General features: G+C 38.8%; 2 protein-coding genes across 2 annotated transcripts; both read right to left on the reverse strand.

The window, feature by feature from the left end:
- Positions 1-2,609: 2,609 nt before the first annotated feature.
- cenpf (centromere protein F) lies at positions 2,610-27,431 on the reverse strand. The gene is made up of 20 exons (XM_079832719.1): positions 27,369-27,431; positions 25,997-26,205; positions 25,701-25,897; positions 23,525-23,637; positions 23,352-23,443; positions 20,899-21,163; positions 20,559-20,761; positions 19,811-19,936; positions 19,580-19,708; positions 19,307-19,429; positions 19,045-19,180; positions 15,777-18,928; positions 13,429-15,435; positions 13,195-13,347; positions 12,974-13,108; positions 12,359-12,520; positions 12,074-12,248; positions 11,070-11,498; positions 10,760-10,905; positions 2,610-3,834 (listed from the first exon to the last, which is right to left on the reverse strand). The coding sequence occupies exons 2-20, from the start codon at positions 26,156-26,158 to the stop codon at positions 3,667-3,669; spliced, it is 8,073 nt and encodes a 2,690-aa protein (XP_079688845.1). The 5' UTR covers positions 26,159-26,205; positions 27,369-27,431; the 3' UTR covers positions 2,610-3,666.
- A 282-nt stretch (positions 27,432-27,713) lies between these two features.
- On the reverse strand, positions 27,714-42,869 carry smyd2a (SET and MYND domain containing 2a). The gene is made up of 12 exons (XM_079832943.1): positions 42,495-42,869; positions 41,331-41,394; positions 36,951-37,061; positions 34,209-34,269; positions 33,688-33,812; positions 31,556-31,623; positions 31,371-31,473; positions 30,891-31,001; positions 30,146-30,269; positions 29,253-29,427; positions 29,027-29,135; positions 27,714-28,895 (listed from the first exon to the last, which is right to left on the reverse strand). Exons 1-12 carry the CDS (start codon positions 42,665-42,667, stop codon positions 28,812-28,814), a joined length of 1,308 nt encoding a protein of 435 aa, XP_079689069.1. The 5' UTR covers positions 42,668-42,869; the 3' UTR covers positions 27,714-28,811.
- Between the last annotated feature and the right edge of the window lie 21,588 nt (positions 42,870-64,457).

Consider the following 64,457-nt stretch of genomic DNA (forward strand, 5'->3'; position numbering starts at 1 on the left):
GTCTTATTGGTTATTTTCAAATGTCTCACGGTTTGGTCTGAATGGTCAGTTTTACAAGAGTCAGATTTGAATTTGGTGACATCAGGGAAGAGTATAAAAGAGGATTTCATCTGTAGCTCGCTCTTTTTTAATTCTCTGCTTTCTCTTGAGAGGGCTCTCTTTGGATTCTCTGGCTTTCTCTGGAGAGAGCTGTTCTTTAGCTCTCTCCCTCTTTCTCTCTCTCTCTCTCTCTCTATCTCACAGGTAACATTCTAGGCAGAGGCCTACAGAGCATAATTAATGGTTTATGTTTACATCTATTTGAAACTATTTAGAGTGTAACCATAACTAGAATTTGTGTTTCCTTTTAGAAGAGATTTATGTCTATGATGTAATTGACATTTTACATTTACTTGATTGTTAATAAATTGTTACATTTTTGATCCTTTCTGAATTAATCTGTAATTATTAACTATCTCCAATGTGGAACGGTATAATTGCAACAAAGGGTTAAAACGGAACGATTAAATGTATGATTAACCATCAAATATAAATGATCAAACAACCGTTTGGCATTCTCTTCTAAATGCGACAACTATGATAAATGGAGTCAGATAAAGAATATTATAATCAAATCCATTCTTCCAGCTGAAACACTGAACGCGTGCGGCCTTCACCGCGGTTCGCTACCGATCCTTGGAGCGAATTCATGCGGTCTTACACCATAAACGTAATCTAATTCACCATTACTAATGGTCTTGTATAATTATGAATTACATGCTGTTATATGGTCATTAAGACAAAATTTCAGTTTTGTTGAGCACACCCCAAACGTAATCCAATCTCAGTGAAATTTGGTTTGTTTCCATTTCTCATGAAGGGGAGTTGACTGGACGGGAGAGAGAAGAAGATTTCAAAAGTCCAAAAATAAGGGCCACCCTAACATACATGTATACTTCAGGCAGATATAGTACACAATGCAACACGATTGTGTCACAACAGCAACTCGCAATGCTCGCAACTAATTTACCCACGCTCCTTTCACGATTCTAATGGAGGAAAAAGTAGCTAACAGCTGTAAGAGAAAATTCCAAATAGCTTTGGCCATTCCATAAAAATCCATTGCAAGGGTTCCACCAGTAGTGGGCATTTGTGCAACGTAAGCAATGATGTACATCCAAGTGAATGAGATGGAGGGAAGTTAGCGAGGGAAGGCCATACAAACAGTAGACTTAAATGCAGCTTTTTTGAATGAATTGGTTGAGTGAATGAAATTGAGTGAATGAAATTTAAAACTCTACTTACAAAGAACCGTCTTCAGTTAGCTTCTTCAGTGTTTACTCTTGATGGTAGAAGATCATTGTAGATACAGTCGATATTTTACACAAAAACAAAGCTGTTTCATGCATGCAGGATTCATGTACAAAATATTCGTCTGTGCATTTCATCAGTCTGGAAAGACTGTGCATTGATTTCTCACCTTGCCATTTTATTTACTGGCAGCTCAGCAGTGATCTGATCAAACTAAAGTCTTAGTTCACAGGGATAGTTTTGGCATCTTATTGAATGTATGGACTGCATTTTCCCTACCCCAATAGATAGCACGTGTACAGTTGTCACAGATTGTAAGCTGATTAATTTGACATGCTGTCCGTCCTTGACTTTGATCAAAATCATTCTCAGCAGAGTCAGCACATCAGTCATATAATGGAATTTTCTTCAGCAGTACTAAAGCATCATTTTCTTCAATTACCAGGATTGCAGCAGAATGTAGCCAACTATTTTAATATGATTGTGACTTAATAGATTTCGGAAATTCAAAGAAATCTTTTCATGTGCTTTTAGCATGCAAAATATAAATATAAACATCAGTGAATAATATAGTAATATGCACAATGCTGGTTAGGTAGAGAAAATATACACCATCTGCTATTCCCTAAAAATACACCTTTAAAATGGTATCTATAATGCATCAAAACTCTGAAAATGAACCGGAGATGTGTGTAGAATTGTTCTGTTTCTGATGATATTAAATTTGATTGAATTGTCTTACTAGTTATTGTACTGTACACAGAAGGACTGATTTAATATGGCACATAATTCTAAAAATATCTCTGTGGACAGTCAAATTTATATTTTCTATTAAAGCTGTCCATCCTGAAATATTGAACTATGATCTAATCCAAAAAGGGCAGCACTTCAAACTTAAAACAATAGCTATAAATGTCAGCTGGCAAATGGTGCAATATAATAAAATAATGTAAAGTTATGGAAGAGACATGCAATGTCGGTAGTGCAAGTTATATTATTAAAATGACGTGTGTTCTAATTTTTTATTGATTATATATTAGTTGAAATTTGTCTGACTGGTAAAGCAACACAATTTCCCTCATGGGATCAACTTAATAATGCACACATATTTTGTATTATAAGCCCTATGTGGTAGCATTTTGCTGACATTATTAAAAGATGACATGATGTATTGCTGTACAGTGATCAGCAGAAACTTCAATGCATTGGAGGATTTGTTCTTGCTTTGCACTGCAAGAGAAAATCGTGTTATAAATTTCTGACAACAAAGATAATTCATTAATACATCATATCTAGTGTTGTTACTGTTAACTAAAACTACTAAAAAATTGTTTTATTGTTCGAAATAAGCAGCCATATAATAAACATTACATAAATATTAATTCATTAAAATAAATATTACACAAAAAACAAACAGAAATTTAAAATGTTTAAGTAGAAGTAGTAAAATTATAACTAAAATAAGCCAAAAAGGCATATTTAAAAATAATAAAATGACAAAAGCCTATAACGAAAATGTATAATTATTATAAATAACAAAATTACTAAAACTTAAACTAAAAAAGCTAATTAATTGGTGTCAATTAATTTAAGTAAATGGATCAAAGAAGAATGCAGTGTTTCAGGGAACACATTTTAAGGTTGTCATGATGAAACACTCATTGTTAATTGTATAATCACATACTATAATACCTTTTTCTTCCCAAATCCTCCCAACTAGACTTTAACCACACCTCAGGGGAGATCTTCAGAGTGAATTTAAGAGCAAAGGCATTGATTTAAGAGCCCTAAGCAGACCTGTATTGAGTCAGAACATGAACTGACTAAGAATTACACATTTGTTGTGTGTTCATTAATAATAGACTTCTGTATTAGACAGTCTGCAGATAAATCTCTACGTATTACACAGCTTAATGCATTCAGGCTGGAATTTATCATTGCTTACCAATCATTGCTGTAGTTCTTGTGTGTGAGTAAACAGCCAAAAGGCCACTTGTAGAAAACAGAAGTACACAAACAAACATATTTGTAAGGCAGAGTGAAGTTTAGTAAAGCAGTCAGAAAAAGACATACTGTAAAATGGAGTGATTAGTTGTAATGTTTCTATTTATAAAAATACAAAACGGATATAAGAAATCAGATCAATAGAATACAAACACTAAAACGATACCACTAATCTGTTGATAACACATCAGATGTTTGAAATAGTAAAAAAAGAATGAAAATATGAGATGTACGAAACAAGAAATAGAAAATCAGAAAACGTATGATACAGCTGCTTCTTGAATATTATTTACAAACCTAAAAAGCCAGTGCATAAACATTCAGCAAAATATAGCATTTACAACATGGGAAATTTGCATGGCATCCCATTAATCACTGAACTTGGCAGTTGTCGTTTTCTTTTGGAGAGGCGCTGAGAAATTTCTCAGGGGTGTTCTTGAAGCTGCGAGAGCGCCTGCTTTCACAGCTGTTTTCCCGTGGACTGTTGGCGAGTGGAGATAATACAGCCGCATTGCTCTGGATGGACTTGGGAGCATGGACCTGAAAGTACATGAGCAATGTCAGAAGAGAGCAATGCTGAGCTGTCAAGAATGCCCAGCAGCAATATCAATGTTCAAAACAACTCGTACTGTACATCCCTCTGGGTGAAGTGCCAAGCTGCGGACAAGTGCAAAATGTATAAATATAAGATGTTCCAATCAATCAATCTTCTGTCCTGTCCTAACCCTTGACCTATACCCAGCATGTACTTTCTGGAGAAGACCCAGTGCTGATTAGTACGTGAAAATTGGCTGTGCTGCAAGCTGACTAATGGCTTGCTCATCCCCGGCTAGTATCGGTTTCATTCAAGGTTTAGTTGTTGGTTTTTCTGTCATACTATCTATTAATTATCGCTGTCAATTGTATAAATGTCTTTGGAGGTAATTAATTAATTACATGATTTATTTTTCAAATAAATGGTGTATACTGAATGTACTGTATATACATAAACACATACATGTATATATTAGATTAGATTAGATTCAACTTTATTGTCATTACACAAGTACAAGTACAAGGCAACGAAATGCAGTTTAGGTCTAACCAGAAGTGCAATAGCAGCAAGTGCAGGATATACAACGTTTGCATAAGTGCAGGACATGGATATGTACTGAGTATATATAAATATATCTATAAATAGAGAGATGGTTATTACTATAAACAGAATTTACAGGTGAATATGTACAGTGAATAATATACAGATGGTTATTACTATAAACAGAATTTACAGGTGGATATGTAATATAACATACAGATGGCTATTACTATAAACAGAATTTTACAGAGAGAGGTATACAATGATATGTTAGGCTAAAATGAGGAATATGGCAGTGGATTAAGGTAGTGCAATAAATTATGGACAGAAGCTATCTGAAAAAAAGTGTAAAAGTGCAGTGGAAAGTGATTGCATATTACGGTTAGAAGTACGGTGCAAAATGCAAATGTAAACAGTAGGTACTGTAAATAACAGTCGGCAGTGCAAATGAGCATAATACAGTTAAGGTATGGTAGTGCAAAATGAATAATTAAACAGTTGTGACTGTAATAAACAGTCGGTAGTGCAAATAACAAAGTGAAGGCGGATGTGAGGTAGGAGAGTTATCAGTATATGAGGGGAGTGGATCAACGGGGATTTGAGTTCAGTAAAGAGACAGCTCTGGGGAAAAAACTGTTCTTTAGTCTGCTGGTCCTGGTCCGGTGGATCCTGAAACGCCTGCCGGAGGGCAGGAGAGAAAACAGTCTGTGGGCTGGGTGAGAGGAGTCCTTGAGAATGCTGCGAGCTCGATGCAGGCAGCGTTTCCTCTGGATGTGCTCGATTGCAGGTAGTTGAGTCCCTGTGATGCGCTGGGCAGTTTTCACCACCCGCTGCAGTGCCTTGCGCTCCGCAACAGAGCAGCTCCCATACCATACTGCCACACAGTTGGTCAGGATGCTTTCTATTGCGCAGCGATAGAAGTTCACCAGGATAGCCGAGGAGAGCTGATTCTTCCTCAGTGTCCTCAGGAAGAAGAGGCGCTGGTGAGCCTTCTTGACCAGGCTGGAGGTGTTGGTCGTCCACGACATGTCCGCCGAGATGTGGATCCCCAGGAACTTGAAACTGGAGACACGTTCAACAGCCATTCCATTGATGTGGATGGTGTCGTGTGTGCCTCTTGACTCCTTCCTGAAGTCCATGATGAGCTCCTTCGTTTTGGTGGTGTTGAGGAGCAGGTTATTTTCGGTGCACCATGTGGCCAGGTGCTGGATCTCCTCCCTATAGGCAGTCTCATCGTTGTTGCTGATGAGTCCAATCACCGTTGTGTCGTCCGCAAACTTGACGATAGAATTAGATCCATACACAGGCTTGCAGTCGGCGGTGAAGAGGGAGTAGAGAAACGGGCTTAGCACACAGCCCTGTGGTACACCAGTGTTAAGAGTGATGGATGTGGAGCAGGTGAATCCTGAGCGAACATTCTGGGGTCTGTCAGTTAGGAAGTCCAAAATCCAGTTACACATTGAAGTGTTGATGCCCAGGTCTCCAAGTTTGGCTATTAACTTGGTTGGGATGACAGTGTTGAATGCTGAGCTGAAGTCAACAAACAGCATGCGTGCGTAAGTGTTTTTATTGTCCAGGTGAGTGAGCACAGAGTGCAGTGCCATGGAAACTGCATCCTCTGTGCTCCTATTGCTGCGGTAGGCAAACTGGTGTGAGTCCAATGTGGATGGTAGAGAGTCTTTTAGGTGTTCCAGGACCAGCCGCTCAAAGCACTTCATGACGATGGGTGTGAGTGCTACAGGGCGGTAGTCATTAGGGCACCTCGGGTTAGAGTGTTTTGGCACTGGCACAATGGAAGTGCGTTTAAAGCATGAAGGTACAGCTGCTTGGGCAAGAGACAGGTTGAAAATGTCTGTAAAAACCCCAGCGAGCTGCTCCGCACATGCCCTGAGAACACGACCAGGGATGTTGTCTGGTCCAGCAGCCTTGTGCGCGCTGATCCGGCTCAGGAGAGCTGTGGAGGAGAGTGTGATTGGTGGGTCAGCTGAGGGTTTGAGCTTGGTGGCAGTTTCTCTGTTGTCTCTTTCAAAGCGAGCATAAAAGTAATTTAGCTCGTTCAGGAAGTTGACATCAGTGGCTGCGGGGGTGGAGTGGGTAGGTTTGTAGTCACTGATGGCCTGAATGCCCTGCCACATGCGTCGAGGGTCAGAGTTGGAAAAGTGTCCCTCTATCTTTAGCTTGTAGCAGTGCTTGGCCTTTTTGATCCCCCTCTTCAGGTTTGCCCTGGACGTACTGTAGGCTTGTGCATCTCCTGATCTGAAGGGCTGATGGTGCAATAGGTGGCTCAGTGTGCATTGTCCTTTATGCTAAGATTTATGGTTCATAAAAAAAAAAGATTGGCACAGTAAAGTGATCAAAAAAATCCTGTGTGCATGCAAGTTTCTCGTGAGCACCCAAAAAGTTTCTCATGCACACAACACTAGGATGTTTCCCGTGCGCATGTGAAAGTCTGGATATTTTTTTATTTTTGCAAAGGTCCCTTTAGGGGCTCCATAAGGATGATACAAGAAGACTGTAGTACTTAAAAAAGTTCAGAGACTCATTATTTAATTTCTGTTAAATATCTGAAATATGTTCAGTTCACACAAATATATTTACACATGTTATGAAATTCACTGGGGAAAAAAACAGTTGAAAGTGAAGGCCTTTTTTTTTTTGCTGAGTTTGTGTGTGTGTGTGTGTGTGTATATATATATATATATATATATATATATATTATATATATATATATATATATCCTTTTCGCAAGCTACTCTGCTCTGATTGGTCAGATGGCCCAGTCTGTTGTGATTGGTCTACCGCATAAAGCACGTATTTTGGAAACAAACCGCCATCCTCTAGCCTGACATCGTCATACTCAATTCTAGTCAGAATATGAGTCTGATACTGCTCCGTTGGGCTGTGATTATGGGGCATGTTTCAACCGAACCAGGAAAGACCTCAATTGGATAGACCTACAACCAATCAGAGCAACGGAGCGACGCATAACGTTAGTTGTCAAATGTCAACAGAACTCAACTGCACTGTGTTGCCATGTCCGCGGGTTGAAGCAACCCCAATTATGTGATATACAGACCCAGGAATGCGAATTTTAGCAGGCAGCCCTGCCAAAATAACACACATTTTACCCCCCAAATGCCATTTTTTTTACGGAGAACTTTGGCTAGTTTTGAGTAGCAATTGGGCGGGTTTTGTTGTAAAAACTTGGCAACCCTGTCTGCCCGCACGCTGGAATAAGTAACGTTAGAAGAAAAAGATGAGTGTAAACGATCTTGGTCGGTGTTGTAAAAAAGAATTTAAGGATACACAGAGTACTTACCAACACGATCATCATTTCTGAGAGAAATAGTGAAGGTGAATGCATATACGAACAAGTTCTCCGTTTAGGATTAGAACAAATTCAACCCAAGCGCCTTTGATAACGTGGATGGTTACGTTACTGTTTATCATCTGTCCATCATCGTCTAAAGCCCGCCCTGACAATTTCATTGGTCCGAACAGTTTCTGTTCGGCCACAATTACTCCTCTACGGATCAAGTCCAGACCGAACTGCCCGAGCTCAAATGTTGTGGGCGGGGCTAAGTTCGGCTGGCATCCAGGCTAGCCATCCTCACTGATGCTACTCAGTTTGAGGTACATTATGAGATGTTTCAACTGTAATTCCTCACCATCAGCATTAACAAATGTGTGTGTTTCTAATTTATTGCAGTGAACATGCGGGAACTGTATCAATAACAGGCCATGCGTTAGCCCAGCACTAACTTGAATGACCGATGAAACAAAGTTTGCAAAACAAATCTTCTCGACATGCTATCCAGTATCCGCTGCAGTATTTGAGGGGGTTCAAGTTTTCCCTGGTGTCTGTGGGCGCAATATACTAATGTTTCGTCTTGACATCACAACGAAACGGCTTAGGGCTCGTTTTAAAAAACTATTTGTTTAATTGACTCAGAGTCGACTCTTACTTTTGAGAGACAATAACTTTCAGATTTAAAACGTTGCAGGATGTTATCATTCACTTAGAACTATGTTACACACTACATGAAAGGTAATTTTAAAAAATCCATAATCCATGTGCACTTTATAAAAAGAAAAAAGGTTGAAGCATGTGCAATAGACTTGAGGACCACTTCAGAGGGTCTACATGCAGTAGTGATGGGAAGTTCGGTTCTTTTCCGCGAACCGGTTCTTTCAGACAGTTCGTTTCAATGAACCGGATCAAAAAAACGATTTTCCCCTCATTCATGTCCTCGGAGTCGTTTCAAAGACACGCGCTCATATCAGCTGTTGTTCATTCGGTTCAGAGAGACGCGCGTGCAGTCAGTCAGTCGTTCGACGCATGCTCAGTATCAGGCTTCGCCTTCGCTGTAGTTTGATTTTTTTTTTTTTTTTTTTTTTTTGATAAAGCAAAATAACTTTTTTTAAATTTACAAACAACAGGCAATACCTGTTAAATATAGTGTGTAAGACAATTACAGTGTGTAAGTGCACTTTTCCAGCAATTGTTCTTTTTTAAAATGTGTGTATTATTTGAACACTTGAATTCATTTTTATTAAAACATTGTTTATTTAATACTAACCCAATTTGTGAATGTGTCATCATTAACTAAAATTACACATAAACATTAATCTTTTAAATAAATAAATACTTCAATCACAAATAGTCAATCACATGCTCATACAGTGATAAGACAGTAATGAACTTGAAAATGATGAAAACATATTTCCACTATGTTTTATATTAAAACACATTTCGATGTTCAACAAAACTTGCTTTTCGTTCTCTTGAAAAATCACACGCATGCTCAGTCAGTATCAGCTCATTGATTCTCAAATCGGACATGTCCGAAATAAACAGTTCTCGGTTAGTGTACTGGTGATCCGAAAACCGCTGCAACCGATTCTTGACTCGAGAACGAGAACTGCGACAGACCGGTCCGCGTACGTTCTCGATTCAGTGTACTGGTGATCCGAGAACCGCTGCAACTGGTTTGACCGGTTCACTAAAAAGAACCGGTTCAAAAGAACGATTCGTTCACGAACCGGACATCACTAACATGCAGTAATGCGAAACTTTTTTCACGACTGATTTTATACAAGCTTTTTAAAAAAAATTCTGTTTAAACATTATTTGAGCTGTGAAGTTCTTGTCATTGTTCGGTTGTTTTAGGCATTTGGTTTTTTAACATTTAAGTGATTACACTGTTACATATTGCAAACTACAATTCTCTCACTATTACTCACATTCTTGCTTTTTTAATCAAAAGGAGTGACAAGTCAAAATGAAATTTTTATGTAAATCAATATTATGCCACAAGTGCTAATGATCTAGCTTAACTTGTACTGAACACAAATTATTCCTTTAAATTGACACATGGAAGCAGGAATGCAGAACTTTGGCCTTCATAAAAGCTTAACTATATCCTGAATAAGGTATTCAAGGTGGTGAAGGATATTTCTAGGACATAAGAGTAACTCTGCAGCATGTGGTCTCTGCTTCCCTTTGAATTCTTGAAGAATAAATGGGAAAATTTCCAGGAAATGGTGACCTGGGGTAAGGTGACATGATCAGAGCTACGGAGGGAGTTAAAAGCTGACAGGAGAGCTTTAATGCCTCAGAGCATTTAAGTCTTTCCATAATCTGAAATGTCCTACACAGTTTCATCTGGAAATGCTGTCATGGTCAGTAACTTTAAGAGTGGCATAATGAGTTAACTACAGACAGCGGATACATTTTCTGAGGGTCTATGATGCCCTCCTGTGGTTAAAGACTGATGAATGAATGACTAAACATTTTCAGCTACACAATGAGAGTGTTTAATGGCATAAAAAACTGCTCATGGTTTAGATTATATTAAAATAACTTAAAATGTATTATATTACATATATACTGTATATTCTCTGTAATTAGGATAAAACATTCCAGCATTGTAATTATTTTGGTCTACTCTTAAAATTTGGTATTACTGCACTGCTAATACTGTTGGCTGCTTTATGACAAATTGCATTTCCCAAAGGAGTAAGTTGAATAATAATAATATATGCATCTACTAAGTGACTATGTGCAATTTAATAAAGTTAATGTATTCTTATTATTTATATAGTCTAGAAAAAAAATCCTAGTTTTTCACCAATCCAGTATCAACATTTTGCTGACTTTTTACACATAGCATGAAACCTTTTTGTTTTGTGTGCAAATCTGCTTTGATTGATGGCACAAAGAGTTGAATTGTAAGAGACAAACAGCCCATCTGAGCTATGAATGAATAACATTTAAGAAGAATTATTAGATTTTGCTATTTACAAGAAGGAAGAGTTTCTTTATCGTTTACTTTGTAGGACGCAGTTTGTTGTTGTGGTTGCAGGAAATAGACAGGTAGCTCTACTCACTGTGTTTGATTTTCTGCCCTCTGCTGTCTGTTTGGAGATCTGCTGAGCTGCAGTTGTCCGTGCGGCCAGGCGAGGGCTGCAGCGCTGCGCTGTAGTTCTGCGAATGATGAATGGGCTCATCTCTCCAATTGGAATATCTGCAAAACCTGTACAGAAAGAAGTGATGTAGATGTGTAAAAATAGCAATCAATGGCTTCCTTCAATTGTGAAAGTTTGATTGAGAACAACACACATGAATGTTGATGTGTTTGTGTGAGGTGGAAGGCTGTGCCATGAGTACAGCGAATGACAAATTGTGATAACCTCTCACCTTTCTGAACAAGTTCAGGCAAACCCTCTGGTCTGAAATCCTCATCGTCTTGTGTGGCTTTAGGTGTGGCGGCCGCAGCTTTCAGTCTCTTGGTGATACTGTGCAGGGCTTCCTCTGCTTTGCAGGGGGTGTCATCAGCTGCTCTTTGTCTCTTTCCTACTGGAATGCTCTCGTTGTCTTCCACTGGCTTTTTGTTCTCCATGTTACTCTTCTCAGACCTCAGGGACCTCCTGCTCTTAGGTGTCTTTGTCTGGGTGCTCAACTGCTTGAGCTGGCTCTTGAGGCTTTCATTGGTCTCTTCCAACTTGTGAACTTTGACCATGAGGCTGCAGTATCGGTCCATACTGTCGTCCGCCTCACGGCTCTTTTCCTCCAAAGCTTCTTTCAGCTCCTGTAGTTCTTCCTGCAGGGTGTCACTGCTGCCATCACCTGTTAACATGACAGATGCTGTAAAATTGATTTTACAAAAAAGGGAATATCTATCTATCTATGGAACACAAATTATATTTTTGATGAAATATGAGAGCTCTTTGGCCCCTCCATAAACAGTAATTTAATTACCTCTCAGAAAGGCCCAGAAAGGTCGGAAAGACATTGTTAAAATAGTACAGGTGACTACAGTGGTAATTAATGACAGAATTTAATTTTTTTTGGCGAATTAACCCTTTTAAGTGATATACTATGTCCAAAATTCAGAGATCACCAGTAAAAATGCTTGTACTTTGCATTCTTTTAATAAAAAATAAAAAAAACATGAAAGAAAATAATTTTGTATTATTAATATAACATTGCCATATATTATATTAAAAATATAATATATTATTTGAAACACTAATAAATAAATAAAATGTCCAGAGTTCAAAATCCTAAGTATTTATTATAAATTTTCCATCATGTTTCTTTGTTTAACATTTTTCAAAATCCAAAAACATTGATTATTTCAGTTTAAAATGAGATGGACAAATATGAAATGTGGCTGATGTGAAATCACTTTTTGTCCATACCTTGTTTCTGTGAGGCCTGCAGTTCTGCTATCTTTTGTCCCTGCTGCTGAAGTTCTTCCTGAAGTGCCTGCTTCTCATTTTCCAGCTGTTTGCATGACTTCATCCACAAATTGATCTTACTCATAGCACTCTCCTTCTCTTTGGACAAGCGCACAACCTTTGAGTCTAACTCTCTCTACAGGGACCAAGACCAATTGATATAAAAGTTAATTACTTTACTTACATATAGAAATGACAGTTGTTTCCAAAATAATGAAAAACTAACAGAAAAACAATAAACAATACCTTTTCATTTTCACAATATACCAATTTATCTTGTAACTCCTTTAAGACAGACTCCACATCTGCATTTTGAGACTTGAAGTTATTGAGGTCAGATAGATACTGTGCAGCCCTTTCTTCAACCACCATCATGTCTTCCTTCAGTGCATTAATCTCCATCTCATGCTGCAGAACATATAACATAAAAAAAAGATTACAGAGCTTGATAAAAATAAATAAATATTAAAAACAGTAATATTGCGAAATATTACAATTAAAAATAATTAAAACAATTATTTATATATATACAGTAAACAGTAAATTTATTTCTGATGGCAAAATTGAATTTTAATCCATTACTCCAGTCTTCAATTTCAAATGATCCTTCAGAAAAAAACAAAAAAAAAACATGGAGTGTCTATTTACAGTAAACCTTTTGCCGAACTCGCTCTTCTCCCTTTTTCCATCACATATCAGATCGGAAAGGCATTAAAGTGGAAATAAAGTGTTTAACGTTAAAAATATATAACAATAATAATAAAGGGCTCTCTTAATATTATGCATTATGTTATCATAACACCCCTTACCATAAGCACTACTCTTACAAAAGCACATTGTTGCAATATTACATCTGCCCACCTGCTGCTGTACATGTTTCAGGTTCTCCTCATGCCTCCTGTTATTTTCCTTTATTTGAACATCATGACTTTCTTGAATATAAGATACATTTTTCTGCAGGCCATCTTTTTCCATTGTCAATGCTTCCAAGCCAAGCTGAAAAGTGCATTGAAAATGTAGTGTAAGCAGAGACTGAACATCACTGAAGCCAGTGTAAATCTCGGTGAAGGACAAATTCTTACCTTGTATGTTTCAATTTGGTTATGAGACTCCTGCAGTTGACAAGTCAATTGATTTTGATTAATCTCCAATATGTTATGCCTTTCCTTTGCCTCACACAGTTCTTGCTGATGTTGCGTATGGAGGTGCAAACTGCTATCATGAAGTGCATTTAACTGAAAATGAATGCAAAAAAATGAATATGTGAAATGAAAACAAGGGGAGAAAATAAATCACTAAAGGTGACAAAAAAATACCTTTTCTGTTAGTTCTGAGTTCATGAGCTTCATAGCATCAAGTTGGCTCTCTAGCTCTTGGATATTGTTCTCAAGAGAAGTGACACTTTCCTGCATGACCTCTATCTTGGAAGACTGCATATGTGTCTTCTCCTCCAACTGTGCAATAGTAGACTGTAACTCGACCTTGTCCTTTTGCAAATCATCTCGCTCATCCTGAATTGAAGTTAGGGCCTGCAGCTCATCTATTAGTGACTGAAGTCGGGCGTTTTCTTGGCTAAGCTCCAGCTGCCTGTTTTCAAAGTCTTTTAAGACTGACTGGTTGGTTAAACAAAGCTCCGCCTGTCGCCTTTCATATTCAAGAACTTTCTGGGCAAACTCTTCATTTTCAGATTGCAAAGACAGCAACTGAGAGGTCAAATCCTGTGCTTTCAGTTCTTTCGATTCTACTTCTGTTCGACAGAGTTGAAGTTCCTCCTCCATGGCAGCAACTTTAAATTGGAAGTCTGTGATCATTTGTTGCTGGTTCACAGTTGCCTCTTCCACAGATTTAAGCTTTTCAGAAGCTGCTTGATTGGACAACTGCAATTCATCAATTAGGCTGTTCTTTTCCTGAAGTTCTTGCTCAAGTTTATACTTCTCCTCCTTGAGATCCTTCAGCTCCGTGACCATCTCTTCAATTTTCTTGGTAAGCTCTTGCGTTTCAGCTTGTATTTCCTCAAGTTCAGCTTTGGCACCCTCTGCTTGAAGAATGGTCTCCTCCAGATTCTGATCAGAAAGTTCTTTCTCTCTCTCGAGCTTTTCAATGTTGTCTTGAAGAACATCTGCCTTCCTCTGTGCAGCTTTGAGCAGCTGACCCATGTGGTTCTTTTTCCGTTCATCCGATTCAATTCGTACCTTCAGTTTTTCAATGCCCTGTCTCATCTGAGCTACTTCCTCCTGAGTAGAAATCAACCTGGAGGCTATTTCACCTTTCTCCAAGAGGGACGATTCAAGGGACTGGGACAGCCTGACATTCTCATTCTCAAGTGAATGGATTTTAGAAGACATATTTTCAGACTCTCTTGAAGCAAAATTCTCATCGTTCTTTAAACTGTTCAATTCACTAAACAACATTTTATTGTCTTCATTCAAAAGAGCCACTGTATTCTCAAGGTTTTGAGACTGTTGAATTAGTTGGTCCTTTTCTTTCCTCAGGACGTCAATTTGGTTAGATGCAGCCTCGTTTTGTCTTTTCCCTGTCCTAATGTCCTCTTCTAGTTCTTTTATAAGTTCTCGTGTATCCGTTTCTCTCTTCTCCAGAAGCTCAGCCTTTCCTTTCCACTTCATTAAGGAGTGATTTTCACTTTCTCTTTCATCAGTACACAAAATAAGCTCTTCTTTAAGTCGCCCACCTTCTGCCATAGTTGTATTAAGTTGTTGTTCAAGGCTGCAATTTGTCCTTCTAGCTGCTTCAAGCTCTGCTGTTTGCGTTTGTTTCTGTTCTTGCATCTCCTCTATGTCAGCCTCCATGGACAGGATGTGCTTCTCTAAATTGGCCTTCTCAGAACGCACTCTTTTTAGTTCGCTCTCAATCTGGAAAAATTTCTCATCCCACTCACCTTTTGCCATCCCTAAGCTTTCCATCATCTCCATAACATCTGAGAGCTGGCATTTGGAGGTCTGTAGCTGTAGTTCCAGTGAATCAATCTCTTCTTTTAACTTTCCAATGTGGTCGTTCAGTTTCTGATTTTCTTGAGTGATAGACATCAATTTGTCTGTGCTGTTTGTCTTTTCTATTTCCATTTCACGAACTTTGCCCTCCAAGTCCGAGCACAAATGTTTTCTAATTTCCATTTCAGATTCCAAGACTTCAAACTGGGATTGCAAATGTTGAAACTCCTCTTCCCGCATCCTTAGAGTTTCCTTAATTGCTTCAAGTTCCACAAGTGATTTTTCTCTTTCCTGGCTAATATCAGTGGTGGAGTCTGACTGTTCAGGATGATGTATTAAGTTCTCCTGTGCTTCGGATGTAATTTTTTCCATTTCCTGATCAAGACGGGAAAAAAAAGGTATGAATACAAATCAATAGAGATTAACTCAAATAGCTTTTTGATATCAGCAGTGCTTTAAACCTAGATTTTACCTAGGTAAAAATTTTTAAACGCAATGATTTAAAGCTGTACTGTCATTTTCTAGTTTATGTCATTCTGCTGGCATGAATGTAGCATCACACAAAGGGGCATTTTCAGTTCACTGATGCAATTGTAAAAATTTGCAGGTCAAAGTCAATCATGATTAATTTATTTCACAATTGAAATACACCTTTAACTCAGCAGTTTAAGTGAATCCGAAACATTTGAAATTACATTGCGAAATGCATAGGTTACCTGCAAGGTTTCAGTAGCCAGCAAAGAGGGTGATGCAAGGTCCAATTCCTGCAGTTGCTGCATGGTTGTCTTCAGTTGTGAGGACAAGATCTCTGTGTGTTGTTTTTCTTGTCTTAGTTTGGCCTCTAATTCATTTTTGATATCGAGCATTTGCTCCTCCATGCTCTGGAGCTCTTTAGCATGCTGTAATTTGAGTTGCTCTATTTTAACCCCAGTTTGCTCTTCCATGGTTCTGACAGTCTCCTTAACAACATGAGATAGCTCCTCAAGCTCCCTGGATTGATTTTCCATTAGCTCTTTCAGTGGTAAGTGTTTGATATACTCATCAGACAATGGCGTTTGGGCCTCTTCTTGTGAATTAAGCTGTTCTCCAGGTGATGAAATACTCAGAACAGCAGTATCTTCTTCAAATGGCAAAATAGATGTGTTGGCAAATGCCATTTCACAAATATCTTGGTCATTCTCATATGTGATTTGCTCTTTATTCATTGTGTCTGTATCACAGTTTGGCACAAGATTCTTTTCAGACTGAAGCTGTTCCATGCGAGTTTGCTGTTCAGCAATCTGAGATAGCAGACAATTGTGTGCCTGCTTTAATTTTTCCATTTGCTCTTGGGAATTCTGAGCATCTGCTTTCAATTCCTGGATATCAGATTCCAACTTAAGTTTTTGTTCCATAAGATTGTTGTGCATTGCTTCAAGGTTTACTCGCTTGCATTTCTCTTGCTCTAGGGAAACTTTAAGTTTTTCATGTGTTACACGGAGAGACTCCAACTCAGTGACTATTGCAGAACTAGACTGTTGTTCCTTTTGCGTTTCCTCCAAACATGCAGATAGTTGTGAAACTTCAAGTACACGCTTTGTATAGTCATCTTTCACAGATTCAAGCTCTGCTTGTAGGGTGGACCTCTGGGTCTCACTCTCACCTAACCTTGCTTCAAGTACACTAATGTTGCCTTGCAGCTCCTCTACTTGTGCATCAAAAGAATTAATACATGTTTCATTATCTTCAAGATCCATCTGCAACATTTCAAGCTGTACTTTGATTTTGCTCATGTTAATGTTTTTTTCATTCAAGGTCTCTAATGCTTTAGCTTTCTCAGTTTGAGCCTCCTGAAGTTTTTCTTTCAAAGATTCAATCTCACAGGATTTTGCAGCTTCTTGGCTTTTCAGAATTGCCAAAGCAGCTCTCAGACTTTCTATTTCCTGCTCATGTGGAAATGCATTTTGTTTCAAGTCTTCAAATTCTGTTGCAACTTTTTGATAGGAATCAGTGACCTCCTGGAGTTGGTTCTTTGATAAGTCAAGATCTTGCTTCAACTTTTCCTTTTCAAGTGCAGCCTCTTCCAGTTTTTCTGAAGCTTTTCTGGCCTCTAAACATTTGCTCTGTAATTCTGTCTCAAGAACAATGATGCGCTCCTCTAAACTCTTTTGTTTTTTAAAATGAGTTTCCATTTCAGAGACATAATCTTTAGATTCCTTGTTATGTCTATCAGTGAGCTCCTTGATACTTGTCTCTAATAAAGCTTTTTCTTCCAATCTGTCAAGTAAATTCTTCTCAAGACTTAAATTCAGCTCTACAGAAGAGTGTAACTGTTTCTGAAGACTTTCTAGTGAATTCTTTAGTGTGGCAGACAAATTATTTGAGACCTCAAGCTCACTTTGAATTAAAACAATCTTTTCTGCCATGACATCTTTTTCAGCAAGTGCTTCAGTCATCATGGAAACCTGTTTAAGATGATTTTCTTTCTCTTGGCAAACAACTTCATGGCATTTTTGAAGGCTTTCATACTTCTCAGATAGATCATTTGCTTTGTTTTCGATTTCTTGTTGTTTTACTTTGAGTTGAGCATTATCCTGCTCTAAGCTTGATGCTTTCCTTATTTCTTCTTCTATATCTTTTGCAAGATTCTCAGCTATTGTCTTCTGATTTTCCAACTCAGTGGCGGTCTGAACTTGTAGCTCCTTTATTTTTTCTAAGGAACTTCTGGTCTCTTCTGCCTCAGAAACAAGACAATTAAACTGCTCTTCAATAGAACATAAGGACTCATTCTTTTGTAGCAGAGATTCAACTTCTTGAATAAGATCTTTTTCCCTCTTTTCCACCAAAGACACTTTCTCCACTAGATCTTCTTTGACTTTAGAAAGATCATCATACTTTTCTTGAATATCAGTATTTGAATCTTTTTGAGACTTTAGGTCTGATTCCAAGAGGGCAATATTCTCATGAACCTCCTGAAGGGATGTTTCCAAATTGAGCTTTGCATGTTCCAGCTCTTTGTTTTGTGCAAGGCAGGCTTCACATTCTTTAGCCAACATGTCTCTCTCTTCTTTGTATTTATCTAGCTCCTGCTCTCGCAAGGCAAAGGATTCCTGAAGATGCTCAATCTCAGTTCTTTTCATTTCAATAATGGAGTCCTTTGATTTAGCCAGGTCGCAAGCACTTTCATATTCTGTAAGGAGCTGACCATGGGCCTGCTCCATTCCTTCCAACTTACTTGTTTCTTGATGCAGTTTAGTTTCAAGCTCGCTCACCTGCTCCTGCATTAGAGTGATTTGTTGCTTCAAATTGTCCATCTCCTTATTATGTTTTTGATGTGTCTCACTAAACTGCTGTTGAAGATCCTCATACACTCTACCCTTTTCCTCCAGTTCCACACATTTTACAAGCAGTTCACCTTTGAGTGAATCAATCTGACCAGATTGGCAAATTTGAGCATTTTCCAAATCTTGTATCTTTTTCTGAAAGCCATCATGAGCATCACTGAGTTTGGCCTTGTCTCTCTCCAGATCTGCAATTTTACTCAGCATTTCCTCACGGTTGGATTCAGCAGTGTTAATCAACTGTTCCTTTTCGTTTTTCCACTCCAGAAGAGCTTCATTCTCTTTCTTCATCTCAGCAACTTCTTTCTGACAGGAGTTTGAGGTCATTTTGAGGTCTTCATTTTCTTTCTCCACAGCACAAATCTTATTAGTTTTGAGTTCAACTTCATGACCTAGTTTTTGCAACTCGGCCTGAGTCTTCAAAATCCTTGCTTCTGTTTCAGCCAGTGTTTTCTTGGCATTTTCCAATTCTTGAGATGATGTTGCACTTTGACGGTCCAATTTTTTGCGAAGTTCAGTCAGTTCTTCATTTTGGGTTTCTGTCTTAACTGTAAGAAACAAGTAAAAATTATTAGATAAAGCATTTCTTTAGATTTTTCTTGAAAATGTTATAATGTAATATTGAAAATGTACCAATTAGATTAATTACACATTTAAAACATACTTTTTAAATCATCCACCATCATACGGTTTTTGGCAAGGTTTTGCTCAATATTTAGTTTTTCCTCTTCAAGCTGTTTGACCCTCTTCATTCCTTGGTCTAACTGACAACTGAGAGTGTTCTTCTCTCTCTGCATCTCCTAAGGCGAGCAGAAACAAGTCATTTACATGCTTTTATACTACAAACTTTCATACACTCCGTAAAGTCAAATCTGGTATTATTAAATGAAAATACGATTTCTTTAACAGATACACAAAGAACTTACATCAAATTTCTTCTTCAACTCTGCCTCCTTCACTTGACTGGCCTGTAATGCCTGCTCAGACCTGAGATGTTTCTGTTTCAGCTCTTCCAAATCTTTCTCCAGTCGATTCTTTAGGGCAGTTACCTTTAAAACCAATGGCATTCTGTTGTGATTAACTTGGCCAAAATGTGTATAATGTCATTGAAAAGGAACAAAGAAGAAAGAAAATATACTCAACAGAAATGAACCGAGTTCGTTCATAAAACAATATTCATAGTTGAATTTTCAACTTACCTTATCCATATCCGACTGCAAAACATTGTAGTCTTTTTTGGCTTGCTGGATCTCCATACTCGTTTTATTTTTCACCTGGTTAAATTGCTGCTCAAGAGCTTGATGTGAGCTTTGAAGTTGTGCAAGTTCCTGAAATGAGTGAGAAGACAAACATTTGTCAGTTTCAGCTCATCCAATATTCAAAAATATAAAACAAATGTTAAATTATATTTGACAGTAAGGAGACAAAACCTTTTGACTCTCTCTCTCCTGGTCTTTGATTTTCTGCTCCAGAGATCTATGCACGCTTTCAGCATTATGTCTCTGACAGTTCATCTCCTCGGTCACCTGCTTCAGCTTCATCTCAACTGTTGAACACTGAGGAGCCAAATCAACCAAGGATGAACTAAAATATTCACATGATATAACCAAAGTGATCTCACAGCAATTCGTACATATTTTACTAGGTGGCTAATTCGTATGAATTTGTACGACCTCACTCGTACGTTTTTTTGATAAATAGTATGTATTTGACAAGTTTCCAAATTCGTACGAATGACCTACCCGTCACTGGGGTTTAGACAAAACGTACAAATTCATATGAATTAGCCATCTCGTAAAATACGTACGAATGGGTCGTGAGATAGCGTGGGATATAACCCATTGTTCAGATGTTTTAGTCCCCCCCCCCCACACTTAATGTTTTATCTTCATACATTAGATATAATGTATAATCATATTAAAGTATTAAATAAGTGGCAATTATTTAAAACAAGCAAACTTTTGAAGCAAAATTGTGCAATGATTTACATGAACGTATGCTTGTGTTAGCTTTAAAATAAATGCTTCAATATTTTGTAATTTAATACAATGGATTTATATATTTTAAGTGTTTTAAGTCTCCAAATACTTTCTGGGGCCACTGTATATAAGAAAACTTATCGTATATACACTTATGTAATATGTATTAGTACAAATGCTTTAAACAGGCCTACATTACCTTAGAAGCCGACTGCTCATACTGTCCTGTAGCCTTTGTGATTTCATCTCTGGACTTGCTCAGGAGTTTGTCCTTGTCTGACAGATCTTTCTTGGCCAATTCTAGTTGAGTTTGAATTTCACTGAATTTATTGATCTGATTCTTCATATCCTTCTCTTGAGCCTGAAGACGGAGCTCTAACTCAGAAACCCTTGACCTCAGATCTGAGCAGTATAAGAAAGCAAGCAAAAAAAAAAAAAGAGCAACAACTTGTATTATTATAACTGTAGTGCTGTATTCAAAAGCATATTCTCAATTACGTAATAAAAATAAATAAATCCATCAGTAAGGTCAGACCAACCTTGATTTATATTCTTAAGCTGTTCCATCTGCTGTGATCCAGCTGTGTCACTTTGAGTGCCTGATGTGAACTGCTGGTGGGGCTTTATTGGTGTGTCATCAAAAGACCATGACATCCCAGAGGGTCCGTTTCTTCTCCTAGATGGTGTCTCCATCACAGTCTGAGACTGATGACTGTTTGTTTGGTCTTGCTGCCAAGGGAAAATTGAGGACCCTGTCTGCTGTCTTGCAATGTCCTTATGGCTCACAGCAGACTGGTTCAGAAGCTTCAGGTGGTACGAAAGAGAGATGCATTATTACTATTTAGTAAACTAAAGGGTTATTTGAATTTAGGCTTTTATACACATATAAACATTGATTAGCGAACATAAACAGAAGCTCAACCAAATCAGCTTGACGTGCAAGAACAAACCTCATTGGTTTGTAACACTTTACACAGAGAGTCCGGATAGCTTGCCTGAATGGTTGTAGCTAGGGCTGAACGATTTTTGGAAAAAAATCTAATTACGATTTTTTTAACCAATATTGCGATTTAATATGCGATTATTTTTTAAACTCTTTATCTTCTGTATTATTCAACAATACATTATTGTATAGTAATGGTGGAAATCTTTAATTGGTACCTCACAATCCGATTCCGATTCTGGGAGTCACGATCCGATTCCAAAACAATTCTTGAACTTTTTAATTTTTAAGTTTTTAATAAATTAATAAGATTAATATTAATAATTAATGTTTTTTATTATGATATATGTAATTATAAGCTTTTTAAAATAACTACACATTATAACATTTTAATTAAAACAATTGCATGTTGATAATTTTAAATATATAAACTAATATAGCTGCAAAACAAAGTAGTAAATCATAAAGAGAAACAAAAAAACATATTACAAACAATGAACAAAGAGTGCTTTCAGTATTTAAGAGTGTCTGAACTGTGAGTGATTTTTCTCTTTCTCAGCTTTACTGTTTGATTATTAATCATGACATCATAGACAGCGGGATACCTGCATTCACACTAATGCACAGATCTCTTTTGAAATATAAGATGTTTTTGCCCTGTCTGTTTAATTCATTAAAACATTACTGATGGTGTTTACATTAATTTTGCGTCATTAAAGCATTTTGAGACGCGCACAGACGCGTGCTCGCAAGCACTCTTCACAATGCGCCGCGTGAGCATTTGAAATGGAAAGCCTTCTGTCAGCGAGTTTCTAACGACATGAATGAAGCCTTCGTTGAGCATTTGTAAGGAAAATACCGGCGGGCGAGAACACACACAGTAAGCGTGACATCAGTTTCTCACAGCGCTTATCCTGTGCAAAGAAGCCTGCGAATGTCATTGCAATTCGCGCCGTCAACCTTTCCGAAAGTTATGAAATATTATTTTATGGTTCGTGCGTGATTGTGTGTGTGTGTGAGAGAGATATAATGGAAGCAATCAGAATACGGGTGTTTCTAAAACACACGCAGCGCCACCGCGCACCTGCAATTAAAATCTAAGCTCAGAATCGATCCAGAATCATTGGAGAGATGATAGTAGCCTATAGTATGAACAACACCATATTAGATAGATCAAACACAAATAGTTTTTTTTTTCTTTTAGGCCAGGCATATGATAGGCTATGTTTAACGTGCCAAGTTGATGCTTCTTCTGCAGACTTTACTCTCGTGTGTCACGTGACCAGACTGTAATCGCAGCCTTTGCGGTTAGGAAATCGCGTTATAGCATATCGCGATATTATCGCAAATGCAATTAATCGTTCAGCCCTAGTTGTAGCCAAGTGTAAGCAAAACTCACGTATCTGATATTTCACAGGAGTTTATTATCAGCGTTGTCGATCCCATGCACACATGGGGCAGTTTGCAAAACACTCCACTAACAACTGCGTTACTGAACAGAAATAAACAGGGCAAAGAGCAACAGAAATATATTCAGGCTTTACACGCATCACTGCTCCATCTACGAACTGCCCACTCATCAGCGAGTGAGTAAGAGAGTGCATTCCGCCTTAAAGGAGCAGTATCTAATTCTACTTGTTACAGGTTCTTCCAGACACATTGATTTTTGCACATCAATCAAGCATGCTTGAGCTTCTGTTGTGTGCGTTGATTAATGTTTATATGTGAATAAAAGCCTAAATTTAATCTGTTCATCATATAAAGCGATCGTGTCTCTTCAGAAAATTTGGACTGCTCAATTCATTTGGATTAGTTTCACCACAATCTCTTTATGAATCATCAGGTGGTAGTTGCGTGGACCGTCAATGGTGGAACCGAAATCTCTCAGATTTCATAAATAATATATTCATTTGTGTTCTGAAGATGAACAAAAGTCTTCCGGATTTGGAATGTCATGATTCTGAGTAAATGAGTTTTTGGGTGAGCTAACCCTTTTATTTAATCTAGCTACAAGGCTCTTTTCACCAACAATGTATGCATTTTACTTACTTTTACATGCATGACTTTGATTTCAGCTTCCAACCTTTTCCGCTCCTCAACCTCTCGATTATATTTTTCCTGTAGGTCACTTATTTTTGAGTCTGAAGATGCAATAATACAGTGTTAAAGTATGTCGCATCTATTCTGAATTGCATTTTTATTTTCTGTAATTCATATCTTACCTTGTTGCCAATGATTAGGTGTAGCAGGGGTTGCAAAGGTTTTCTGTGGTGTACTAAACTGCTGCACTTCTGAAGAATGTGAAGTTTGGGATCGTTCCAATTCATGCTTATACCTGAATGAAAAACATAACATTGTTGGCTAGTTCTGACACAGGGTTATTATATATTATATAATAATATTATTTACATTTAAAAAAATTAAAGGGGTCATGAACTGCGTTTTTTTTAAAATTGTTTTATGATGTTTCCTGGGGTGCACTTATAATGTTAGAATGCTTTTTAGATTAAAAATTGTCATAATTTATAAATAAAATAAATAAATTTTTCCTACCCTGATTTTAGCCCTCTGCTCTGAACCTCCGTTTTAAGGGGCGTGTCCGCTGGAGACTTCAGTGTAAACACCCACTGCTGTGATTGGCTAACATCTTTGCATTTGAAATAGTATTACTCCCTCTTTTAGCTCGTTTTTACAATTACAGCTCTCATGGTTAACTAATCGTGAAAAGTGTTGCATTACATTTAGCTCTATGGCATTATATTTAGATCTATGGCATTATATTAAGATCGTGGCATGAAAGGTTGCAGTGATGATCATTGTAGCCAATCACACACATGCTGAGCGAATGAAAGCAGCGATCTTGTCATTGCAACTCAGTTTCTGTACACTAATGAATGCTTTCATCTTCACTAACAGTGCAAACGTGATATAGTTAAAAGATTTGTTGAATAAAACGTTAGTCACTGATAAACGTGTCTCTGATAACCTCCTGTTTGATTGACAGCTCCAGCGCACACTGCTCCAACGATTGCAAAGGGAGCTTTCTTTGATCGCTTTCTTTATAGAATTTAATCACTGTTAAATAACAGATTATTTTCATCCTACTAAGAGAAACAACGCAAGTTGATGTTTAGTTACTGGTCTGATTTACTGACACACAGACAAAGAACATGAATCATTACATTTCAGAACAGGCATTAGAGTGAACAGTTACTTACATGTTTCATTACTGTTGAACCCAGTCACTGCACAATAATTGTAATCCTCAACGGCATGTTTATTGCTTTCTAGCTCGAAGGTTTAACACAAGGCCTATGTTACATGTGCGAATCGGTGGGCGGGGCGAAACAGGCAGTGATGAAGTAGGCATTGATCTTCTTCTGCTGAGGCGGTGCTTGCCTCCCTTTGACATCATAGATCCCCACTTTGAAAAACCTGTCGTTTGCTGGCCCTGGTGTCTATAAAAGCTTTTCTTTGACTAACAAGGAAGTTTTCAGCTCTGAAACTTACAGTATATTCTTATATTACCATGACCTTTTATATATCAAAAGCTCAAGGGAAAGTTGATTTCTCAATTCATGACCCCTTTAACATTATATTGACAACAAAGTATTAAAGGGTTACTCACCCTCATGTCGTTCCAAACCCGTAAGACCTTCGGTCATCTTTGGAACACAAATTAAGATATTTTTGATGAAATCCGAGAGCTTTCTGACCCCTCCATAGACAGCAATTTAATTAACACTTTCAAGGCCCAGAAAAATAGTAAAAACATCGATAAAATAGTCCATGTGACTCCAGTGGTTCAACCTTAAAGCGACGAGAATACTTTTTGTGCACAAAAACAAACAAAAAATAATGACTTTATTCAACAATTTCGTTCTAGCCTGTGCCAGTCTCCTACGCAGTTTATGTTGTAAATAGTGCAGCGGTTTCGAGATCTACAGCAGCCGATGCGGCTCACGTGAGCACCACGAAGCATGTGTGCCATGATGATGTGGGAACTGCACAGTTTTTACAATGTAAACTGCGTAGGAGACTGGCACAGGTTAGAATGAAATTGTTCAAAAATATAAATTGTCGTTATTTTTGTTCGTTTTGGCGCACAAAAAGGTTCACATTTGTAAATGTGAGTACCAAAACTGAGTAGGTTGTACCACTGGAGTCACATGGACTATTTTAACAATGTCTTTCCTTCCTTTCTGGACCTTGTGAAAGTGTTCATTAAATTGCTGTCTATGGAGGGGTCAGAGAGCTCTCGGATTTCATCAAAAAAACCTTCATTTGTGTTCCGAAGATGAATGAAGTTCTTACAGGTTTGGAACGACGTGGCTGAGTAATTTAATGACATAATTTACATTTTTGGGTGAACTAACCCTTTAAACACAGTCCACTTACTTTTTGACCTCTTGCTCTAGTCTATCAATCTGCTTCTTGCTCAAGTTTAGTTGCCCCTCCAGATAATTCACCTGTTGCTCCTTTGTTTGGATGTCATGTGCAAGTTTCTGTTTAGTCTTTTCCAGATTTTCACAAGACTCTACCAAAGACTGGTTCTCCCTCTTAAGGGCAGATGCTTCACTTTTCTCACTGTCCATCTGTAGGGAAATACAATACACAAATAAAGGAGATATTTAACATTTAATCAAGATGCAAAACCTGAGGAAATCTACATCAATGTTTCTCAGGTAACTGACCTTTTGCCTCTGTTTCTGTAATGTAGCTTCAAGGGAATCCAACTGAAACTGTTTCTGTTGTCTTTCCTTCTTTAACTTGTCAAGCTGCCCTTCTATCTCTTGGATCTTTTGTAAGGCCTTTGCAGGAAGGCCATCCTTCCACTCTTCCACAGCCCAGCTCATACTTACTGAAGATGCTGTGTTGCTCCTCAAAGACACACTGGCATGCTCTGAACAATGCAATGAGACAAACATTTGTTTTATAAAACTCCCTATCAAACAGATGAAATATTATAGAATCATATACAGTGTATAACCCAAAACTGATATAAAACAGGCTACATATTGGAACAATTGATTATATACACACTGATATACATAATTTAACAATAAATGATTAAGCATTGTCAGGTACAAAATGTCTCTCACATTTATTATAAATATTGGCAAATCTAGAATTCACTTTACTTAATGAATAGAGATAACAGGATGATGATTTTCAACTTCATCTACTGCACTGCCACCACAGTCTGACATAAAATCTTACGATGTTGACAAATTACTGTTCACAAAACAATCATCACAAATGTATTATTTGCTGTATAGTTTGCTAATTACTACTAGGACCTACTTAAAACGAGGGATTTATTTATGTGACATTCTTTACATGTATCAAGTTCTTTCAAGTACATACAATTAGTATTGTAACAATAACTTAAAAACAGTAAAACTACAGATCTCCTCAGGACATGTGTAACTTTTTTAGACTCATTTCAAGTGAAATTTAGAAAGATGACCTCCAGGATGAAATTTCTCCTTACCTGATTTTAATAATATGTTACTAATATGTTAGGATCACATCGAGAGACATTATAAGAGGTTTATGTAATAAAATAACTTCACCCTATTAGTTTAAAAAAAATAAATAATAATAATAATTATATACATAATAATAATTATATAATATATTTATATATAATAATAATTATATATATATATATATTTATATATATATATATTTAGATTTCGGTAAATACATTGCAATCTATAAAAGTAGTTAGTTATGATCTGAGGTGGTTTTAGGTTTAGTGAGTAACGTTAGTTATATTTTTATAGAACACAGAATAAAAAAGGCACGTGTATTTAAATCATATATGTTTTAATGGCAGGTAAAGTTACGAAAAAAATGTCATATATATATAGGTAAAAATGAGGCGGCTAGTAGTATGACACAATACTAAGTGATAGAAATCATCACGAGGATGGTTTTAATAGATCAATCAAATAACTTTATAACGGCAAAGATTTTTGACACCCCATTCTCAACAATGAAATACTACATTCTACAAAAATATATTATCTTACCAAAAAAAGAAAAGAAAGAACCACTCACGGTTACTCTGCAAGTACTCTCAGGGTTCTTCTCGTGTTCTTCTTCAGTTACTAGAGAAAATTCAAAAAGGGTTCAACATCGTTGTTGACTGAATGCAGCGTCGTCATTGGCGCGTTTGGAATATGACGTTGGAACATATTGGCCTCTGATTGGACATTCCTGTCCATTCGAATTTAACTCCACCCATTCTTTTAAACTGTATTATTTTGATTCAGGCGGATCAGTTAGCTAGCTAGCTCTCACCCAAATGCCCAGACAGACAACCGACGACTCGGTTTTAAAGACACACCTGAAGACAAATAAACGCTTCAAATAAATTCATCTTCCTTCCTTAATATTCATTTTAAAATAAAACTCGTTTAATTATGCTTGCCTGTATAATTGGTGACATTTGAAACTGGCTTTGAGCAAACCGGAAGACTAAATGCTCCACATATGATTTGTATTTATGTGTAATGATTTCTAATCCCTTGCTGTTATACAATTCTGAATGGTTACACTTCTGTTCCTGTTTGTCTTCCTGAATGTAGTGCTCTGTAGGGAGATGAATGGCACCATACTGCTTCCAAAGGGCTCTGCCAAACACTGCTCTGGGTCATAGCAGATGGTATGAGAGCCATATATGGATTTCATCACTATGGTTACTGCCAGGGATGCAGCACAGCTTATGAAGAGACTTGTGACAAAAACAATAGCAGATGATGATGATTACAAGTCTCTGGATGTATTTAGTGATAGAACACAAATGTGTTATTTTGATGCTGGTTGCATGTCTTAATTAAATCGTTTGTATTACACTAATACAGAAAAAAAATAAAGCCAGTTTGTCATAAGGATTTTATTACTTTTGTGTTGTCACATTAAATTAATTTATTTTGCATGTGGCAGTCTGCATCTCTTTTTTTTGCCCATGCTACCTGTCAAAATAGCACAATACTTAACAAACAAGAAACGTTTAACAAACAAATAAGTAATAATGATAGTAACACTATGAAATGCACTGATTGATTGGAAGTCCAATATCTTAACAGTATCCATGATATATTTTCATCAGTGCAAAACAATAACCATGCAAACAGACAAGTAAAATAGAATCAGTGCTCTGAGTCTTTCACCTTATTGAGAATATATAAATGATCTTACATTCGTTAGCTATTGAAAACAGTAATATTGTTGCTACATGAGGGGGCAAAGTATTGTTAGAAACCTGGCATATATGATATGATTCTTAATTCTTAGCCCTTCTTCTCAGAAAACAGTACAGCACATTTGTTCAAAGTGCAGACAATACAAGCAACAAAATATCTCAGATTCAGGCCATCTATTTACAAACACAAAATTCTTTTAAATTTGGACAATTTTGACATCACTTAGTTTTAATATTCCCAGGAGAGGTATAAGACACATGCCAGCGTTTGATGCATATTCTTCCACGTGTTCCCATTATGTCTGGTCTTCTATTTCCTTCTCAATCTCAGCGATGTATGGGTGGTCCTTACCGTGGGCAATGTCCATGATTGCAAGAGCCTGTGATAAATGCAGCCACAACAATTTATAAAGCCTAAATGGGTCCAAAAATATTTAGTGTTTTTTTTCTTCTTCTAGACTTCAAAAGGACGCCCACATCTACCATTACATTATTACTGCTAACACCTTACCTTCTTTAAAGCTTTAACTCCTTGTGCCCTCTTCTCAAGTCCTAGGTACAATCTTCCAAGTTTCAGGTACATAGAAGCCACATTCAGTGAATAAGGAGGGTAGTGCACACTAGAAAGATATGTGCATTGGACACTATTAGTAAAGTGGATACACTGTGAATTCTAATTATACTTTTAAAAAAATAAAATAAGACAAAGACAGGAAATGCACTGGATCCAGCATTACCTGTAGGGCTGGATAATTTTCTCGCCATATTTCATTGCTCCATCCCAATCCTGCATATAAAGACAGACACCCATTGCCTGATACATCATATGCAGCATGTACACATTGGTTTCGGCAAAGATTGAACCCATTTTCTCCAGGCTTAGTTCACAGATTTCCAGGAGCTCACTGGGGGGTACTTAACAGTCAAGGAACTTTTAGTCAAAAACACACCTTCAGGACATATACCCTACCGTTCAAAAGTTTGGGGTCTGTTAAAAAAAAAAAAGTATCTTATGCTCAACAAGGCTGCATTTATTTGATTATGAATACAGTAAAGACGTGTTTGTGAAATATTACAATACAAAAATTTTTTTTTTCTCGGTTAATATATATAAAAAAAATTATAAAAAAAAGTAATTTAATCATGTGATGGCAAATCTGAATTTTCAGTAGCGATTACTCCAGATCAGTGTCAAAGAGTCCTTCTGAAATCATGCTAATGTTCTTTTGTGCTCAAGAAACATTTCTTATCAACTGATCAATGTTGATTTTTAAAAAATACATAATTTTGATGCATAATGCTGAATAAAAGCATGAATTTCTTAAAAGAAAAATATGACCCAGACCGTTTAAATGGTAGTGTATATATTGTCAGACAAAGTAGGTGCTTGGGTTATAAAGGTTAAGAACTATTGATCTGCCCAGTCTACATTGACTTTTTCAAGCAATTGTGATTAAAAAAAACTAAACAAAACTAAGTGTATGTTTTGTGACAATATATCCCAAAGGTAAGTATGGCTTCATCAAGTGGAGACTAAAAATATCCCTCTGCCTCTAGATTGCTCCATATTCAAAATATTGTCCAATAGCACAGACAGAACTACAACAGAGAAAAGGCCAATAAAGGATATTTTTGTAGTGCTTTGCTCTCCTGAACTCCTCGATGACATTTCTGGCATAAATGACCATCTGTGTGATTTCCTCATCGTCTGGAGGTGTGCTAAGCTTCTGACGGATCTCCATTTTGGCTTTGTCCTACATAAAAAAAAAGGTGTTATTCCACATACATCGACTTGAGTTCCATTATTGGTGTTAATTTTTATTTATACTGTTATTACATATGAAAAGGTGGGTCTCGGTCCGCTTCCATTCGAAATCTGGTGCGGTTCGACAGAAATATGAACGCAACATGGACCAAAGACATCTAAATGAACCAAAAACAGGACGTGATGTCACCAGATGCGACCCTAAAAAGGACAGAATGCTGAAGTATACCTGTTTTTTCTTGTCAAATTAGCTACGTTGGCCATTAAAGTTCGGTACAAGTTTCAGAAACGGCATATCCTTGCAGCAGATTTTCGTTTTGTTGCAACGGAATGGGAATTCCTGGCACTGCTTTGACTTAACACCTTTTATAAACTCTTCACAAGTTGGACAAAATGCAATCATATGCACACTGCATTGTTTTGGATGGTCTGTAAATTCCTTCGCAAAATCCGTTGTTTTATTTTTGTATCTTAAGGTCCTTCGGGCATAAAAAACCAGGTCTAAATATTTTCATTTTTGGTCCGGACCAAAAGAACCAAACTACAAGAGCGAACACCCCCGTAAACATATCTGAAAACCTGTTTATTACAGGGTTAAAATGACACTCACCTTTGATTTAGAGGTGCATTCTTTACAGTCACAGGTGAAGAAGTAAGAATCTTTCAAACGTTCAATTCTATCCTCTGTTGGATACAGGAGGTCAATGTAACTGTTGAAGATCTATTCCAGAGAAACAAAGAGGACCATCACACAATATACAGCAATTCAATTAGTAATGAGATGATTATGCAATACTTATAGATAATAGATGTCAGAATTCAATAGTGACTTGTCAGATAATACTGCATTTTACATGAACATTTCACATTACAATTTAATGACAATGATTATAATGCTAAATAATAAACAACAAAGGCTTCCTGAATGTGACAACGACAAATCATGTGAGGTCTGGCCAGTCAGTAAAGATAACACAATTTAGCATTACCTTAAGGTGTAATATTTTAATCACTATTTATTTGCAAACAATGCCAATTCAAGCAGCAATACGTTACCATGAAGAACAAGCAAAACGTGGCCTAGTCTCACCTCTTCTTCAGGGTTGATCTCCTGCACTGCTCTCACCTCGGCTACTGTGCCCTTATACGTCACAATCACGTTTGGACTACAGCTGTGGTTCATCAGAGCAACACTACCACACAAAGACATTCAATTACTATCAAGTACTTCCTTATACTTTGATATACAGTGGTTTTGATTTATATGAGACTTACTCTGGAAATACAGCAGAACCCAAATGAGACAGCTCCTCATCTTCAATGGTGAAGCCATTACAATTCACCTGTGATGTAAAAAAGAGGAGTTAGCATGTGGCTGAAATAGTTTGGGTGCCTGAATGTGACACTGAAAATCATGTGAGGTCTGGCCAGTCAGTAAAGATAACTAAACTTAGCATTATTAGTGAGGACGCAAGTCCGAACTAATAAGGATGCACGTCCGAACGAGCAAAAGGCCGCACGTCCGAACTACTAAGGACGCGAGTCCGAACTACTAAGGACGCGAGTCCGAACTACTAAGGAAGCGCGTCCTAGCTACTAAGGACGCAAGTCCGCACTACTAATGACGCAAGTAGGAAACTACTAAGGACCCAAGTAGGAAACTACTAAGGACCCAAGTCCGAACTACTAAGGACCCAAGTAGGAAACTACTAAGGACCCAAGTCCGAACTGCTAAGGACCCAAGTCCGAACTGCTAAGGACCCAAGTCCGAACTGCTAAGGACCCAAGTAGGAAACTACTAAGAACGCAAGTCCTAGCTACTAAGGACGCAAGTCCGAACTACTAAGGACACAAGTAGGAAACTACTAAGGACACAAGTAGGAAACTACTAAGGACACAAGTAGGAAACTACTAAGGACACAAGTAGGAAACTACTAAGGACACAAGTAGGAAACTACTAAGGACCCAAGTCCGAACTACTAAGGACCCAAGTAGGAAACTACTAAGGACCCAAGTCCGAACTACTAAGGACCCAAGTCCGAACTACTAAGGACGCAAGTCCGAACTACTAAGGACGCAAGTCCGAACTACTAAGGACGCAAGTCCGAACTACTATCGACGCAAGTCCAAACTACTAAGGACCCAAGTAGGAAACTACTAAGGACCCAAGTAGGAAACTACTAAGGACCCAAGTCTGAACTACTAAGGACCCCAATCCGAACTACTAAGGACGCAAGTCCGAACTAATAAGGACCCAAGTAGGAAACTACTAAGGACCCAAGTAGGAAACTACTAAGGACCCAAGTCTGAACTACTAAGGACCCCAGTCCGAACTACAAAGGACCCCAGTCCGAACTACAAAGGACCCCAGTCCGAACTACTAAGGACCCCAGTCCGAACTACTAAGGGCGCAAGTCCGAACTTCTAAGGACCCAAGTAGGAAACTACTAAGGACGCAAATCCGAACTACTAAGGACGCAAGTCCGAACTACTAAGGACCCAAGTAGGAAACTACTAAGGACCCAAGTCCGAGCTACTAAGGACCTAAATCCGAACTACTAAGAACCCAAGTCCGAACTACTAAGGACGCAAGTCCAAACTACTATGGACGCAAGTCCGAACTACAAAGGACTCAAGTAGGAAACTTCTAAGGACCCAAGTCCGAACTACTAAGGGCGCAAGTCCGAACTACTAAGGATACAATTCCAAACTAATAAAGACGCAAGTCCAAACTACTAAGGACTATTCACTATTCACTTTCATCGCATGATTTTTTTTCCCCATGTCTATCATTCTACTTATTGTTTACCCAAAAATTTGATTTCATATCGTTCTAAACATGACTTCTTTCTTCTGCAGAACATAACATATATTTTGAATAATGTTGGTAACTGAACATTTTGGTTACCATTGACATCGAAAACAAAATATCTTTTCATGTTCTACAGAAGAAATTAAGTCATGCAGATTTTACAGGGTGAGTAAATGGTGACACTTAGTAAGAAACGTAATTTATATTTTATAAAAATATTTTTTATTTATATTTCATAAGGTACGCATTCATATTTTATAAAGTGATTAGAATATAATCAGCTCATAATACTTCGCAGGATTCTGCTGGCAATACAAATAAAGCAACACTAAAAACTATTGGAGGTCATTTCTGTAAATATATCTTTAAATTGTCACTTTCAATTACACAAATACAAGATTATTGAGTTATTAAAATGTTGTAGTACAAATATAAGTAGTAAATACTTAAATGTATTCCTTGCTTTACTGCATTTTTTCAATGGTAAATATACATGAACATGATTAAATAGCATTCATCTGAGTTACCGGGCAGTGAAAAACATGCAGACCCAAAACTACACATACCGGTAAATGAAAATCACAGTTAACTTTACCTGACCGAAGAGTTCGGTAAGTGCTGCATTATCAGGAAAATCGATATGCCGGGAGTAAAAGTGGTGTAGTGCAGCAATGTCTGTGTCGTTCATCTCATTCTTTTCATCATCCAACTTGTCCAGATCTGACAAGCATTGTATAGAAAAGGCAATTAACATTTCATCTTCAAAAAGACTCTCAAAAAGACAGTCTTACATTGTTAAGGTTATGCCACAAATTAGATAGAACGTTAATATATAATTGAATATCAGGACAATAGCAGTAATAGCTCTCTTTTAATCTCTATTCATTAAAACGTGCAATGTCTGACTTTTTTTTTCTGGCTCCACCAGATACAATTTCAGACACAGACTAGACTTCAAGTCCTACTCTAGGCGTCATATATCTGAGACAGCCAACATGGCAGATGGTAAGGGTCATTAAACAGGTGTGGAAAGTCACCGGCCTTTTCCTGACTTTACATTTTTTAAACCTTATAAGGATATTGTTTGTCTCATTCAGAGAACAACTAGACACTTACGTGCTTCTAATTCTCTAAGAGTCAACACTTTTTCTGAAGGAGTCCTTTCTGTCTGGCTTTTCTGGAAAACGAGAAAATGTTTAAAAGTTAGATGTGACATAGCCCTCGCAAACTGTCAAACATGCAAAAACCTTGTTTCAGTGTTTGATAAGACCTCAGTTTTCTGGCCAACTGTCTAACTGGCACATGCTGTGTGACACAAAACGCCATGTGTCAGCTGAGTGAGTCACGGAGAGCTGCCGGATTCCGGAAAAACACATCAATAAAAAAAACACATGGTAGGACCATATGTGCCAGAACAGCACTGAAAATGCAACATCTAAATCTAAACTTAGTATAAAACATCAGCTGGGCACTAGATTGTACTGATTCTTAAATTATTACATTTGGTGACCTTTAGCATCAGCGTGTTCAAAAAAGGAAAACCCATCCGTGTTTTCACACCTGTAAAGGTTAATCATCTGAACAACGTAACAGGTGCCGCAGAAAGAGCTGAGTTCCTTCAGACTCCCTCTGGATGTGTATGAAACCTCATAAATGCTGCCTTCGTAGGCAACATATGGAGGTAGGAAAGCAACAAGGCACATCTAAATCCAATGTTTGTGTAACAGCTTGTCTACTGAAATCCCTCAGTCTGGTTGGATTCTGAAGATGCAGAGATGTGGTGCCTTCGCTGCCTATGATCTCACGATCAGGCGCATTAGTAAAAATCCTAACGAATTCTAAGAACTTAAAATGACCATTCAAGTTTGGTTTCAGTATGTTTTTTTTAATTAAATAAATGTATACTTTTATTCAGCAAGGACTCATTGATCTATATATATTTATATTTCATAAATATAGATATATATATTCCAAATAAAAGCTGTTCTTTTGAACTTTATATTAATCAAAGAAATCAGATTTGTTTTTTATTATTGTCTCCACAAAAATATTAAGCACTGTTTTCAACACGGATAATAAGAAGAAATATTTATTTAGCCCCAAAACATCATTTCAGAATGATTTCTGAAAGATCATGTAACAATGAAGACTGGAGTAATAATTCTGAAAATTCTGCTTTGCCATTTTAAATATATTAAAATAGACAACTATTTATCATCAAATAAATGCATAAGATGAGCATAAGAGACTTTTAAACATTACAAAATCTTACCAACCCAGAGTAAGCCATCTCTTCTCTATATCCTCTATAACCAATTTCATTTTTTTCAAGGCATTCAGAGAAAAATAATCAATGTCTTTCATGTGCAGTTGCAGCGTCTAAAGGCATTGCAAACTTAAAACTACATTCAAACTACTGAAATGGCACTAAAAAAAAACCACACACATAATTGGCAGGTGAGGAATGTGAAAGCACTAGAACTCTCTTACTCTCTGAACTGAAGTACTCATGAGTAGAGTGGATGTAGCTATAGACATTATTACAGCAGACCAGCTAGAGAGCTGCCTCCTCAACATAATTCCACAGCCAAAAAACATTTTAAGATCTAACAGGCAGGCAGTATAGTTCTAGTAGAGAATAAAATATACAGTAATTACTACTCTGCAGTAAATTCACTGTAAATATCCACTAAGGAAAAGCATGATAGTAAGCAAGATATCCTTAAGTGTAATAATAAATGCATTTAGTGCATGAAAAGTTACCAGGAAATAGGTGACTTTAGAGCACTGTTGTTATTGTTAACTAAAACTATTAAAATAATTTTAGATAATTGAAATAAAGCTGATATAAAATGAAAATAATATTTCATAAAACGATGGAATTAGAAGGAACGATGGATTAGAAATGGTGAAATAAAAAAAGTATTACATCTGAACGATGCCGCTGGTGTAAATGCTAATAAAGACACCTGTGATATACACCGGTTTCGAGGCTTTTATTATGCACTGCAGTCGGCCGTTTACTCTCTTTTTGTTGCTTATGTGGGGTAACACAGCGCTGTTTTACATGGTTAAAATAAAAATAATCAGACTAAGTACATCTGAGTGCGTTAAAAGTTGTGTTTTAACGTTACTCTTTGCGTTCGCTCTGTGGCTGGTATGAGAGACTTGTTAGATATGAGAATAGCATATTAGTAAAAACTTGTGTTGCTAAACAAAATGTAATTAATTTTAAAATACATTTTATGATGGAGAAAGCTTTTTTGATTATGCCATGTTAGCCATTTGAAAAATTGTCTCGGAGGCATGGTAAAAACATGGTACTCGTGGTAAATCAACAAAAGTGATTCAAACAATAAAACTGACTTTGTTGCACTGTCCAAACAGTTCCTTACCTGTCTAATAAAACACATAATATATTAAAGCGTCTGCTTTAAGTGATTCCATGGTTTCTACGAAAGTAAAACTGGAAATCGTGGAAAATGCGGATATGATGTCATTGACTAGCGACGCACAGACATGGTCCATATCGTGGCTGAAATTGCTGATTTCTCTGGATTTAAAAACTGTTGGAAATGTTTGGGATAATGCAAGTACACAAGTCAGCAAAATATATAACATTGTTTAGTGTTTTTTTTGGGATATTGTAATCTAAAAATCTTACATATTGCGCCTTTAAACATTCTGTAAAATATCTTCTTATTGTGGGCACCCCTCCATTTTTCAAAATATGTTATTTTATGTTCAACATAATAAAGTACGTCATACTGACAGAATTTTTATTCTTGTTTGAACTATTCCTTTAAAGCTGAAAACAAAAAGTCTTACTGGCATGCAAAAAAACCTGGTTGTCCTCACCTGTTTCAGTATTATTCTGGCGACCAGTCGTACGGTTTCTGATGGACACCAGTTCTCTCCGTATGAGCACATGGCTGAGCACTCTAGCTTGTGCATGGCCCAGTCTCCTCTCTGAAGGAAGGACAAGGCATATTCTCACACAAACTGGAAACATATAGCATATTCTCATATTTCATATTTCATCAGCAGATCATAACTCCGACAAACGACATAACACACCCAGAATGAAGGGTCACAGCTCTTCTTTTTGAGATGATATGCTTTTGATATAACCGATCGCATGTCGGCTCACTTCCGTTTGATGAGTCATGGCTTTCAAATTGAATGGAACCTCAAGGCGAATACGAGAATTCCTGAGAGATAAGACTTTGAATTAGTCTCAGCCTGCCTCACAGGCTACTGGGTGACGAATAAACTAAATCTTGTGTTCTGGTGAGCAAACAGAAACTGATCCCTAATGCATTTGAGATGGATTGTCATAGCAACAGCATGGCCAGAACGCCTTCCAGCTCAATTTAGGAATAGAGCAACGACCAAGTCCCTTAAAATAAACAGGATACGCAGATTTGCTCCTTGATCACTGACTAAATATATATTGGTTTGTTGTTCTTTTTTTTTACTTTTGCTTTCTATATTTAAATGGACAACAACGTGTAATTTCTTTGCCAGATACAACCATTTGTAGCTTCCCTTTCCGAAGTATAAACAATGAGGTGCTATCAAAACATCGTTCTGTTGCCGTCTTAGATGTCAAAATCAATTGGTGTGATTTTGGGGCGGGACTTCCTGTATGTCATACATGTGATATTTTCTTACCTTAAAAGGGATAGTTCACCCCCCCAGTACTTTTGAGCTTCCAAAAGAACCAGTGAGGATCGTTCTCGTGTTACGCAGTACGTTTGAGCTTCCAAAAGAACCAAAGAGGATCATTCTCGTGTTACGAAGCATGTTTGAGCTTCCACAAGAACCAATGAGGATCATTCTCGTGTTACGAAGCACGTTTGAGCTTCCACAAGAACCAATGAGGATCGTTCTCGTGTTACGCAGTACGTTTGAGCTTCCAAAAGAACCAGTGAGGATCGTTCTCGTGTTACGCAGTACGTTTGAGCTTCCAAAAGAACCAATGAGGATCGTTCTCGTGTTACGCAGTACGTTTGAGCTTCCAAAAGAACCAATGTGGATCGTTCTCATGTTACACAATACGTTTGAGCTTCCACAAGAACCAAAGAGGATCGTTCTCGTGTTACGCAGTACGTTTGAGCTTCCAAAAGAACCAATGTGGATCGTTCTCGTGTTACGCAATACGTTTGAGCTTCCACAAGAACCAAAGAGGATCGTTCTCGTGTTACGCAGTACGTTTGAGCTTCCAAAAGAACCAATGTGGATCGTTCTCGTGTTACGCAGTACGTTTGAGCTTCCAAAAGAACCAATGAGGATCGTTCTCGTGATACGCAGTACGTTTGAGCTTCCAAAAGAACCAAAGAGGATCGTTCTCGTGTTACGCAGTACGTTTGAGCTTCCAAAAGAACCAAAGAGGATCGTTCTCGTGTTACGCAGTACGTTTGAGCTTCCAAAAGAACCAATGAGGATCGTTCTCGTGTTATGCAGTACGTTTGAGCTTCCACAAGAACCAATGAGGTTTGTTCTCGGACATCAAGCAGGTTCGGTTGAGCTTCTGTTTATGTTTGCTGATCAACATTTATTTGAATAAAAGCCTAAATTCAGAGCAAGGCTCCACAGAGGGACAAGCCTGAATGGGAACAGCCAGCGTAAAACCGTATGATGATGGATAGGCTGATTCTAATGCCACCACTTGTAGGACGCAGAAAAACAGCAGGAACAAGACAGAAGGGCCTTGTGCTAGAGTGCAAATGGATTATTGATGATCTTTATTTTCTATGCTGAATTTTCGGCTCTCCTTGGCGCTCACCAGCAATAATCAATTACAGAGCTGTCATTCTGGCTGTGGTTTCTACAGAGCACCATCCCTGTTTCTCATCCTGGAAGAACTCATAAATGAGGAATTGAGTCTGTACTTTGTCTAATACAAAGATGATGAGATGAAATAAATATTTTAAAGCCTTTTAGAACAGTAAAAAGTCAATATATAAATTATTGAGTTGATGAGAGAAACACTACAATTCAAATGTTTGGGGCTGGTGTCAGCGCACTGAAAGGATTCTGCGATTAAGACGGTCCTTAAAATGTCCGACTCCCTGATCAGTGCCATGACTACTAAACTAGGGAGCTGATTGAGACATCCCCATGGTTTGTGTAACATTAGCAACGCATTATTAGCTGTTTGATGACATAGTCAAGCAAAAGGCTAATCATTTTAATTACGTTACGTATCCAACATTGTAGAGAGCAATACATAAAACGCATTACCATAGACCCTTTTCCCAGACTGTGATGACGCGTTTTAACGGTCATCAATATCGTAAATCCTGCAAAGTTTTTTGTATTTTCATTTTTAAATAAATGTATGTACATTTATAACACTAATACTTTTGCACTTTATTACTTTTGCATCAAATTACAAAAAACAAGTTACTGCTGCTGTGAGGTTGTTTCTAATACAGCCTATGGGAGTGATGGTAAAAATTTACTTCTTTCTCTCTTTTTTCACTGCCGTTATCAATCTCACTCTATTTCCCCCTCTTTTTGAAAGTTGTGAAATCACTATTGTGGCGTTTTTCTTTTGCTATTTGAGCAAATGGGCACACAAAAAATATATTCAATGTATTCTCTCATTCACCGCTATAAGATTTAACCCAACTATGACGACTTCCGCTCTGAGAAACCCGGAAATGTAAAAAGGGTCTATTCTGATACATCGACTTGTAGACGAGCCTATATAATTCACTCTTCCACTTCTTCTGAATCAGTTTCTGGTTCAAACATATATGGCTGAATGAATCCAGTATTTCCACTTGCCATTGTGCAGTGTTTACTTCAGTTAAGTTGACAGAGTGGATCAGGTATTCTGAGCAGGTGTGAGTGAGTGGAGGCGGGAGTTACATTCAAGCTATTTAAATTAATGCACAGTTGCTGAATAAGACTTAATTTCTTCAAAAACTTTTCAGCAGCAAGTCTGTTTTCCTTTAAATTGGTGTTCTTTGACAGTCTTTTATTGTCACACTTCTATGCATATTTCGGACCATGTCGCCCAAATCAATCATACAAACTATATTTAGGGTACGTTTCATTTACACAACAATGATGTACTAAAAACAGAATTGTTTTTCCTTCGCATTTTTCGAGTACAGACAACACCATTGTCAAAATGATCCCCGTTCACACGGATCCACGAAAACGACTAAAAACGCTGCGTTATGCATGCCAGTAGTTGGCGATGTCACTTTGTAAAGAAAAACTAGGCACCTGTGCCCTGTCTTCCGGTTTGTATTTCCACAGTATAAAGGTAAGATCTTACGGATTTATGAATTAACAGCTTGTTTTAAAATCTTCCTAGTCTAAAGACATCTGTTATGACATCCACTTTAAAGTAACATTAAAATGCTAATGATAGCGCTACAAGAACTAAATCCACTTTACTAGCTAAACACTTTTCTACAGCAATTACATAGAAATATACGGAGCTACCGCAAAAAACAGGAGTTCAAAAACACAATTCTAAAGATTTTTTTCTCTGGTGGATAAGGTCTATAGACTGAACACGTAATACGCATTCACATGATGACAAATTCGCGCTTTAATAACAATACAGACGATAACTATAGTTTTCAGGGCCCGAAAAATGTGTAAACGGCCCCTTAGATACTTTACATTTTTCTTTAAAAATATACATATATATATATGAAAATTGTCCAGCATCCACATGACCCTACATTTGATTTGAAGAATGGATGGATCAAAACTAGTCTCAGACATGCAACAAAGTGTGGTTGAGTTGTTGAGGTTCTGCACTGCTAACACAAAGGCTGCAGGTTTGATTCCAGGTAAAGTGAATGCATTAACTCTGTAGTTCATTCTGAGACTATGCTACTCTGGCTCAAACAGGAAAAGCACTTCAACTAGCGTTGCTCCAGTGGGACCATCCTCACAATTAGAGCACTGTAGTGTAAGTACTAAGCGTTGGGGAAAAAAAACTCTGATATATGCTGACAGAGCAAAATTAACTTTATGAAACAGATCATTATGGTCGTGGCTTCTGATTGGTCAAAACAGTGTTTCAGTGTTACAGTCCACAAAACTGTCTCTGTGTTCCACAGCATATAAGTGATCTGATGGGTGAGTAAATAATGACAGAATTTTCATTTTTTGGGTGAACTATTTCTGTATTATAGACAATGGAGCAAATCCACAAAGAGACTAGGATGTCATTTCCTTCCACAAAAAGCACAAACACAGACTTACCTGACACTCTACATTGCAGTAATAGGCCTGTTTACATTTTCCACACTTCGACAGCCCTTCTCTCCTGTGAATAAAATGAGAATTCACATGTCAGCATGCCACTATTTCCCTCTATGTTAAAGGTAATGAAAATTCTGTCATCAATGATGAGGATTTTCATTTTTGGTTGAACTTTAGAGAGAATGACAGACTCCAATACTGTCAGTGTATAGGAAAGTTAATTGTAACCATGGCAAAAAATATATATATTTTGTGCTCTACGGAAGAATGAAAGTATTATGGGTTTTAAAAGACATACAGTAAGGGTGAATGAATGATGACAGAATTTTATTTTTTGGGTCAACCAAGTCTAAACGATTGGAAAAGTCCTACATATATCAACAAAGAGAAGTCTGTCATTTTCACCAGAAGGTCCAGTTATGACATTTTGATGAACCATTAAATATTAAACATTTTTCACAATAATATCTATACAAAGCATTTAAGAAATAGATAAGGTGCATTTATCATGCATGCCAACTTTAACATTGCCATTATTGTTCAATGTAACAATCTCATACATTACTGCAACAATACAAAAGTAAAAAAAAAAGTTTTAATGAGAAGTTCACCATTGACAACTAGAAACTTGTACCTCAAGACGTCACAGGGTGTAATCAATCACACAAGTCCTAAATATAATAACTTATACTGTCTTAAGTTTACATATGCTTAAAATAGAAATATATTGCCATTGAATCTTGTGGATGTCTAGACCACATCACACGCATCTCCTGTAAAAATGTACGGACTAACTGCATGGGAAGAAAGATTTCACCGAACATTCAGCACCCAGTGGCCGTGTTGGAGGTGTATAAAGTGGGTCACCCTTTACAGTGCACGACCCAGCAGCATTTAAACGCAGAGAAAATAGAAAGCATGTGCCAGCCATCTTTAGGAGGGTGCAGCCTTGTAGTGAATGCAAATGACCTGCCTGTCAAATAGGTCATGACCAAAACAAAGTTGACCACGAACTATTATAAAAGTTAACAATTATAACTAAAACGCTCTTTAAGGTGTGCGTGCATGCATTGTCATATGAAACATCCGTGCACAAGTCAGGAGGATCTGGTCTCGAGCACAAAGACGCAAAGTGTCAGACGTGGACTTAAAAGGAGCGCTGACCTGGTAAAGCAGCATTCGCAGTGTCCGCCTCTCTCGTTCACTGTCAGCACGTAAGCATACGCCGGACAGGCGAACACTAGATCGCCAACTTTGAACTGCTTAGTGGCTTTGAGTCCCCGGCCTTTACCGGGGCTCAGAAATCTTTCAGTACCCTCAATTCCCTCGTTTTTCATTGCTCTTGACCTGCTGCTCGCGTGTCACACTTCCTTGCACTCGTCAGAAAGCGGTGTCTCGGTCTCAATCGGTTTTGTTAGTGACTGCGGCAAGTGTAGTGACGCCAATATCACACCACATGTTCGGCAAAAAGACTCCGAACAACGAGGGCTGCACCAGCAGACAGGAGGCTTACGGCAATGCCCCACACACCCAGCGGTCCTAAAGCCCGTCCGCGAGCGGCGTCCAACACCGACCGACCTCGATATTTGGCGTCATGGCGCCATCGCGTGGACATCAGGGGAAAGTGAACCATTGGAGATTGTGACGTAATCAAACTGCTCTCCTAAAAACATTCTCTAAAACTTTGACAATCAAAGTCACCATGAAATAAAAAAATTACATTATTATTTTTTAATGCAGTATTTATTATAAATGATTCACATCATGATGTTTTTAATACATGTGTGCTTGCAATATTTAATAAATAGAACTTCCATTCCCTCTTGCAAAATCTTTATTTGACTAAAATTATTATTTAAAATTGTATTTTTTATATTTTATGACAGTTTGTGCTGTGCTTCGGAGCTTGAATCAACAGGTGTGTTCTCGGTGTATCCGACATCAAAGTACCGCGAGAACGTTTCAAAAGCTTACTGAACAGTCTGGTTCTCTAACTGCTCTCGCGGGACTTATGAACTCATGAAGAGATTCTAAAAGTTTGAACTTATCGTGGGTACGTTTTTTAATCTAAGTTTCTACGTTTAATTTTTTAATTAATTGAACTAAGTTTTTACAGTGAAGGTTATATACGTTTATATATATATTTTTTTGCTGATATAAATATATATCCTTGCTTTATGATTTAAGTAGCTTATCCCTATATAATATAGGCCTATAAACATGGAGGGTCAGTAAATATTTCAACTTTAGATGATTCATGTGGATTTTTTTTTAAATGTAGGCTATATTTATTTAATTACAGACTCGGATCTATCATGCAGTACGGCAATGACATGCGTTTTGACATATGGTAAAGGCTTTCTAACGAATCTATCCGATCGGAGCAGGAAAAAAAGAAAGAAAACCCGCCAAGAACGTGAAGCAAAAGAGCAAGAAGAAGGTATGCATTTTTGTAATATTTTAGATTCGTATTTAGTCTTGAAAAACCATTCAATGAATTAATTAATTGAATTAATTGTCCAGATCTCCGTAGTCCACTGTTTGCGCCATGATTAAATGTAGGCTAATCTTAGGTTTATGTCAGTGTACATCAGTAATCAAAACCAAAGTCTTTGTCAAAACGTTCTTATGTGTTTTAATGTATTAATAAGTAAACACATTCCTGTTTAGTAATGCAAGTTAGAGAAAACTTATAGTCTATGTTTGTATTTGTAAATTCTATTTTGTACTAATTTAGCAATATTTTTTTTTGGTGTGTTATACTTTCAACTGCCTTTAGATAAAGCATATGTAGGCCTATGCACTGTTTACATGAATATTCTATTATAATATTATAGGGCTATTAAAGGAATAGTTCACCCAAAAATGACAATTATCCCATGATTTACTCACCCTCAAGCCATCCTAGGTGTATAAGACTTTCTTCTTTTAGACGAATACATTCAGAATTATGTATAATAAAAATATCAATGCTCTTCCAAGCTTTATAATGGTAGTGAATGGCGGAAGTCCAAAAAAGTGCATCCATCCATCATAAAAGTAGTCAATACGACTCCAGGGGGTTAATAAAGGCCTTCTGAAGTAAAGCGATGGGTTTTTGTAAGAAAAATATTAATATTTAAAATTTTATAAACAAAATTAACTAACTTCCGGCAGATGGTCTACGCAAGTCGACTTACGCCAAAAGAGTAACCCCTGACGCGATGTATGATGTAGGAGTAGGCGTAAGCTTTGACGCCTCACACGGTTCTAACAAACAGGCAACAAACTCAAGCTCCCCCAACATGACCGTTCTAATTCATGACCGGTGTTTTGTTTTGCTCTTTTCTCTACGCTTCCGCGTTCATCAATACGTCTTGTGTCAGGTCAGGGGTTACTGTCTGTCAGAAGCTAGTTATTTTAGTTTGTAAAGTTTTAAATACAGATACTTTTCTTACACAAATGCATCGCTTCGCTTCAGAAGGCCTTTATTAAAGGGATAGTTCACCCAAAAATGAAAATTAGTCTATAATGTACTCCCCCTCAAGTCATCCTAGGAATAAATTCGGAGTTATATTACAAAATTCCAGGCTAATCCAAGCATTAGAATTGCAGTAATAGTTGCTCTGTCCATAAAAGTCCATAAAAAGTGCATCTGCCCATCAAATAACGTGCTCCACGCGGCTCTGGGGTGTTAATAAAGGCCTTCTGAAGCCACTATTACTGCAGTTCTAATGCTTGGATTAGCCTGGACTTTTGTAATATAACTCCGATTTTATTCGTCTGAAAGAAGAATGTCATACACACCTAGGATGACTTGAGGGTGAGTAAATTATGGGCTAATTTTCATTTTTGGGTGAACTATCCCTTTAACCCCCCCAGTGATGTGCGGATATCTTTTATAATGGATGGATGCACTTTTTTGGCTTCAAAATCAGGACCCCCATTCACTGCCATTTTAAAGCTTGGAAGAGCCAGGACATTTTTAATATAACTCCGATTGTATTCGTCTGAAAGAAGAATGTCTTATATACCAGGCTTGAGGGTGAGTAAATCATGGGGTAATTTTCGTTTTTGGGCGAACTATCCCTTTAATTTCTGATGTGTTAAAATTACAAAATGTCTGTTTAAGGGTGGTTAATCATGGCCCATCACAGGGACCTGTTTAAATAGCTGTCTTTAATCACATTTGTAATAAATATGTATATATTTCGCAGCTCCGTGGAATACTTCATTCTATTTGATCAATCATTCAGCAGGCAGATATTTCCTAATATTCCCTGTTGTCCGGGCAGTGCTGTGCACCAGAGAACGTCCTTTCAGGTAAGTGAAAATGGTGCCACATTCTTGAATGAAACCCCAGACTTGCTCTCTCTTTTTTTTTCACATTTATTTACACATTTATGGCCATTTTGCGTCTCAGTTATTAATTGTAGTGAACATAACCGCCAAAAACTATATATATATATATATATATATATATATATATATATATATATATATATATATATATATATATATATATATATATATATATATATATATATATATATATATATATATATATATTATAAAGTTTGTGTATGTGTTTTATGTTTTGTATCAAATTGGATACATCAGGCGTTAATGGCCCATATAGTACGAAATAGTCAAAAATCCAAAAATATGCAATTTGGTGCAGATGTTATTTATATAACCAAAAAGTAGGATAATGTAAATAAGTGTAAATTTAAAATAAGATTTTAAAATCATTACAACAAACCACTTGCTTAAAATGAATATAAATATAATTTGTCACTTTACTATATATCTCCCAATAGTATAAGATATGCTTAAATGCTTAGTTCTATGATCAAAGCACTGTAGTTTTAATTGTGGTGGCAGTTTTTTCGTAAATACAGACAGACAAGAAGTGCACTGTTTTCCCTACAGTTGTTCATAATACAGTTGGTGGCTCTTTGATGTCTGCTTCCATCTGCTGACCATATAATGCACTGCTACTGTAACTCTTGAAGCATGCTCTCCAATACCTCCATCTGCTGGTAAGAGCGAGTTATACTCAACGCGAAGGATAATTTATTGCTCTGGTCCCACTGGGATTGTTGCTTTCTGATGTTCTGGATATTGTACTTAAGAATTATTAAATTAGAATTATGTTTGCCACATCAGAAGAGAATTAAAGCCTGAAAAGAATTTGTCTTTTAAGGCTGGGGGGTTGCTGTTTTGAACATGGATGTTGTTTTCCAGTATCGATCTGAATAAATTTTGGCAAAGAATTGTGTGGAAAAATTATTTCAATAATAATGAGGAAAAGGAGCCAAATGGTCACTACCTGAATGAAAAACAAAAACGAACCACCGCATCAATTAGGTATTTTTTACAAAAGCAACCCTAAAAACAAAGATGTTTGAGCTTTTCATTTCAGAATGGTTCTAGCTGATCCTACATTAAAGGGTGGTAAATGTAAGGCCAGTATTCACATGCAAATCACCAATTAGTCCAATTGGCAAAGTAACAGAACAGCTCTTTGTGTTAAGTTATCATCAGAGTTGAATAATTCATCACAATTGTTCATTATTTTGTAATAAAAGCGGTAGCTTTTGGCCCATAAATGAATATATATATATATATATATATATATATATATATATATATATTATATACACCGATCAGGCATAACATTATGACCAGGTGAAATGAATAACACTGATTACCTCTTCATCACGGCACCTGTTAGTGGGTGAGATATATTAGACAGCAAGTGAACATTTTGTCCTCAAAGTTGATGTGTTAGAAGCAGGAAAAATCGGCAAGCGTAAGGATTTGAGCAAGTTTGACTAGGGCCAAATTGTGATGGCTAGACGACTGGGTCAGGGCATCTCCAAAACAGGTCTTGTGGGTTTTCCCGGTCTGCAGGGGTCAGTATCTATCAAAAGTGGTCCAAGGAAGGAACAGTGGTGAACCGGCGACAGGATCATGGGTGGCCAAGGCTCATTGATGCACTTGGGGAGCAAAGGCTCAAGAAGTTAATGCTGTTTCCTATAGAAAGGTGTCAGAATACACAGTGCATTGCAATTTGTTTTGTATGGGGCTACATAGCCGCAGACCAGTCAGGGTGCCCAAGCTGACCCGTGTCCACCACCTAAAGCACCAACAGTGGGCACGTGAGCATCAGAACTGGACCACAGAGCAATAGAAGAAGGTGGCCTGGTCTGATGAATCACATTTTCTTTTACATCACATGGATGGCTGGGTGCGTGTGCGTCACTTACCTGGGGAACACATGGCACCAGGATGCACTATGGTAAGAAGGCAAGCCAGCGGCAGTGTGATGCTTTGGGCAATGTTCTGCTGGGAAACCTTGGGTCCTGCCATCCATGTGGATGTTACTTTGACAGGTACCACCTGCCTAAGCATTGTTGCAGACCATGTATTGTCACCCTTTTAATGGAAACGATATTCCCTGGTGGCTGTGGCCTCTTTCAGCAGGATAATGCACTCTGCCACAAAGCTAAAATGGTTAAAGGGTAAGTTCACCCAAAAATGACATTTCTTCCATTAATGACTCACCCCAATGTTGTTCCACACCCGTAAGACCTCCGTTCATCCTCGGAACACAGTTTAAGATATTTTAGATTTAGGGTCCTTTGAGATATTTTAGGCTTTCAGTCCTTTGAATGTAAGTGTATGAACACTTTGCTGTCCACGTCCAGAAAGGTAATGAAAACATCATCAAAGTAGTCCATATGTGACATCATTTGGTTAGTTAGACTCTTTTGAAGCGTCGACAATAGATTTTGGTCCAAAAATAACAAAAACTAAGACTTTATTAAGCATTGTCTTCTCTTCCGGTTTTGTTTGAATCCGCGTTCACGCGCCATAGTGACGCTGCTGACGTAAGACGCTGTGACGTGTTATCTGGTGCGATAGCACACATATGGACTACTTTGATGATGTTTTCATTACCTTTCTGGACGTGGACAGCAAAGTGTTCATACACTTACATTCAAAGGACTGAAAGCCCTCGGACTAAATCTAAAATATCTTAAACTGTGTTCCGAGGATGAATGGAGGTCTTACGGGTGTGGAACAACATTGGGGTGAGTCATTAATGGAAGAAATTTCATTTTTGGGTGAACTAACCCTTTAAGGAATGGTTTGAGGAGCACAACAATGAGTTTGAGGTGTTGACTTGGCCTCCAAATTCCCCAGATCTCAATCCAATCGAGCATCTGAGGGATGTGCTGAACAAACAAGTCTGATCCATGGAGGCCCCACCTCACAACTTACAGGACTTAAAGGATCTGTGGCTAACATCTTGGAGCACACATATATATATATATATATATATATATATATATATATATATATATATATATATGTATAATACAGTGTTGGGTAGATTACTTACAAACTAATCCATTACTGAATACAAATTACATGACGGAAATTGTAGTTAGTAATCTAGTCTATTACTACACATTTTAGGTAATATCATCTGACTACTTTTTTTATTACTTTTAACTCATTTACCATATTGACCTAAATAGAATAATCTTGTATCATAATAATATAATAATGCTAAGAGAAAGAAAATATACTCACTCTTTGTTATTAACTACGTAAAGTACATACATCAAGCTTTCTCAAACTAGGGTTTGTGTAGGAACTGCACAAAATCGGGGTTCGGAAATTGATGAATTGTTAATAATTAATTAAATCTTAAAATGTTAAATTAAAATAATATTTAAAAATAAAACACTTACATTTATTTTTTAAATTTCTATTTGATTTCTTATTTTAAGAATCGGTTTGGATATAGCAGTATCACATATTGCTCAGTGTTTGTATCATCAGTCTTGTTCCTTTTCTTGGGAAATTGTTTATTTTCTTTTGTATCTTTGCATGTTATTTTATTTTGTAAGACTTTTAAACATTTGAACATAATGCAAAAGCTCTCTGTATCTTTTTATAAAATGTATATTTATATCCACTTCTGTTTCACATATTATGACAGGGTATTTGTGTAGCACTTCACTCTAAAATTTTACTCCAAAATGCCTTAGTTCCCTTTCGTTCAGTCACTCCGAGTAACGTCAGTGACTGACGAATGGGGGTTTCACTTAGAAGCCTATCATCTTCGAGATCTTAGAAAACGCCCAATGGCGATGTAATGCCATGGGCCTGCGGAATTTGCATAGCGTAACTCCGCCCCACCTCATGGGTATATAAGGAAGTACGCTGGCAATGTTGCATTATGTTTCTTCTTCTGAGCCAAGAGCATCTCTTCACTCCTGCAAGCCTGAAGTCTGAGTTCTCTCTTCAGTTTTTTGAGACGAGCGGTTCTCCAGTGTGTTGGTGTGACAGCGCGTTCCAGCAATCTCACACTGCCTGCCTGCTGATCTGTGCAGTGATCTGCAACAGCTGTGTGTGTTTTCCCTGGGCGCTTCAGCACTCTGCAGAGCTTTCTCTCACAAAAAGAGCTTGCGTGTGGCACGTCTTTTTAAAGACGGTTTGCCCGTGCACTTCTGGGTGCGATCAATCTCTATTGCCGTCTGATGGGCACAATCACTGCTTGATGTGTTTGGGCTTCAACATGCTCGGGCAGTGTTTGTGGATGTGTCATATTCCCTCCACGGGAATGTGACCATCGCGATGTTGCAGTCGAGACTCAATGACCTCCGTAAAGGAGAGAGAGTCCCCTCTGCCACACCCCAATCTACCGTCTCCGAGAGAGATGGTACTTTGGCTGGTGGCCAGGGTGACCTGAGGGTTGTGCTGTGGTATAAAGAACCCCGAAGATCATTCCTCGGGCCACACCCCCATCTCGCACCGCTACCCTCGAGTGCTTGGACTGAAGCGGCGGGATCATCTGTTGACACCCCGTTCATTTTGTTCACGCTCCAGATAGCAACGAGATGTCGATTGCCACATCTCAAGGTGGGCTAGAGTCCTTTGGGGATGAAGATTCGGCTGTGCTCCGCCTCCGGGTGTACCAGCACTGCTCGGGTCCGACCCAGAGTTTACAGCCATGTTATCTTGGGCAGCCACGAGCCTCAGGCTGGTGTGGAACTCTCTGCCCTGTCACGAGCACTCGCGGTTGGACGATTGTTTTTTGGGGGCGGCACCTGACAGCTGTCGGGCCCGCCCCCAATGCCTTTCACTCCCGAGGTGCATGAGGAGCTCATGTGGTCCTGGAAGGCCCCGTGTCCTCCCGTGACCGTTCGTTGGCCTCCTCCCCCTTCTTTGCCCTCGATGGGGCTGCAGCCTAATGGTGCGTTCACACCGGACGCTATTCGCGCAAGTGATTTACATGTTAAGTCAATGCAGAGACGCGAAATGGCATTCTGCGGCGCGATTCGCGCGATTGAGGCGGCGAGATTCGTGCGATTCGCGCGATTGAATCGCTCAAGTTGAAAAATCTGAGCTTTGGCGGATATTTCGCGCCGCGTTAACCAATCAGGAGCTTGCTCTAGTAGTGACAACAATGAGGAGAAAATCTGTATATTAATATCTGTCAGACAATATGATTATCACTGTGATAACATTAAATGACATGAAACACAACCCAGTCTCTTTTTGTTAAATGCAAGTTTATGTATGATCAATAATACAAAAGTATAAGTAATGTATAACAAGCTATACATGAAATAAAGAAAACAATGCAGTCAAACATTCAAAGTCAGTGCTAGTAGGCTAACGTTACAACTGCAACGTACAGTTATAGCCTAAAAATATAAAGTAATGAAACTTATCTTTGCCCTCAGCCTAAACGATTTGCCAGGGAACAAATTATAGATCCATGAGACCAAAGATCGGCCGTTACAAGACGAATTATAGCTCGAGACACACCACAGAGACATCAGAGCCAGCGGCAGACGGCAGAAGGACTGGCCGAGGAAAGGTTGCCCTCGCCGGCTTTCACGTGCGCTGAGCGCCGCTGTCCGCTGGAGCTCACAACTCCGACAACGGCAGATAAAATGTTCAAATAGGCACTCTTTATATAAATAAACCACAGATTTTAGCTTTAAACAACTACATTATCGACTGAAAAAGTCTTAAAACTAAGTTTTGTCACACATTAACAGTAGATTTTAACAAAAAAAAAGACATGTAAACACAGCCCATGTCAGCCATTTCTCAACGAGACGAGCTGCTGGCGGAAGCCCCGCCCATGACGCGAATTTGCGTCTGTTGTGCAGTGAATGTCATGCGCGATTCGCGCGAGTAAACTCAAAATGTACACGCGTCCACCTTCGCGCGAATGGCGTCCGGTGTGAACGCCACATAAGGGTACACTGGGGTCCCCCCTGTTCCCTGTTGGACACTCTGTTGCGCACTACGGTTTCCACGGAGTGCTTCGACGTGGCATGGCTATCCTAAGCACCCCTCCGAAGCCTGTGGGCTCTCGTCTACTTCGGTGGCGAAGTCCTGCAGAGCTACGGGCCAGGCCGCTGCCCCTTTGCACACGCACGAGGGTAGAGCCGACCCAGGGCTCTTCAATGAGCTGCGTGCCGCCACCAACCCCGCCCTCCGGGCGACGAAGGTGACCACACGCTCCCTGGGTTGGGCGATGTCCACAGCTGTGGTCAGGGAGAGACACCTGGCCTTACCTGGACGATGTGGGAAAGGCTGAGTGGGCCCGCCTGCTCAACTCTCCCATAACCCAGGCTGGCCTCTTCGGCAGCGTGGTCGAGGACTGCGCCCAACAGTTCTCGGCCGCCCAGAAGCAGATTGAGGCCGTTAAACACGTACTGTACTGCCCCACCCAGCCGCCGGCTTAGTCGCCTCAGCCTGCTCCCCGCCGAGGCCGCCCTCCTTTGGCTCCACCCCTCCTGCCCAGCCCCAGCAGCAGCCTTCACCCGGGCCACGCCGTGGAGGTGCGGCACTCCAGTACGCAGCTTCCCGGGTAGCCCTGTCCCTTTGCGGCTTCACTGAAGCCGTCGAGGCAGCCCCTGTGCCACCTAGGCGCACAGGGTTTGCATTTTGAATTACTGGCTAAATTAGCTCACTCTCCTGACCAGGTTTGCGGACACAGGGACCTAGTACTCCGGCACCTCACCCGCTTGGGCCCTCGGGTCATCGGGGGAAAGCGCAAACTCTCCTCTGGGTAGAGGATCTCTTTTCTCAGCTCGGTCGCCATGTGCACGCAGTGCGAGCACGCACGATCTATGCTGACTTGCCTCTCTTTCGTGTGGGATGCGGTTCCACTGAAGTTATTTCAGAGGCTCCTGGGACATATGGCATCTGTGGCCGCGATAACGCCGCTCGGACTGCTTCATATGAGACCGCTTCTGCACTGACCTTGTGATCAAGTCCTGAGGTGGGCATGGCAACAGGGCACGCTCTGGGTCCCACTGACTCGGGCCTGCCATCATACCTTCACTCCGTGCGAACCTCATTTTTTCTACGAGCCAGCTCCCTTAGAACAAGTTTCCAGGCATATTGTTGTATCAACGAATGCCTCTGTCACGGGCTGGGGTGCCATGCGCAATTGACGTGCTACCGCGGGCTCCTGGAAAGGACCCCAGCACCTAGGGCTGTCAATTGCCTCGAGTTGCTGACCGTACGTCTCGCCCTGCACCGCTTTCGAGCCCTGCTCTAGGTCAGACGCGTACTGGTCCGTTCACACATCTTGGCGACAGTAGCGTACGTCAACTGTCAAAGTGACCTACGGAGCGCCGTGTGTCGCAACTTTCCGCCATCTCCTCTTATGGAGTCACAAGCATCTGAGTTCGCTTTGTGCCATTCACGCCCGGGGATCTGAACTGTGCAGCAGAAGAGCTGTGTGGGAACAGTTCGGCGATGCACAGGTAGATCTGTTGCCTCCCTCGACTCTTCCCACTGCCGTCTGTTTTGAGACTCCCTGACCGAGAGAACCCTCGGCACGGATACACTGGCGCACAGCTGACCGCGGGGCCTACGCGAATATGCGTTTTCCCAGTGAGCCTTCTTGCACAGTCACTGTGCAAGGTCAGGGAGGACAAGGAGCAGGTCCTTTTGGGCGCCCAGTATTGGCCCGGCCAGACCGGGTTCTCCGAACTCATGCTCCTTGCAACAGCCCCTCCCTGGTCGATTCCTCTGAGGAAGGACCTATGGCACCCGCGTCCCGATCTCTGGAACCTCCACATGGGGCTCCTGGATGGGACGCGGCAGGTTTGAGTACCCTACCACCTCAGGTGGTGGCTACCATCACTTCCGCTAGGGCCTTGTCTATGCATTGAAGTGGAAACTCTTTGTCACCTGGTGCTCTTCTTGCCGAGAAGACCTCTGGGAATGCCCGATTTGGTCTGTGCTCTCGTTTCTACAAGAAGGGTTGGAATGAAGGCTGTCTCCTTCCACCCAAAAGTCTATGTGGCCGCTATCTCAGCCTACCATGACCTTGTAGAGACAAAAAAGGTAAGTCAGCACGACCTGGTCATCAGGTTCCTGAGGGGAGCGAGGAGACTGAATCCTCCACTCGCTCCCCTCATACCCTCTTGGGACCTTGCAGTGGTCTTATCCGCCCTGCAGAGAGCTCCCTTTGAGCCATTGCGATCGGTCGAGCTTAAGTTCCTGTCAATGAAGACAGCGCTTCTGATCGCTTTGGCCTCCATCAAGAGGGTAGGGGACCCGCAGGCATTTTCGGTTGATGAAGCGTGCCTGTAATTCGGGCCGGCCGACTCTCTTGTGATCCTTAAACCCAAGCCCGGATATGTGCCAAAGGTTCTCTGTCCAGTACGCGCCCTCCACGCTTACGTAGACAGAATGCAGTCTTTCAGGACCTCAGATCAGCTCTTTGTCTGTCAGGGTGGAAAGCTGAAGGGAAAGGCTCTCTCCCAGCAAAGGTTGTCTCACTGGATAGTGGACGCCATTGTCTTGGCTTACCAGATGCAGGGTCGTCCATGCCCCCTAGGGGTGAAGGCACACTCCACCAGGCCTCCTCTTGGGCTCTAGCGCATGGCGCCTCGCTAACAGACATCTGTAGAGCTGCAGGCTGGGCGACACCCAACTCATTCGCCAGGTTCTATAACCTCCGAGTGGAGCCAGTTTCCTCTCATATACTCGCCTCAACTAGTGGCCGGTAACTGGACCGGCTCAGGTGTCTTCGCTTGCTCGCCATTCCACTCCACGGACTGGATACGTGGGATATTTTCTCAGTTGTGCTTCTCCTGAAGCCCTGAGCTCCTCCAGCACTATGGTGCTGACACCAGTGTGCGTGCCCACTCGGTCAGCCTTCGTGTCCGGCTAGGTGCCCCATGTGCATGGTTCCCCCGTTGGCCGACCCCCACATGTGTATTTCCACTGTAAGCATCCTTGAGCATGTGTCTTTCCATTGGCAAGCCATTGCCACTCCTGGGGTGTAAAAATATTTCCTCCTTCGGTGGGTTTCCCCAGAGTTCTTCCATATGCAGCCCCTCCACGGGTCATATGTGTTTCCTTAAGACATCCCTGCAGGCATGCACTTGGCGCATGTTTCCACATGGAATATGCTTCCCAGTGTACCTTGGTATTCCTGTGATAAGTGGAAGTCCTTCGTCTGTACTAGTCTTACGACAGTGATCTCACACTTAAGCAGGGCACTGGACGACAGCCGAGTGGCATGATTATACTGGACCCCCATTCGTCAGTCAATTACGTTACTCGGAGTGACTGAACGAAAGGGAACGTCTCGGTTGTGTATGTAACCCTCGTTCCCTGAGGAGGGAACGGAGACGTAATGTCCCTGCCACTTCCGCTGTACCGCTGGAACGGCCGGGAGTTCAGATCTCGGCTCCTCAGCAGGTAACATAATGCGACATTGCCAGCGTACTTCCTTATATAACCACGACGTGGGGTGGAGTTACGCTATGCTAATTCCGCAGGCCCATGGCATTGCATCACCATTGGGCGTTTTCTAAGATCTCGAAGATGATAGGCTTCTAAGCGAAACCCCCATTCGTCAGTCACTGACGTTACGTCTCCGTTCCCTCCTCAGGGAACGAGGGTTACATGTGTAACCGAGGCGTTTTATCTCACGAAGCAGTCAAATTAATTTGTAAAATATTTACAAGTTATTCCAAGCTCTTTGGGAAGGATCAAAGATTAAGAAATTCCCTCTCTGCCCTATTCTTCTCTGTATTAAAATTTCATAAAATCACCTTTCAGATAAATACAAGGATCTGACACAAACATGCACCTAAAGGATTTATCCGACCCTGCAGACCAATCAAAATGTTTTTTTCTTAGTAGTTCTAATCTAAAGACACAACCCTTCATAATACCATCAAGGCAAAGAAGAATACACTTATCCATTTGTGAATAATGCTATCATTTTCATTTCTTTTCTTGATTAATGTGTAACCCAATGTTTCTTGGGATATAAACCCCCCTGTAGTCATCATGTCCCAAATACTAAATCAGTTTTGATATTAGCAAGGGCAGAGCCTATGGGAATAATAATTTTTTTTTTTCTAATAAAAGGAAGATGGATTAGATAGTCCGGATTGTCATTTTGAATTAAAGAAAATGATAAGGAATGAAAAAAAATATATAAGTAGATTTAGTTCTGAAGGAGACTCAGATATGATAAAATGCTTCAATCTGTGCAGATGACAGAGAACAGTCTGAACCCTTAAATCTCCCCATAGCAAACATGTAGGGCTTAACGCTACACTCTGAGCTCATTTAGTTTAGAAAAACTAAACACAAGAAAAATTATTTCTGCATTCAGGGTCTAAACTTTAGTTCAGGTACACTTATATCCCTTGTATGGTAATACTTGAATTTTCAGCACCTTCTGAAAACGAAACACTGTTCACAAACATACTTGCAAAGATTTCACACACTGTTCTTCCACGTTCCCTTTAGGGCACATCTTAGTTTCACAGAACAGCAGCTGTTGCAGACATGAGTAATGTGCGATTGTTGGCCCATAAAGTGCTTTAAGAAAATTCCCCGCAGTTTTAGGCGCTGCTCTGTTATTACGCCGCTCAGATTGAGTGCCAAACCTGTGGCCTCGCATCACCACGCTGATCTTTGTTTTCACTATGGAGCTTTGAATTCAACTGATTCCCTCAAAACAGGTGCAAATCTGACCTCAGTTGAATTTAGTGATGGTCTCACTTCTGCTTTGAGTGACAAAATTAGCATGATACTGTTAAGCACGTTTACACCTGACATTTCTTTGCATATGAGTTCTGATAAACCTGATAAACATCATATCCAAATTCTAAGATCTGTATCTGTTTTTTTTTTTATACATACTTTTATTTATTTATTTAATCATCAAATTATTTAATTTGGACATCATTGGGTAAGAAAAATTAATTTGTGCCAACTGTAAAGTTTCATCTATTTACATTGACAAAGTAATAATATTTAATTGAAACCAGCATCAAATCATATTGAATTTAATACAACAAATAAAAATGTAGTAGCTGAAAAATATATTAGCCCACTATATTTGAAATATGATCATGCTTCAGATATCATTGCGTTAATACTAAATATTGTACATTAATATTAGTTAAACATTTTATGTTTAAATAATAATAAAAAATAGGGAATAATACGTTTCATTATACTAATTTAAAATGGGTTAAATCCTTTTATTAAAATGTTTTTTAGCAATATATTATTCAATAGCAACTACTTTAATGAAATAATGTTCATTAAATATTTTAAAGATTCAGTTTTTCATGTAACATTTTATGAACTATTTGTATTTCATAACATTTATATCACAATGTTCCAATTGTCACAGACATAAAATCTTGTGGTATCTATATAGTGACAGCGTGAGCACCTGCAATTCATGTTAGCTTTTAACTAATATCTCAGGCTTAAATTCAATTCAAATGTATATAACTTTATGTATTGGACATTGAAATGACACTATAAATATCACAAAACATTAAAGCTGACATACATGTACGAAATCAGTTTTAATCTGTTTTAGCTCAAATTCTTTTCTGATCTCAAATAAGAAAATTTAAGGCAAATGTCTGAATTAATGTAGGCCCTGCTGTGCTTCTCTCTTGAGCTGATGAGAGCAGTTTTCTTTAATTCCTCCACCACAATCATTTTATTAATATGGGTAAAACGGGACATCTGGACATTTAAATGCAAGCCATTATGCGTGCTAAACAGATGCTGTTTTATAGCCATTTACAGATGTTCCTATGACCTGTTTCATATGGATGAGGACATTTCTTGTTTAACAAGATCAACATTGGAAATAAATAATTTCTAATGATTAAGATGCCATATTTTTGTTTTTGCTCAATATTTTTTTATGGTTAAAATGGAAAGTTTCTCTATCAAGCATTTTCTGCAGATTTTTCTGGCACGTTTTGACTTCTGAATGTCTCGCAGTTGATGTGAAGAATAGACTCGAGCATGATTTGTTGTACTTGTCTTTGTATAAGCATTTGGCTTGTTCCAAAAATCATCCCATCATGGAGTAGAAGGACCTAATATTATTGAACTGGTCCTAGAGTACAGATTTGATGAATTGACCATGTTCTTGTGTGCTTATCTTTTGATTGAATGAAAAGGATGAGATTGTCTGGAGAGACGGGGGGAGGCTTCTTTGTGGATTAAACACAAAGACCGAAGCATCCTCGTCAGAAAATAATACATTTACCAAATGTCTTCATTGCATCTGGTTAGATTGCATTTAGTTTATTGCGGTTACATGATGAAATCCTCTCAAGTCCTCCTGGGATAGGTGATGTTCATAAGGGAATGTTGTGTAACCCCTTATACTGTTTATCAAAAATGAAATTGCTTCTATATTGTTTTTTTTTTGGCATGAGTATAGCTAATAGCACCTGCATTTTCAGCAGCCATTACTCCAGTCTTTAGTGTCACGTGATCCATCAGAAATCATTCTAATATGCTTATTTGATGCTCAAATAACATTTCTTTTTCTCTCATCAATACAATTTTAAAAGAACAGCATTTATTTGACCTAGAAATATTTCTATGAATCTTTTTTAAGTGAAAAGTATTTGAAACTAGAGGATAATGTTTTATATATATATATATATATATATATATATATATATATATATATATATATATATATATATATATATATATATATATATATATATATATATATATATATATATATATATATATATATATATATATATATATATATATATATATATATATATAAAAATATAAATGTACTCTTACGTGGCCTAACCCTATTGGGGTCGTCGTAGATGAAAACCATTTGTAGACCTGAGCCTAATCTTGGGCTAGATTAGTGCTTTAATCTTGGGTTTATGAGATAAGAAGATCATTTGATTAGAAAATGCAAAAACAATATGTCTCACAATATGTAGATGCTGACGTCTCTTAATCCAGTCATTGAGTTTCTTTTACTGTATCTCTCAAAGGTACCTCATCCACAAATACAATGGAACGTGTTAAACTCCTTTGCTATGGGTTTATAATCTTATAAGAACTAGTTGGGAAAGGCAAATGGAGAACATGGGTGTATAAAGCAGGGTGTAATGATCTGTCAGGATTTCTCACATAGAAAAAAGCTTCATGAACATCTAGAGATGTTTAATTCAGGCTAAAGTTGCTTGAAGACGTGTAACACATTTCTGACTTCCTCTAGCGGATTCTTGCGGACATATCATGTCATGTCAACACGCTGATAGTGATTGAGAATGTGCTTTGCTGCGGTGCCAGTTGGCATGCTCTTGTGTTCTTTCCATGTTGCTTATGCCTCCACAACAAGAGCTCTCCTTCGGCTGACCTTCTCATAGCCCAGACGTTCATGGTTTCAAGGGAACAATGTGTCATTGTCTTATTTATGGTGTGTGTAAGCGTGTGCACCCATGTGTGTTTGTGCGGCACCATCTTCCTGGCATCCCAAGAAGCAAGGAGGAAAAAAAAAGAACTGCATTGTCCATCTCCCTCAATAGCCATCCTAAATTGGACTTTGATGGACATAGCCCAAGTGACAACTGTGAAAGGGGGCTGACTAAATGCTGTATGCTGTAACTTCTTCCATGGCTGCCTCTCCTCTTCCATTTATTGTTGGCTAACAGCTGTCGGATACCTGGGCTTGATCTGCATTGTCTCTTAACTAGCTTGGCAGCAGTTGTTGAGGAACGCAAGCCACGGATGCCTTAGTGAGTCTCTTCTCAAAGATAACATTTATGTCCAATGCCCTCACCCCCGCTGATCCTTTCTCCTGGACACACTTTGATCCAAGGAGTCCTGGTTTACCCCAAGCATTAGCGTATTACCGGGATCGTCTCTGTTTATGTAATTATTACCTCCGGTGATCCTCTAAAATACGATTAAACAATGACAGATGGTGTGTCCATCACTTGGTACCACCACTCTATGATTCTTAAATAACCGTTGGGAGCCTACAAGTATAGTTGAAAGATAGTTGAGATTATTGCGATCTCATCTGGCCGATTAGTCTTTCAACACAGCTGATAGTTCTCTCCCTACGTTTTTTTTTTTTTTTTACCTGGAATGGTGTGTCTCTGATATGTTACGTGCCGTTTTTCTTCTGCAGGAAAAAAATGGTGGTTATTTATAGTGAGGTACAGAGGAGGAGAGTTCTTGGAGGGGTGTCTATTTCATGATAAATGAAATTCCTTGGCCATGCCCGCAACAATTGGACTGAGAGAGCCAGGCAGCTTAAAGATTAGAGTTTGCAGGCTGCAGCTGTCCAGCTTGTCATCCCTTGTCTTATGGCACCTCAGCCTTCACACATTTATCCCACAAACAAAGGTTACAAAGAGTGTAGATAGTTGATGTCGGCCACCTCAAAGACCTTTTGTCAAGCGCTGTGACATGTGAGCTAGAAAAGGAGTTAAGTTTGTAGTTTCTTTGGCGGCTACCTTCTATTACGCTTTGTCACAAGAGGCAATACCATTAAACTGGAAAAATAATGAAGCTGGGAAACCATATTTCAGATGTGAAATGGTGCTTTATCCAATGTTGGGGTTCCTTAAAGGGATAGTTCACCCAAAAATGAGAGAAACTGTAATTTACTGTTGTTTCAAACTGGTATGACTGACCGACCCTCTTCCGTTGAACAGTTTGGGCCAAATTTTGAAGGATATTCTGGTCACTTCTTCCTTTTCTAATGAAAGTGGATGAAGACTGGTGTTGGGAGTCAAAAAGGATGCAAAAGCATCATAAAAATATAAAAGTGATTCATACAACTCACAATATTCCAACTATTCCGAAGCAATATGATAGCCTTGTGGGACAAAAAGACCAAAATGTAATTTGTTCATCACCTGTGCAATCAATTGAGTTTTGTGAACGGAATCAAATGATTCATTTATAAGATCTGACTTGAACGATCCACTCCCAAATCAGACTTCTCTCACGAATGTGCTAAAAATAAAGACTTCAATTTTGTTTTGGTGTTAACACAAGCTGTCAAAAGTAGTTTTGTCATTTTAAAGATTGACAGACACATCCACTTTAATTTTTGTGTCCCACAGAAGAAAGTCATACACGATGGGAATGACATGAGGGTGAATAAATGATGACAACATTTTTATTTTTGGATGATCTATCCCTTGTTTGGTTCCTTGGTCTTTTTGATAAACGGGCTCAGAACCTTACAAAGAGGGATGTAGGTCACGTTATCGTCAAAGACATGAGACCTTGCAATGCCAAGTCCAGCTCTCTTCTATTTGGTCATCCTGTCCTGCTTACATTAAAATATAATAATACCCAGAAATAGTTCCTGGGAAGAAGACAGGTTTGTAATAATCCCTCCTCTGTAAGGTAAGTAATAACCTGCAAGGTTAAAAAGATATTAATCTTTTTAGCTTACTCGTAAGAAGATTTCAAATAGATTTGATTGTGGCATTTCAAATGCAGAAGGAGATTGGCAAAGTCAGAGGCGTGGGTTCAGAGTACCATGATGCCAGACGTTTCATAGATAATCTCTAGACATCTCAGCATAGTCTGTATCCCACAATCGACACAGTTTTATAATACACTGAGTTCTGTCTGTATAGACATCTTTAAATTTAGATGAATTAGCTTGGTAGCTAAATAGATTTACTATACAACAACCTTGTCTGAATTGATATTGAATATCCAGTTACTCTCCAAGTAGATTTAATCTGACTATCTTGGACCCTAATGAAATTTCCCCACATTAATACTTTATGATCATTTAATCTTCAGTGGGTACATTCTGAATTGATCTAGAATTATTGGGGTTGACTCGAGTGTAAGTGTGTGTTACAGTATTACAGCCTCTCTGGGTCTTCCACTCTTTTTTTAGCTGTAATATCACAATATGCTAATCTTCAGAAACACCCCTAGAAAATATAATTAGGGAAGGTAATCACACTACATTCACGACATGAGAGAGACCACCTGCTAGAGGTGTTTGGCAATACTTCACATTGCAGAAAAAGAGCTCCAGAGTAAAAAAAAATCTAATTTGTGACAATAATTTAAAATGTAGATTGGAAGACTATGTTGAAATATAGATTGCATTCATCTGAGGTTTTGTCAGATATCATCTTGCTAAACATAAGGTTGCATTAACAAAATATCAGCAAAATGTCACTAGCAAAAAAGCTGCATTCTTTTAGTGAACGCGGTGAAATCGCATGAAAATCTTGAACCCAGTGGTTCGCACTTTTCCAATTGAAATGACTGGACTTCGCTTGCAAAATTTTGCCGCGCAGTGGTAAATGTGACTTCACATTTAGAGTGCATAACAGCATTTCCTTCACATATCAACGAACAGGATTTGTGAACAAGTGACTTAAAGCGCTTCTCAGATATTTTTGAAAATGTTTGAAATGAACCTCAAACCATTACTGTGATGGATTTGTGAGACGTAGTGTCAGGAATGGTAAGGAGGAATGGAGCGAGGACTCAATTGCAGGAAGAAGGGTGGTTTTATTTAATGATAAAATAAAACAAACACAAACAAAACTACCCACGAGGGGGAAAACCAAAATATACATACACAAAAAATCCAGACACATAAGCAAGGGAGGGAAACTGGCAAGGAACAGAAGACATCAGACAACGATCCAGCACATGACCGCAAACACAAGGAGATAACAAAGGGAAAAAACAAGAAAGGTAATGAGGGAAACAAGTGGGGCAAATTAACCAATAGTCAGATAACAAGATGGGCGGGGTTGACAATAGACCGGAGACATGACACAAGACCAAACCTGACAAACACAAGCACATGGCCAGAAATGACAAAAACACATGTGCTACACAAGACAAGACAAGACAAGACACACATGTGACACGTAGGCTATGGTCAGTCCAAATCCAATTTTTGTGCATATCTGATAGAAATCCGATCAGATTTAGCAAGTCTGAATGGCCAAAAATCACCTATTCAAATTTCTGGAAATCAGTTTCAGTCTGACTGCTCTGATTTCGCGTTGTTTGTGTCTTTCTCACTCCACGTAAAACATAAAGGTTAGACGTTGTTATAGGAAACATGCTGAAAGTCGCTGCAGAAACAAGGTTGTGTTGTTGCAAAGGCTATAATGAAGACATGTTTTGAAACCGGCAGAGATTAAAGCGAGGAATAAAATACAAGCCTCCTACGTTTCTGTCGTTGCCTCATCATAATGCAGTAGTCCAGCACGGCGGCTACACAATGTTGTAAATAAGACAACATCTGTATTGCAAACCCCTCCATGTTGCGGTTGTTGTTGTTTTTGGCGTATGCCTACCAACTCAACGTCATTGCCATAGAAACTAATGCAGATATTCCGGAAAACTAAATTGACACACAAATCGGATTTGAACAGTTGCAATACACAGTGTGGAAAGTCAATAATTTGAGCAGATTCCAATCGGATACACAAATAATCAGATTTGGTCTGACAGTGTGAACGTTGCCTTAGGCTACATTCAAATCCGATTTTTTTTGTGTATCCAATTGGAATCTGCTCTACGTAGAATGGTTGCACTCGGCAAACAACTGGCGCTACCCGTAGCTATTTTACCACAACACAACTCTAAAATTGTTTCAGAGTTAAACAAAACCAATTAATTGCTTTGTAATTACATTTAAAACACACTCAAACACACATGCACACAAACAGATCTGCACAGACTGCTCTGTCTCAATCGAAGATGTGTTATGGGCTGCCCTTGTCAGTCTCCACGAAAGGGGCTGAATCTGAAATCGTCCCCCTATAGCCTTAAATAGGGCACTATTTGAAGGGACAGCCATTTGTAGTGGTGTCTGAAACCATAGTGGACATGTTCGAGTGCACTCATTCAATCCCACATTGCAACGCAATAACGAGTGTCCGATTTCACGCACTAATTTTCATTCACTCCTTCAAGTGAACTGTATTAGTGGACAATGGGGGTTTAGGGGGCGATTTCGGATTCAGCCAGGGAGAGTGCTGGCCTGCCGAATCGGAACCAGGTGACAAGTTAGGCAAGTCAACCCTCATGTAACATTACAGCTGATTGAGTGTGGATGTGTGTGTGTGCGTGTGTGTGCGCGCAGTGCGTGGATTTGAGTGTGTTTTAAATGCAATTACAAAGCAATTCATTGGTTTTGTTTAACTCTGAAACAATTTACGAGTTGTGTTGTGGTAAAAATAACTATAGGTAGCGCAAGTTGATTGCCGAGTGCAACCATTCTACGTCATCAACCTAGAACGTGAACAAAATGGCGCCGCCCCTTGTCCAAATATATAATGGATTTTTTTAAATAACGTAGATCTTTCATGGGTTTTCTACTACATATTTCAGTAAGAGACATAATTTGTTATATTAAGCCATAAAAGTCTTAACGCCAGGGGATCCCTTTAAGAGTGTGCATGCACATACGTGCTCTAATACGGAAGAACGAGCCAATGATTGAATCTGGAAATAAAGTAAAATCTAGCATGAATTTGACCTCAAACTAATTAATCAAGAGCAGTTATTACTTCTCCACCACCTGCGTGATATCATTAACCAGTGTGGTTGAACGACAGATTTGCGAGTTGATTTCTTCAACGATGCAACGTACTATGGTAGTTAAGCAGTGAGTAACGTCGTTGTACGGGAAACGCACCCCAGAGCAGTCAGCAATGTGATTTGAATAGGATTTCAAACATATATGAATGTAGCTTGAAATGGATTTGTAAAAATGTTATCGCATTTCATTTCATTTTAGGCCGTTCCCAC

The sequence above is a fragment of the Gobio gobio genome, assembly GCF_949357685.1.
Source record: "Gobio gobio genome assembly, chromosome: 13".
In the NCBI taxonomy this organism is placed as follows: Eukaryota; Metazoa; Chordata; class Actinopteri; order Cypriniformes; family Gobionidae; genus Gobio; species Gobio gobio.

Coding starts and splice junctions, on each gene's coding strand:
- cenpf (XM_079832719.1), bottom strand. CDS start 26,158: ATGAGCTGGGCTGTGGAAGAGTGGAAGGATGGCCTTCCTGCAAAGGCC. Junction 25,898..25,996: donor TACAGAAACAGAGGCAAAAG/GTCAGTTACCTG, acceptor ATTTCCCTACAG/ATGGACAGTGAGAAAAGTGA. Junction 13,348..13,428: donor ACTCAGAACTAACAGAAAAG/GTATTTTTTTGT, acceptor ATTCATTTTCAG/TTAAATGCACTTCATGATAG.
- smyd2a (XM_079832943.1), bottom strand. CDS start 42,667: ATGAAAAACGAGGGAATTGAGGGTACTGAAAGATTTCTGAGCCCCGGT. Junction 31,474..31,555: donor GGTTCTGCTGTATTTCCAGA/GTAAGTCTCATA, acceptor TTTGTGTGGTAG/TGTTGCTCTGATGAACCACA. Junction 30,270..30,890: donor AATGCACCTCTAAATCAAAG/GTGAGTGTCATT, acceptor TTTTTTATGTAG/GACAAAGCCAAAATGGAGAT.